The following is a 72,089-nucleotide window of genomic DNA, read 5'->3' as shown; positions in this document are numbered from 1 at the left end:
CCAAAAATGGGCATCTGTAAAAAAAAAATAGTAAGAACTATGGTTGTAATAAAACCCAAAATGTGTAAATTTTGTTGTAAAAAAGAGTGGAAAAAGAGTGCTCTAAAGGATACAACTGCAAGTGTGTTTAGGTGTGTTAAATAGATGACCACATTAATGTTTTTGATTGGATCATTGAACACAACTGTTTACACTCTCACTGTTTGAATGTCCATTTTGTATGCTTTGATCCTGTGACTTGAACAACTATCTCTAAGATGATAACATGTAAACTATTAACTGGTGATTTCTTACTTTTTTTTTAGTTCTGTATTACATGTCCCCTAACACTGATTTGTTTTGTTTTTTCCTCTTTATCCTTTTAAATAAAAAGGGTATTTGAGATGAGCACACAATTCTCAGATGAAGAAATACAAACAGCAAACAAATACATGAAAAATGTTCAGTGTTACTAGTCACTTAACACATGCAGTTTACAGTAACACTGAGTTTCCGTCTCACCCCCAAAAGAACGGCTATCATCAAAATATCAACTGATAACCAATGCTGGTAGGGATGTGCGGAAAAAGGAACCCTTCTTTATCGCTGGTGGGAATCTAGATTCGTGCAGTCACTGTGCAACTCAGTACAAATTCCTTTAAAATCTAGAATTAGAAATCCCACTTGATGCAGAGATTCTTCTTCTGGGTATCTTTCCAGAATGAAAAATGTCATAGCACAGTGATATATCTGCACCCATATTTATGGTAATATAATTTGTAATAGCTAAGTTGTGGAAACAATCCAAATGCCCATAAAAAGGAATGGATAAAAAAGATGTACTTTTTATATAATGCAGTACTATTCCACCATAAAGAACAATCTGGAGACCTTTATAGGTAAATGAATGTAACTCGAGATCACACTCACACGTGAAATAAAGTAGACCCATGTTGAATGAGTAAAGAAGATCCAAAATGTACAATACATACTGTGAATTGGGAAAAAAATTTTCAAAAGAAAATGAAAACTGTGATTTGGGAAAAGGGAAAGGAAGGGAAAAAGGAAAAAGGAAAAATATATTTATACATAAGATAAGAGAGTTTGTACAGTTAACTGTATCAGTTGACTGAAAATACTGGTTTGTACTAATATGGTTTGCACAAGTTGTTATGTCTATATGTTGTACTCTGAATGATTACTATGAAGATAACAATATATAATGTAGTAATCTTTCTACTACTCTGTTTTAAACTGTTTTATTTTTTTTTCTCTGAACAAAGATTTAGAGATTTGGAGTGACTGTCAAACTTGAGATTCCTAAAATGGTACACACAGCTACCAAAATAGTGATAAATACATAAGACAGACAAAATACAACTATACACTAGTGTCATAGTGGAAGTTTTCTGACATGTACATACCACTCTTGTGTCTTCTAGATCATGTGCATTCATAAAGTGCTACCCTATGCTATGTTCTTCTGAGGTTTTTCCTTACTTTCTTTGAGGTCCTCATCACAATCTTGCTCCCATCAGGCCCTGTGTTCTTGATCCCAGCAACTTTCGAGCCTTTTCCTGACCAGAACAACAGGGACTCAGACACTCTCTCTGGCTTCTGGCCCAGCCTGGCCTTCTAATTCTGAAGCATCTAGTGACATACAGGGACAACCTTGTCAAATTCCTGGGGCCCTGAGAGCACCTGTCTGTCTGTAACTACAGAGGCACAGGTACATGTCCTTACCCATAAAGATCACACACACACACACACACACACACACACACACACACACACACACACTCCTCACATCTAAATGCTATACCTGTATCCCCTCCTATGAATATTCTCAATCTCTGTAAGAAACTGAAAAGGTACTGGATGTAAACACCAAACACTACCCTTATCTTTCATCTAAAAATCTACAGAAAAAAATGAGAAAGTAACCAAGTAGTCCATTACATAATTAATAACCATGAAGGAAGCCAACAGTGTAAAAAATGAGGAACAACAAAAATTGCATATGATGTTTAAAAAACAGAAAATATCAGAAGCAAGTTTGCCCATTATTACTCATTGTAAATGGAATAAGTTAACCAATTAAAAGTCACAGACTGAAAGAACGGTACAAAAGCATCATTAATGATAGACCATGTCCCAGGCACCCAGTTTAGAGCCATTAAAAGTCAAAAAATGAAAGTGAATTTCAGCTCCCAGTAAGCTTTTACGGAGATATGTACTTTCTGATATATAAAAAGTAGGCACTCTACAAACAAGGGCGTACTACCTAAGGAAAATAAAAAGCAAACTCAGCTTGCCCAGGTAATTGGATTGGGAGATACTAACTAAAACATTTTATGGATTTGCACATACATAGGGGGTCAGTATTGAGATATCTTGTTGTGAGAGCACATAAAGGGAGAATAAGTGGAAGACATTAGCAGTAGGAAATGTCAACTGTGTGCCTCCAAATACCTCATCACTGATGAGACCTCCTACTTAGTTATTATTTGTTAAAACAATTAAGTAGGAATTGGATTATGAGCCCTCATCTTCATATGGAATGTAAAAGTATAGAAATATTCCTCAATGCCCCACAGGTCACAGAAATATGTCAACCCAGGCAGTAAGGGGAAATTTTGTTCCCTATTCCTACAAACCATGGACTGGTGATAGAGAACAGGAAAAGGGGCCCTCCAAAGATGTTGGTAACTTCCTCCTGGCATGGAACCCCATGATTTCCTGTCAATGCAGAGCAGGTTTTGTAACAGAGCCCAGGTTCACTTGCTCCATTTTCCTGCAGCAATGCCAAAATCTGGACAAAAAGTCATTACTTTCAAATCTGAGTAAACCATGACATATTGTTGAGTGAAATTTAAAATGTTTCAATTGTTCAAAAGATTATACAGTTTTCAAATGCACTTGGAGGTTGTGGTGAACTTCTTAGGTAAAAAGAGCAAGAGGAAAAACAATCTAAAGAATTTATCATTTCTAGTTTCTAGAAAACAATTTTAAATGTCATGAGACAAACTGGAAGGTACAATCTGCACATGCTAGAGTTTGGATGATTTTGTCTATGTATTCACCCCACAACACTCCTATTCTCCCTGTACACAAATCCAATGGGGCCTATCACTTGGTTCAAACACTCAGAGCTATTAATAATGTGATCATGGCAATTCACCTGGTAGTATCGATTGCTTACACCATACTGTCTTATATTCCTCCAATGACCTTATGCTTTTCTAGGCTAGATCGAAAAGATGCTTTTCTTCACTACCGCTCTACACCCTGATTGCCAAGACCTCTTCACTGTCCCAAGGACAGACCAGACACCTGCCAGTCTACATAGCTCATAAAAAGATTCTTACCCCAAGGCTTCAGAGGCAGTCCTCACCTTTTCATCCAAGCCCTTGCTGCTGATCTCATGACACTCACTCTCAAGCCCAGCAATCTCCTCCAATATGTGGATGACCTCTCTGTTCCCCAGCTTATGTGCTAGTCATGCAATATACAGTTTTGCTTTTAAACTTTCTCTCAGACTGTGGATATACAGAGTCCCTCATCAAAGTTCAAATGCCTTACCAAAGGTCAAATACTTAGGACTCAGCCTCACTCCCACTACTCTCTCCATAACTTCCTATTACAAAGTTTTATTGCTTCCTTGTTGAAATCCAAAATACTTTCAAACCTCAAAAGAAAATTACACAGGCATATGATAGTTAAAATGCTAAAATTCAAACACAAAGACTTAAAGGTATGCAGGGAGAAAAAACATGTTACATATAAGGAATTGTGAGACGAACTTCAGAGAGCAAGAAGAGATTAAATATAGAGAGAAACCAACATTGAGGCTGTATCTTCCATGTGGAGGGTGAGAATATCAATGACAAAACAAGATTTTCTTTTAACCAGAGTGCTCTTTCAACAATGAAGTCAAAATCACAATGAGGCACTAATTACATACAAGAATGGCAGAAGTGAACACTAAAACTTCAAATGACAGCTACTGCTGAGGCTCTGAAAAACTTGGAATTGAAATCACAAAATTTTCCCTGAAGTGACTTTTCAAGCAGATTAGCTATTATAAAGTTACATATGCATTTTTCATATAACTCAAACACTCTAGAGGTAGGTGTTTCCTGTAAAATGGTGAATATTAATTTTTATATAGGGATGGAGGGACACGGGATAAAAAAGGGAACTGAAATATGTGATGTTTATGTACAGATTTCCTATGGTTAACATAATCATATACTGCAACTTATACTAACAAAGGCAAAACATTATTCAATGCAACCTGATGAGGAAAATGTACAGTCACTTATTTCATAATTAACCATGTGAGAAACCAACCAGAAGGCCTACAAACAGGTAAGAGAATATACTACAGTGCATGAAACCTCCAAAATACAACTTGTTAATAAAACTAAACATGCTAGGGATTCACACAGCAGTGTAAATGAGCCTTCAATACATTTACCTACATAGAGGAAATCAGATCCCAAAACATGTGATATTATGTGATTCTACTTACAATGTGCAGCAAGTGAAAATTTGGGCATTTACAAATATCACAGGTTGGGGCTGGGGGTTTAGCTCAGCTGCATAAGTGCCTGCCTTGAAAGCAGGTAGTCGTGAGTTCCATCCCCAGTACTGATAAAAAGGAAAAAGACAAAAAAAAATATCACTAGTTGTCTCAGGATGGGGCAGAGAAGAACTACAAACCTGGAGCATGAGACAATATTTTGGAGATGAGATGGTTCTTTAAGGGAATGTGGAGGTGGATATGTGGCTATACAGTTGCCCATACACAGAAGATAATATTGACAGAAATAAACAAAAAGGTGACAACACAAATGATATCAAGAGGCTAATTACAGAAGTAACAGCTGAAAATTCCCCAAACATGAGAATGGAAACTGACATACAGATCAGTGAAGCATAGAGACTCCAAATAGCCATAACCAAAATAAAACACCCACACATATAACAGTCAGCATCCAGAAAACCAACGTAAGAACAGAATATTAAAACCTTATAGACAGAAGAGGCAGATTACCTATAAAGGAAAACCCATCAGAATCACAGCAGACTTCTCAGCACAAACAATGAAGTCAAGAAGAGCATGGAGTGAAGTATTTCAGATCCTAAAGGAAAATGACTTCCAACCCAGACTGATGTGCCCTGAAACACTTGCCCTCAAAATGGATGGAGAGATGGGATAATTCTATGACAAAGAACATCTGAAGAGCTTCATGACCACCAAAACAACCCTGCAAAAATACTGAAAGACACTGTAGATAGACATATGAAAAAAAAAAAACACTAAGCAAGGCAAACAATTAAACACAGGGGAAAGGTAAAGAATCAACAGCAGAAAGATAACATGTCAAAAGTAAACCAATATATAACAGCTATAACCATTAATGTAAATGGCATAAAGACACCAATTAAAAGAAACATGCTGGCACACTAGATCAAGAAACAACATCCAACCATATGCTGTATATAAGAACCCCATCTAAGCCACAAGGAAACTCATAGACTGAAACTGAAGGATGAAAAACAATTCTCCATGCAACAGGAAACCCCAGAAAAGCAGGGTTAGCTATTGTGTTTGCAGATAATGTGAACTTCAAAACAAAAATGATCCAAAGAGTTAAAGAAGGTCACTATCTACTTCTTGGGGGAAATTTCAAGAAGAGAGAACAGTCTTAAATATATGTTAAACAAATGTGGGTGAATGTCGGTGTCACTCCCGGCCAGCAGGAAGGACACACAACAAAGTCTGGCAGTGGACAACCTTTTCTTTTATTTTCCTTCTCCGTACAGCCTGCCCCGGGAATCCTCCCGGCCGAAGCCTCTGTTGGTCCGCTCCCCGCGGCTCCTTGCGTGCTTCTCCCTACAGTCTGTCCCGAAGCCTCTACCGGTCCGCTCTCCGCGGCTCCTTGCGTGCTTCTTCTGCTTCTTCTTTTGCTTCTTCTGCTTCTTCTTCTTTTCTTGGCGGGAGAGGCACTCACTTTTATAGGGTTACAGTGGCCAACCAGTTCAAAGCGCGCGATGCGGGCTGATTGGCTAACATCAGTTGTTGCTAGGCAGACTATCTTACAGGGCGGGTTGTGAAGCAGGAGATCTTACAGGGCGGGTTGTTTACCAAGCAGGAAGTAAGCGCCATCTTAGCACACTCGATGGGAGGGGTAATCTAGCTCAGGCTTTGCTCTTTCCTACAGGCCTCACGTCCGCCAAGTAAGGCGACCGGGCTCGGGGCTGCGGCTCCCAACATCTCCCCCTTTTTTATTTTTTATGAATGTGCGCATTGTAGCCCTTCCTGGACTGGGTGCAGAGGCTTATGCCCTATGCGTAGGCCCACCGTAGGTCCTTGGCTTAGACCTTGGTCGGCCGTCCCATGGTCTGCCAAGGCCCTGAGGCCCTCGTCCTTTTTCTAGGGCCAGGCACAAACTGGACGGAACCTGGATGCACACAAGCTTGCACTCATTTCCTCTCCGTAAAGAAATCCCCTCGGAGAGAAATTTAGACCTGGGCAGCATCTAACAGTCCAGCGGCTTACGTGCAGGATGGGGTAGGGCCTGGCTTAGGTTGAGTCGCACCGGGGGAGTACGCTCTTACCCGTCATTGACTCTCCTACCCAGCTATGTCATAATTTTTTAGAGGAGGAGTGTGGGAAGCTCACCGCCCCTAGACTCGGTCGTAGGCTAGGCGAGCGAGCCATGCATATGCCTGAGGGTCTTTTTGTCCATTTTGGGCTACCGCTATTTCTATTCATCTTGTTGGTTGGTCTGTGATGGATCTCCGGTAGGGCAGGTCTGATCTTCAGTCGAGGGCTTTGTTGCCCGTGTCAGTCTCTCCGGTACCCACAGTGGTTCTCGTCCCGGTTCCTGTGGGAAAACACAAACCGCGCCTCGGTTCCAGCTAATTACCGGATCCGGGCCCATCCATTGTCCTGTTAGGACATCTTTCCATTTAACCCACCCTTTATGGTTGGGGGAAGGGTTGCAGTGCTCCATAGCTGGGGAGCAATTATCATTATTTAAATTTAAAAAATTGTGTGTGAATAGTGCCATGGATAATCGTGCCTTTGGGGCCAGGCCTTGGCCTACTCCCCCTTTTTGTTTTTGTAAAATTTCTTTGAGGCTTCTATGAGCCCTCTCAATGATTCCTTGACCTTGGGGATTGTATGGGATACCATGCTTTAATTGTCTGCCATTGATCTTAAGCAAAAGCATGGGCCTCTTATCAAGAGTCATATGGAGTCCCTCAAAAATCTCCCCGGAGGAGCCAAAGCCTTGATCTCCTCTGGTCTTTTGCTTAGACTGGAACCTCTTATGGAGGCTGGGGAGCAGCAGGAGCTGCGCTATTCTGTCCCCTTCACTGATTACCATAGTACCTACAAGAGTTTGGACCATAATTTTAACATTGCCTGTATAATCTGAGTCTATGACCCCAGGGATCACCGTAAGACCCCAGAGGGCTGTAGAGGACCTTCCAATTACCAAGCCAACCGTGTCTTTAGGCAGCGGCCCCTTAAAGGTGGTCTCAACCACCTGAACACCCATATCGGGCGTCAGTATGAGTCTGGAGGCGACACAGAGGTCCACGCCTGCTGACCCAGGGGTAGCCCTTGTGGAAGGCTGCCACCCTGTGTTGTCCTGTCTCGGGGGTGGGGGCCCGCCGGCGAGGAGGGCCCCCTCTGGCCGTTTTTTGGCTCGTTAACATCTCGGCCACAAATACGATTTCCCTGAGCGTCATAAACTGACCTGCAATCCTCTGCCTTATGTGGACCCTTTCTGCATCGCCCACAGACGTTATACGATCCTTCATTTTTAAGGCGAGGCTTGGCGTCTGCACTATTTGGGCAGTTGCGTTTAATGTGTCCTGGGTCCCCGCAGCTGAAGCACCCCTTGGCTTTATGTTCCTCTCTAGGCCCGCGAGGTCCCCTTTGTTGCACTGCCGCAGCCAGAAGAGCTGCAACTCCCGAATTAGAAAGCAGCCCCCCTATTTCTCTGCATATTCTGATCCAGGCGTTAAGATCCTTATTCTTATGTGGGGCTATTGCTGCCTTACATTCCTTTGTGCATTGTTCGAAAATCAACTGCCTAACCAGCGGTTGAGCCACTTCCCTATCGGAAAAGATCTTATCGGCGGCATCTTGCATCCGAGCCACAAAATCAACGAATGGCTCTGTTGTGCCCTGGACTATTTTAGAAAGGCACAAGGATGCCGTTCCGGCACCACTCACCTGCTTCCAGGCGCGAAGCCCAATGGTATTGATCTGCTCATAAACTGCACCAGGGAACTGAGTCTGATTATCAGCGTGTTGGCCTTCCCCCATAAGCATGTCTCTATTCCACCCCCGGTTCCCTCGGTTAGCGTTTCTTTCCGCCTGTTCGGCAGCGAACTCGGCGTACCAGGCTCGCCAATCCAGGTAACTACCCGAGGGCAGACACGCCTTTGCCAGCTGAGTCCAGTCCGCGGGGGTGAGGGGCCCAGAAGACAGGTTCTCCAGCATGGCAATGGTGTAAGGCGCAGTCGGCCCAAAGGTTGTAACTGCATTTTTAAGTTCTCTAATCTGCTTTATTTCAAAGGGTTCCCACACATTACGTCCCTGACCCATGGCCATCTGTACAGGATATATCCCATAGGGGCCGCTATCTATCCCTGGGAACGGGTGGTCTTCATTAGACACACGACCCCCATGCCACAGCTGTCTGTGGAAATAACGTTCCGCCGGTGGCGGAGCATCGTAAGATGGCGGCCGTGGCTGAACAGAAAATGGCGGCCTGTGCGTTATTTCCTGTACTGACGGAAGAGGGGGCAGTTCCCATGCGGCGGCATCGCGGCGAGGGACCGCTTCCGGGAACGAGTTCCAGGGCGGAGCAGAAGGTTCTGTCTCCCTCCCCTGCCAGGGGGCGCTCAGAAGCTCTCTGCTTTTTCGTAAGCCTAGCTGAGCGGAGCGCAATTCGCGGCGCAACGCAGCGAAAGAGCCTTGCGTCTCCCCATCAAGCGACTTAGGCCCCTGACAGCTGGTCTCTTTGGCCTCCTCACCATTCAACCTTCCCTCGTCCTCGGAGTCAGACGACTCCGAGGCTTGAGCCCCGTCCTCCTCCTTAGCATCTTTGTTCCCCTTGACGGACCCCTCTCGGGAGCTCCCTGACTGGGCCTGCTCAAATACCCTGCGTACTTTTGTAAGCTCTTGAGAGCTTTCCCCGCAACCACCCTCACTCTTAGTGCCGTTACCTAGCATGTTTCCCATTTTTTAATATGTTACTCACCGCGTGAGGCCCAAGGAATCCGCCACTTACGCGTGAGCCTGAGAGGAGTCTACAAACCCTGTAGGTGCGCGCCACCCAGGGCCCAGGTTTATCCTCTACTCACCTGTCTTGCAGCTCTGCGTTGGAGCGTTGTCCACTGCCACGTCTCGGGGGTGATCAGCTGTTCCCCGTGCGGGCCACCAAATGTCGGTGTCACTCCCGGCCAGCAGGAAGGACACACAACAAAGTCTGGCAGTGGACAACCTTTTCTTTTATTTTCCTTCTCCGTACAGCCTGCCCCGGGAATCCTCCCGGCCGAAGCCTCTGTTGGTCCGCTCCCCGCGGCTCCTTGTGTGCTTCTCCCTACAGTCTGTCCCGAAGCCTCTACCGGTCCGCTCTCCGCGGCTCCTTGCGTGCTTCTTCTGCTTCTTCTTTTGCTTCTTCTGCTTCTTCTTCTTTTCTTGGCGGGAGAGGCACTCACTTTTATAGGGTTACAGTGGCCAACCAGTTCAAAGCGCGCGATGCGGGCTGATTGGCTAACATCAGTTGTTGCTAGGCAGACTATCTTACAGGGCGGGTTGTGAAGCAGGAGATCTTACAGGGCGGGTTGTTTACCAAGCAGGAAGTAAGCGCCATCTTAGCACACTCGATGGGAGGGGTAATCTAGCTCAGGCTTTGCTCTTTCCTACAGGCCTCACGTCCGCCAAGTAAGGCGACCGGGCTCGGGGCTGCGGCTCCCAACAGGTGAACTCACAAATAAAAACAAATATTAACAGAAATAAGAACCAATAACATAATTATAAAAGAAGACATTCACATGCCATTGATATGATCAACTAGACAGAAAAGCACTAAAAAATAACAGAACTAAATCACACCTGTGAATATATACACTTGGTGGACATATAAATTCTCCCACCCAGCAACACCAGAATATACACTCTCTTCAGCACACATGGAACATTCTCTAAAATAGACCATATGCTACCCACATAACATGGATGAGTAAAGCAAAAGACTTGAAATCCTTCCACGCATTTTATTGGATCATGGCACCATGAAATTAGAAATTAGAAAATCACAAAAGAAACTGCAAAAACCACACAAACACATGCAAATTGAATCACACATTCCTGAGCAATCAGTGGATCACAGAGGAAATTTTAAAAGACAGTAAATAATACCTACAAGCAAACAAAAATACAAATTCATCTCACTGGAACCTGTGGGATGTAATGAAATCAGTCCTCAGAGGAAAATTTATTATGATGAATCCCCACATAGGGAAAATAGAATGAACACAAATAAAAAACCTGATCCTACACCTCAAACATCTTGAAAAATGAAAACTAGTCAAGCCAAAAGTTAAAGAAGGGAGGAAATTATAAATATTACAGTAGAAACCAGTGCAATAGAGAGTAAGAAATTGATACAAAGAAGCAATGAAATAAAGAGTTGGTTCGTTGAAAGAAGAAACAAAATTGGTAAGCCCATGGCCAACCTTATTAAAACAAGGAAAGGAAAAACTCAAATTTATACAATAAGGAATGAAAAGGGTGAAAGCACCACAGACCCTGTGGAAATATACAACATCCCCGATACCTATTTTAAACTCTCTCTCTCTCTACTCTCATAGGCTTGATGACACAGGAGAAATGGACAGATTTTAGGAAACATATGAATTACTAAATTAGAACAAGGAGATGTAAAACTTCTGAAACAGCTGCCAAAATAACTTAATGAAATTGAAAATGTAATTAAAACCTTACCAACAAAGAAAAGCCCGTGTCCAGATTGATTCACTGCAGAATTTTACCACACATTTGAAGAAGAATTAATGCCAACACTCCACAAACTTCAGTGAAATTGAAGGGAAGCAATTCTTCCTAATTCATTCCTGGAAGGAAGTATTACACTAACACCAAAATCAGAGAAAGACCAAACAAAAAAGAAAACCACATGCCAATCTCCCTAATGAACACAGATGCAAAAATTCTCAGTCAATTATTGGCAAACAGAATGCAGCAAACCATCAAGAATAGTTTACACCACGAAAAAGTGGGATTCATCCCAGGAATGCAGGGATTGTTCAACATACACAAATCAATAAATGTAATCCACCATATCAATAGAATCAAAAATAAAAATGATATGATCATTTCTATAGCTGCAGAAACTTTTGATAAGATCCAACACTCAGTCATCATAACAATATTACACAAAATTGGAATACATGGTCTTTACCTGAATATGATAAAAGCCATCTATGACAAACCAATATCCAGCGTCATACTAAATGGCCAAAAATTGAAAGCCTTTACTCTAAAATCAGGAGCAAGACAAGGATGTACATTCTCACCTCTCCTATTCAAAATAATGCTAGAAATACTAGCCAGAGGAATTATACAAGAGAGAGAAATAAAATGACTAAGGATTGGAAAAGAGGAAGTTAAAAAATCATTATTTGTAGATGACATGGTACTCTATATAGAAGGCCCCCAAAATTCCATTGAAAGACTCCAAGGTATAATAAATAAATTTAGTAACATAGCTGGATACAATGCCAACACTCAAAAATCAATAGCATTCCCATACACAGACAACAAACTCACTGAGAGAGAAATAAGAGAAGCCACAAATGGGGGAAAATCTTAGTGAACTTTCCTTCAGACAAAGAACATTTGTCTAGAAAATATAAAAAGTTTTATAAAAATGAGACTCCCAAAATTGAAAGGCCCAATCCAAAAATGGGCATCTGAGATGGATGCACAGTTCTCAGATGAAGAAATGGCAATAAATGACAAAAAGGCAACACATGGCAAATAAATACATGAAAAATGTTCAGCATCATTGCTCATTAGAGAAATATGCAAATTAAAAGCACCCTGAGAATCCATCTCACTGTAGAAAGAATGGCCAGGATCAAGAAAACTACCAAGAACAAATGCTATAGAGGCTGGGGTGGGGGTGGGGGAGCAAATCCCTGCACTGTTGGTGGGAGTTCAGACTGGTGCAGCCACTGTGGAGGTCAGTGTGGGGGTTCCTCAAAGATCTGGGATTGGAAATCCCATTTGACCCATCTATTCCACTTCTGGGCATATTCCCAGAAGAACTGAAAACATCATACCACTGTGATATATGTGCACTCTTGTTTATAGCAGCACAATTTCTAACCACCAGGTCTTGGAAACAACCTAAGTGCCCATCAACTGAGGAATGGATAAAACAATGTGGTATTTTATATGATGGTGAACTACTCAGCCATAAAGAATGATCACATGGAGATATTTATTATGAGTAATTGAATGCAACTTGAGAACGTACTCATAAGTGAAATGGATCAATCTCACATGTGTAAATACTGTATAGTCTCCCTAGTATAAGAAATGGTAAGAGTACATAACACAAAATACAGTGAAAGGATAAGAATCTGCATACAGGGAAAAAATAATGTCTCAGGGAAAGTGAGGAAAAAGAAAAAGGAAGGAAAAGTAAAAAGTATCTAAAATTATATAAATACACAGGATACCTAAAATGATTGTACTACAAATTCTGTAAGTTCTTGGAAAAAAGTTAGCATTCGTAGATTGGAACAATTGTGCAACTTATTGTATGGTGATCTGAGAAACTCTTGAAGATCAGTGTGTAAAATAACAGCCTAGTTATGCTCCTACCACCTTGTTTGGAAGGCTATATCATCAGTTATTTGCACTCTGATACTGTTATTTGTCTTTTTTTGTTTTGGGTTTTTCAACAAATTTGTTTTGTTTTGTTTTCTTTTCTTTTCTTTTGTTTTTCTATCTGATATAGAAAACATAGTTATACATGTAGACACTCATACATGCATAGAACTTCTCCTAAATAGTTTATGATAATTGATTCTATAATGCATAATGGAATGAACAGCTACTTTGAAGCAAAAGAGACACCATGTATCCAGTGCTGATTCCATAGCATCATGATGTGAAATCCAGCAGTACTATTATCCTTTATTCAGACTGACTTGAGTCTGTTTTGTACTGTTTAATTTCAAAATATAAAAGGTATGCATAGCTCTTTTGGAGATAACAAGACAAATTATGGAAGCCATTGTTGATTTCCCTATTGTCTGGTTTTCAAGGCCAATGCCTTCATCATTATGTTCTAACCACTATTTTTTTGTGTATGAATTAATTATATGTGAAAATATGGGCAACTATGCAGAAGAAAACAAGAGGCCTTTTGGTACACAGTGATAATATTCTGTTGTCTTGCTTTGAAATTAGTGTGACATACATTGTTTTCCTCCGATCTGATTTGTTATTATTAGTTTACCCTGTTTAAAATAAAAAATTTTTGTAAAAATATGCTTTTTCTCCTGCCCAGACTCACTCACAGTTGGAAATATTTCATACAATAGTGCCTCATATAGAGAAGGAACTGTATGTTGATGAGGGGAACACGTCTAAAATCTATGTGAAAAAAGTACTCATCCTTAAAGCACAACCTAATACTCACTGACACTCCACATAACTTTGACTTCTACCCTACTTTCATACAGTATGGCTAATACACTTGTGCTGACCCATACTCCTGAGGGCCCAGACTACTCTATCTCCACCCAGACAGTCATGTGAACTTGACTACAAAGTAATACTGCATCTCAGTTTTCTTCTAAAATATTTAAAAAATGTTAGAGGTAACTGCACTTTAGGCTTACGTGAGAATCTTAATTAGAACAGCACCATGCACATAGCACTTGATAAATGTTAACTGCTACCCTTCTTATCAAACCAGGACCTTGGAGCCCCATTTTATGATTCTTCAATTTTGTAGGAGAAACTTATGCCTTATGAGTTATAAAAGAAAAGAAATACCAAGAACTGCTGATGTGAAAGGGACAAACAGAGGGAAGAAACAAAAAGTTGGACAGAGATGAGGGGACAGTTCATTCCCTATTTGAAGTGTAGATTTGAGGAATCCTGAGTGTCATTCAAGATACATAGCCAGAAATATTTATTCAGAGTTATATCAAAGCTTCAAGTTACAGGCAAAAATGAACATTTGCTTGAAAGAGGTTAGAAAAGCATTTCTGTGCAGAAACAGTCAAAAATTTGAATACAACTACGTTCCATGAGAAAATAAAAGCTGTACCACTCAGGGAGGCTGAGTTGCCTATGGAACTAGTCACTAACTGGTGCCTTCTATAAATTCTTTTACTCTGGAGCACCAGTAAAGTTAGAAAAGCCATCTCCTGAAAAATGGGAACAGGCATCCTAAACCCTGTGTGTGAAAGACTGAGCATCCCAGGTGGGGCAGTGTGTTTTGATTCAAGTTCTGGGTGACAGTTGGGCGGGTGTGTGGATGGAACCCGAGTTGTGATTGGCTGCTGGTAACCAGGTAACCACAGAATGCATTCCAGTTGGCTGGTGCCAGCCAGGTGCTTTCAGTTAGTAGGAGGTGGCTGAAGGAAGGAAAGCACTGACCTAAACTCTGGCAGTGGCTTTGCTTCTCAGCACGTTTGGGATCTCTACCCTTTCTGGATGACGGAGGACGAATCATCTTAGCGGTGTTGGGAAAAGGTGGTCAAGGGTGGGGCCTGCCTGCTGGACAGAGACGAAAGTGAAGGGACAGCAGGAGAGCCCTTCTCTGCATTGTTGAGCTGGTCAATTGGGGGCTGAGTAAAGGTGCAGTGACACCCTATGGGGAACATTCTGACCTGTTGCGTGGCCCCCAATTGTGGCCAGCATAAACGCAAAGGGTCAGTGGAGTCAGACTGCGACTCTGAGGTCTATGGAGATGCGGGGGCACAAGTAACTGCTCCCCGGAAGAACAAGAAGTTTACAAAGGGAGCCAGGGATGGCAACCACCGGGAGTATATCCATTACTGGAAGATGCCCAAAGGTAGGCAGCGGCAGACGTGGGGACACTGTCTGGCCTTAGGTGAAGCTTCACACCCTTGGTGGCTTTGAACACTTTCTTTCAAGAGTTCGCTTTATTGGGGCTGGGCACTGATGGCAAGGATTTCACTCCGACCGTGCCTTGCTTTCCTACACTTATTTCTGTCCTGTCCTGTGAGGCCACTGTCTTTCCATCCCCTATCAACCAAGTTCTTGGCCCTACTCACTCCTCAATCCTATTATGGACCCTTTCTGTTAGTAGCACTCTCTCTTGTCCTGTGGCACTTTATTAGGACTTTTTAGTATATTTATTCCCTTTTCTTAGAGTCAAGATATGTTTACATTTACCTATCCTTACCTAGATTGCTACCAATGTTAATGAGACAAGTAAGATCTGATTCTTACTTTGCTTACACCAGTGAAGGCAAGGATACTCTAGCAGTTCAGACCCAAACACTTGAGGATTTCCTGTGGAAATTCAAGCAGAAGTTGTCATAGGGGTTTACATGATACCCTGACATTAGGTCTATAGAAGCTGTTTCATCCTTCCAACTGTAATTTGAGTCCAGAAAAAAAATTGATGTAAGGGAACTTTAAATAACTAACACTCATCAGGTCATGAGATGTTGCTCCAAAATTTTGAGACAAAACATGAACTTGGGGTTTAGTTAGGAAATTAAAGCCTTAGGAATTAATGTATCACACCCTGCCAGCTCTGGAATGTCAGTTACTCCTTATCCCTTCTCCTTTCCTGCCACACCTGCCAGTACAATACTTCACAACTGCTAAGACTGTCGAAGTGAAAGGATTCTGCTAGAGGAAAGAGATGAAATCTTTGATTTTTACCCCCAAGAATTTTAAAATGATCAATGTTGGTAAAAATAATTGTGAGTTACAAGTTGGTTCCCTAATGAAGACTGTCCTTGTTTATTTTTCCTTTTTCAAGTGCTAGGAATTTAAACCAAAGCATTTGTGACTTGCTCTAACCCTAACCCTGTATTGTTTTAAAACAAGTGTATTTTGGGACAAGATCTCTCTATATCACTAAGTTCCCCAGGCTGGACTTCACCTTGGAATCATCCTACATGCTCATCAAAGACAGCTCTACTTAGAGGGTAACACTAAGTCTTTGAAGTGGAAAAAATTGTATCAGAAAGATATGAGTCCCAAATGGCAGAGTTTATTTCATTACTATATAGGAAATGTCTCATAGTTTGTTCTTCATTTTAACTTTAGTTGGACTCTTAGTTACTTTGTTAAGACTAAGTATGCCCAAAGTCGGGCATGGTGGCTCATGCCTGTAATCCCAATACTCAGCAGGCTGAGGCAGGAGGATCCATGCGAGTTCCAGATCAGCCTGGGCTACAAAGTGAACTCAAGGCCAGCTTTAACTGCATAGCATGAGACCCTGTCTCAAACAACACAAAAGAAAAACAGAAGACTAAGTAAGCCCAATATACATGCCTTTGTAACATTTTGGAACTATAACACTCATTAAAGGATGAATACGTGTACAAGTTACACCTTTAAATGCAAAGCACATAAGTATTTATGAAAACTTACACTGTACTTGATGGTATAAAGTAACACTATGACTGATTTTACCAAAAAAGTTAAAATGTAATGTATTGCAAATATGTACTAAAAAAAAAAAGGAAGAGCATAAATAGGACCTTTGTATAGTTCTTCATGATTTACATGTTCTTCTGCGTTATACATCGCACTTGACCCTTCCTAATACAAAGAAAACTCTGTACATTCTCTGTATTGCAGATTAAGAAACAAAGTTAGGAAATGACTGAGTGCTTCTAGCTACCTCCTACTTCAGATAGACATGGATATGGTACAGATGCCAAATTCAATCTTTGCAGGGAAAAGAAAACTTTTCAGAATGCATCTTATATTGTATTCATAATGTAGACCTGTCTCTTAGACCTTACTCTCATCGTACTTAGTTTCATTTAGATTTTGCAAAACTCAGAGGCAACAGTTACCTTTCTGTGTCATTTGTGTACATTCATTTTAATGGATAAGAACAAAAGTAAAGTTTAAAACAATAGCCTAAATTCTCTTCTGAAGTCAAAGCGCTTGTTCTAGGAACTCAGTTGAAGGTGAGAATGCTCTGAATATTAGGGGAAGCTGGCAAGAGGGCAGGGGAGGGTAGGAGAATGATAAGCAGCACTGAGTCTGAAATACTGAAAAATACTTTGAGCATAAAGCCTGTTGTATTGTATTTATTAAATTTTCCTTTCTATTTGTCTTTTATAACTGAATGCTTAGGGTCAGGGAAATGGCTCACTAAGGCACTTCTGTAGCATGCAGAGAGCACAGCTGGATCCTCAGAAGTGCAAGAAGGGTAGTGTTTTGGCACTGAGTACAGTGACCAAAATCCTGGTTATTTGACTTCAGTTTGCATAGATAGGAACAGCACCAGGTCCGATAACAAATGTAAAAGATAGGTACATTGAAAATCTGCTTTTTGTCATTATTTCAGGTAATTTCATATCAATTTCCCTGTTAAAGTTTAAAATGCCGACTTAAATTTTTTTTAATTAAAGTGAACAGTTTTATGGATGGGTTTTTTTTTGTTCTCTTGTCAATTATTTGAGAATAACATTTCTTCAAGTCATTTAAGAACCTAGTGTAGATCTCAGCTATACGCAAAATCATCTTTGTATTACTTTACATTTAGCAAGTTAGGTTGAACTATCACGTATTCACAGATACCTTATGATTTGGCAAACCTTTAAAATGTAATCACGTACAATTCCATTAAATGTTAGTTTCTGGGGACACAGATAAAAATATTTTGGTTAATCATGACTTATACTGTCTTATTATAAAATTCAAATGGTATATTTTGTCTTATAATTTGAGTCTATAGGATGAATTATTTTGTAGGGAAAGCATTTCAGTATTAAATATTCCCATGACAAAATAAAGTTAACTTTCATGTTTTCATCAGCATTAGAATCACTCTTCTGGACACTTGTCATTCTTTATGGCCTATTTCACACCTACATCTGAATAGCTATATTCTAAGACACCTACAACTTAATGATCTTAAGTGACAAAGCAAGAAACAGCATTAGAAGAAATCTTAGAAGAAATGGTAAAGCTTGGAAAAAATACCTAGTTTTGAGGACACTGAAATAAATGTCTATTGAAGAACCTATCAATGTTCAGTACAGAGCAGATAGTGCTGTACAGACAGCCCCATCTTAACCCTGATCCTTATAGTCTAGAGGGGACAAGGGTAGACAGTATTTGTATAATTTAAAAGTCAGGTGGCAAGGTGAGGAGACAAAGTGAAATTGGATAGTAGTTGTGGTGGGAGGCCACTTTTACCAGGGCAATGGAAGATGCCTATTTTATTTAAATGATGTCTAAGCAGCCCTAAGTGTGAGAATGACCTGAGTTGGGCAATGCTTCCATGCAGAGGGATAGCGCCCTCTTTTTTGATATCCTTAAATGGGAACAAATTCAGTAGACCAAGACGTAAAACATGAAGGCAGCTTCAGGACAGCAAACGACATCACAAGAAGAACTTGTGGGTCAAAGTCTTTGTATGCCTAATGGGGTTTGACAAAGACTATTATGGACTTTAGTTGTCACAGGAAACCACAGGAAGATTATTGGCATAGGAAGCTCTCTTTTTTGTTGTTGTTGTTGTTATACAAATAATTATTTTGTTTATTTAAAAGGAAAAGAGAAAACACAAACAAAAAAGTGGTATAAGTTTACAAGTAATACAGAACTACAAATCAAAATACGAAATCACCAGTTAGCAGATTACACATTATCATGTTAGAGATAGTTGCTCAAGTCACAGTCAAAGCATACAAAGTGGACATTCAAACAGAGAGACTGCAAACAGTTGTGTTCAATGATTCAACCAAAAACATTAATATGGTCAACTATTTAACATTCCTAAACACACTTGCAGTTGTATACTTTAGAGCACTTTTTTTCCCCTCTCTTTTTACAACAAAATTTAACATTTTGGGTTTTATTACTCCTTAGCTCTTATTACTTTTATTTTTTGGAAGAGAATAAAGTCAAATATGGCAAGACAAAGCTGTCAGTCAAAACCAAGGATAGACGTAGTACATGATGTAAAAACAGAGTACAAAGTTACCAGCAATAGTTACCATAATGCCTCTTGTTTCCTGAAAAAAATTGTCTATCTTCTTAGGCATTATAAAGTTGAACAAAGCAGTAGAGAACAAGAACAATAAAACTTAAACATTGTAAACATTACAGGACTTCCAAAGGAGATAGTAGTGAGAGCAGAATCGGCATCTTAGTGAATCTTATTCCCTTCAAAGTAGTTGCCTATACCCTCAAAGGATACTATCAGACAGAACGGAGCAGAGTCTAATCAGTCAAAACAAGATAGTGGCAGTATTGCAGGACTTCAAATCCAGTTAATAGAAAATCAATAAAGTTACTATTATACATCCTGCTAATTTTAACTTATCCTCATAATTTAAAAAAATCATACAAAATAACTAACTAATTTTTCAATGAATAAGGGAGAGATTGAGATAAAAGAGGACATAACAACATAACAATACAGGTCAAACCATGACTGTGTCAGCAACCAACTGCTTCACCATCAAATAACCCGACTTAATAGTAGTTACCATAGCGTGTCTTTTTCCTTGAAATATTTCATTATAACTTTATATACTATAGAGGAAGCTCTCTTTTAAAGAAAAATAGCAAACTACCTGTAAATTTCAGATATAAGATGTGTAGAAATGGACTTTAAAATATGACATACGTGTTGCCTTAAAGCTACCTTGTTTTCTCATCCAACTCCCAGAGTATTAAAATATTTAAGCTAGTGATGTAATAATAAAGAAGTGATAATTTACAACAATTCAAAGAAATTCAGCAAAGCATTCCTAAGTAATACATAAGTAGAAAGAGGATTAATACAATATACGAATGTCACATCTCAGTCCCAATCCGTAAAACACGGACTGAGGATTAAACAGTTAGGGAAGGACTGAAAATGGATGGAGAAGCTGATTCAGAGTGTAGATCAGCAGAAACTACAACAGAGAAGTCAGGTGGGAGTGAGCACTGAGCAGCAGTATGCAGGAGCGCTGCTTCCTGTGATGTACCCTCTGATCAGCACAACCAGCTCCAGGCAGTGCAATGTGGATGCCAACAAAACCAACATGCTGCATAGAAATTATGAATCTACAATGGTTGTGTTTTGGATCTTAAAACTAATATAATTCATAGCAAAAGAATATAGGACTGGCCAGCGATTTATCTCAGTGGTATAAGCACGTGCCTTGCAAGCACATGGTCATGAGTTCAAACCAGGGTACCAAAAGAAAAAACAAGATTAATAGATCCAACTGGGTAAATGCTGTAAGCTTCAAATCAGCAAGTACACAGCAGTTGGCACAGAAACTGTGAATATCTTCTATTTAAATGGTATTTATTGAAATCAGTGTCTTTTTCTAGCTCTGCTTTATTCCTGCACTGTTGATCATTGTTTTTTCTCTTTATTATTTTGATGAGAAACATTAATTCTTGACAGTTTCCAGTTTTATTACTCCTTAGCTCTTATTACTTTTAATTTCTGGAAGAGAATAAAGTCAAATATGGCAAGACAAAGGTGCATAATTTTAATATTTTAGTAGTGCATTTCATATATTCCAAGTCACGTGTGCGACTTTCTGTTTTTAATAGTTCTTCAATTGAGATGGATGTCTCCATTGATAGTATCTCAGACATTAACAAAAGCAATATTACATATCAGTAATGTCTTATGGATTTATTTCTCTCACAGATGTTCACATGTAGACTTGAGTTAAATTTTTAAAACTGTATTTCACCTATAACAAACCACTGTGCTGTGAAGTTTAAATTTTAAACTCGTAATATGAAATTGGTGGATATTCCAAAAGAGTTTTAATCATAATCTCTAGTTATAGTTTGAAATATTTGTATATATTTCTTAAAATCTTTAAAGCATTTGTATAAGTTTCACGTTACTCAAAGTTTGCATTTTCTTGACATCTGTTTTAAGTTGTATGTACGCAGGCGTGTGTGTCTGTGTGTGTCTGTGTGTGTGTGTTTATGGTCCCGAATGATTTGCTTTATCTCTGGTAGTTACACAATCATGATAGTGAAAGAAGAGCAATGTGATACGATTAGTGTCCCTTTTGGCCCTTGGAAATAGTTAATAGACAGTAGAGTATTCATACAGTTCTTATCAGCTTACTTTCTAGTAACATAAATGTCTATTGGATAAAATGGCAACACATGATGTTTACTATTAGCAGAAAGAGCAAGCAGTATACTATAGAAAACTGTGGTGGGCACACAATAAACTGCTACTTCCTGAAAACTGTGCAATGACAATGTTCAAAGTAATGGATACAGTGCCTTACATACATAAAACTGATGTGAAAATAAACAGTGTGAAAATTCCACTACTAAGTATGGGACAGTAGTCAAACTGTCATCAGATCTTTGTAAATTAAAGGCACAGTAATGTTTCTCATGCACATTCACAGAATTTTAACAAAACAAATCTTGGCTTGGAATTCAAACCATATCATTGGTACTACCGGACCCTAAAGTGCCCTTATGCCTTTTCAAAAGCAATTAGCCCTGTACATTCAACTAAGAAATCCACTCTTTTGTCTAATCCGTGCATCTTTTAAAATCTTTCCTAATCAGAAACAGATGACTTCTTTTAAAATACTATCTATAAAAAAAGAAAATACTATGTACATGAATATTTTTCTCATAATAAAATCAAATTTTATGAGTGACTAAATCTTCAACCAATAAGAGATTGGCTACATAAAGTACGCAATACCTTGCTGCATTGTTATGGTATCAAAAGAGCAAATATTCTCAAAGGGCTGATCATTTTGTGGTAATAAAATATGCAATGAATTGTATATTGATGTTATTTTTTCTCTTTTAATTGTTCTGGAGATCAAATCCAGACCTCTGTGCTTGCAAGGTATGTTTTTCACAACTGAGTTATGTTTCTGAGCCCAAGAGCTATTTTTGAAACATGCATAATCAAAGCAACTAAAACAAATGGTGGTGGGTATGTTGATAATTTTTAAACACAGTAGTTTGGCATTTACACATTGCTGTTCATAATATCTGTTAAATGTGTCAATGACTCTTGTAGGTCCCCACCTTGAGCGTGATCATCAATACAGCTGATTAACCAGCACCCTTAAAAATTACAAGTTAAAGAAAATCTATTCCAAAAATAGACTTGCATAACCAGGTAGTTCATACAGGTTGATCATGTGCAACTAGACCCAGGAAGTAACCCTTCTCAAAAGCCCATGTCAGTTCTCCTTCCCTCTGTCCATCTCTTCTGCCAAACATTTATATTCCTGATGGCAGAGGTCACCACCAGCAGCTGCCAGTTAGCTAGATAACAGTCCTAGTGTCTTTCTCCTCTGATTGTTGGGAGGACTCAAGAGAGTTGTGACGCACTGACCAACCCTGCGTCATATGCCTATTCTATTGCTCTAGAGATGGTGCAAGCCTTTCCCTTGGGCTCGTTTCTTTTATTTTTGCACATTCTCTTTATTTTAAATACCAAACATCTTGAATTTTGTCTTCAGATACATAGTCTTGGAGACAGAGACAGAGGCAGAGAAATAGAGACAGAGACAGAGAGAGAGAGAGAGAGAGAGAGAAAGAGAGAGAGAGAGAGTGGGGGGGTTAAACTGATTCATCTGATTTTGATACTTAGTTTTTCTGGACTACATTCAAAATCTGTCATTACAAAGGTGCCAATACCTAATATAGCTCTTTCTATTACTTATTTTTAATAGTAAAATTATTCTGCGAATTATACTTAGAAATTCAAATGTGCACCTATTGGTTTTTCGTAGGACGTGGTCCTAAAGTTCTCAGAAGCTTTAGAATACAGATGGCCATGTAAGTCTGTACCTGTCACCTTGTTCATAAAGTGATTTTATTTTTCCACATAACTAAGATTGTCACATCTTCTAAATGACATGCAAAAATTCATGTAGTCTTTAGGAGTTCTTATATAAGAATTATTTTACTAAACTTGATTGAGTAATTACCATGAAGAATAAAGAAAGGTTTTAGTAAGTTGCTAGTGATGTCATTGTACCTTTAAAATCAATTATTCAAATTATTGTTAAATCTGAAAGACCAATATTATATTTATATCCAAACTTCTAACCATAGTACTCAGAAGGGGCAAAAGTAGTATTCAAAAGAAGGTAGATTTGTGAAGTGCTGAGTTAGACAGTAGTTGGTAATAGACTGATTATTTTTTAATATAACAGTGCATATTTTAAATTTTGCAAGGCCAAGGATATACACAAGAGTGTGTATGGACCACTTAACACTCTAAAGTAGAATAATTAATAATATGTGCTTAAGGAAATATTGCTTAACCACTAGTTTATTTGAATATTGGTACAGTTTGTTACAAAACTGTTGAAGTAGCCCGAGATTTTTGAGGACAGTCACAGCATACCCCATAATGATGTTTATTATTTCTTATAATAGCAAATTTTATGTATTATTGAAGTTGAAGACTCTGTTTTCTAGTATCTTCTAAAGAGAAGACTTTCCCAATCTAGTTCTAAGGTGGACTTCTGGGCAGAAAGAAGAATCAAAAATCTATGTACATGGACAAGTTTCTTAAAAAAACAGTTTTTCTCAGGAAGGTGATTACAGATTAGCACATTGGATTTTAATCCTAGATCTTCCATCATTTATAGTCTCCTAAAAGCACAGCTATCAAAATGAGTTGTCTTGTTGAATGCAGCTAGAATTAGCCACGTGATTCATGGTCTAAAGAACGTTTGATGTTTTTAAATATTTGTCACATTGAACTGGTATCTAACAGTGCACCCACGATGCGAGAGCAAGTGTTTGTTACTCAAAACCGTTCCTGCAATGTGCCAGTAATACCAGCAGAGAAGGCCATCCGAGGCCATATATTCATCTTAAAGTGCACTTGGTTCATGGAAAAGCTACATTAGATTATTTAGGTAAAATTTTAGAATAATAAGTCTAAGATATAGCCTGTTTTATTCTGTGTGTGAAAAGGGATTCTACAACTTTACAGTTCTCTGGGAGAATCCTTATGTTGTTCCCTTCATTTTATTTCATTCACATTCATAACTAAAAACATTTTACAATGCTGTTAACATGATTTAAAGGTATTGGGAAGCTGTTTTCAAAACTATCTACATTTCTACTGAATGAAGTCATGACATATTTTTCTTTTTCTCTGTAGAAGGAGCTTCAAAATTAAACCCTTCTGATGATCCAAAAATCGGCACAATTTTCCTGAGCAAATCTCAAACATATGGTAAGACTACATTTCCCCATTAATGATCAGGCTGAAAACTATTGTCATTTTACGTGGTTCATACATTATACAAATATTTACAAGAACTTACATATTGGATTCAGTTTTTCAATTTTTTAAATGTGCATTTTACTTTTAATATCTGATTATACACTTTCTTTTAATGTCACTCTAAAATTGAGAGCTTGTCTACTCTCTGTTAAAACATTTTGCTGCCTCTGTATCACTACAGCAGACCACATGATTAAGGAAGGGGTCATGGATTTAAACTTATTTTTCTGTATTATTTTGTTCCTTTCCCCTTGTTCCACAGCAAATGTTTTAAGGAGAAATAATAAAACTTAGTTTACAATTAGATTATCTTGTCATCATATTTTAAAAATCATAGATCCAGATATGCAGATAGCTATATATGTGGATATAGCCAACGAGAGTCATACTGAGTCATCCCTTCGATCTCACTGTTACAGTGCTATAATCCAGTGAGCGTATCTAACACCAGATTTAGGATTTATGGTATTCTCAGAAATTTTGAGTTAGCAAAAATGTTTTGATCCTATGAAGAGAATCTGTGTAAACATACTCTGACATTTCCTAAGGGGTAAGGCAATGTGTGCAACTACTGTAAATCATTGTGTCCTGCTTACTCCAGAGTGAGAATCAGATTTGCGGGACTTTGTGAAACCTAACTTCTCTTCTTTATGTTTGGATAAATTGCCTTTGTTGTTGTTGTTGCTGTCGTTTTATTGTGTTGTTAAAGGTCTGATATATGACAAAATTTTCCAGTTGATTACAAGAGTAAGAATTTAAGGACTGAAACCCCTGTAATACTTAGAAAAATGCAGCACCATGAAAAATGGGGATTCTTATCTACATTTCCACTTCTGTACAATTTTCTTTTTTGAGCTGGTCATTTCTGGTTAGCATTGCTGTGTTTTTCCATTTCTTCAGGAGATATATGTGCCTCTCACATGTAGAGTGTGGGATAAAATACAAACAGATCTGCACTCCTCTCTTCAGGGAATATTCAGGGAAAGGAATATGCAGGTGTCCAGCTTTAGAGGAAACAGTATGGGAAATGCTGCGGTGGCCCATGTAACTCTGGAGTGTTTGCTTTATGTACTTCATTAGGCCAGAATGAATTGTGTGCTATTGAGAGGGTGTTCAGTTAGGTTAGCACATTCATTTCAAGGTCGATATTTCAGGTGGATTAATTTACAGTTGTCTAAAGAATCACTAATATTTTTAGTAACATCTGCATTAACTTAGTAGGTTATGAATTCTAGAGCAGAAAGAGAATAGTGAGTGCCTAACCAGAAACTTGTTCATAGAGCTGTCTGCTATTAGATATTTGTAATTAAGCTGTAAAGCAATATACAGTTACAAAGTACTGTGTAATTACTCAGGAAAGTCTGGTAAAAGGAGAGACACGAAATAAGTTAACTTTTTTCTATTAGCTAACGTTCATCTAGGATCCAGTTTTACAATTTTCTTTCATGTAAGGACAGTCTGTCATTTCTTAGGGTAAACAGAAGGTATAAATAAATATTTGGTTCTTTATCAAACTTGTCTTGGCAGATAATTGCCTCATTTTGGAACCCAGTTCTAACTCACTACCTTGTGCTTGCCAGGCAGGCACTGTGCCCCTGAGCTATATCCCCAGTACTAGATGATTTACTTTTAAAAGTAAAACATTCATTCTGTATATTCTGTATATTTATAATCCATCAGATATTTTGTAACCAGTTCAATGTACTTTTCTAAGGCATTTGTATTACAATAGTTTTACTAGGTTTATTTGTTTTCCTTATTCTTAGTGCATGACCAGAGGAACAACGCCCATCTCAAGCATGTAAGTAAATCGTTGATAGGAAATTGAGTAAATCTAATTGTTTCTGCCATGATTTCTAAACAAATACAATGAGGAGCCAGTCTGTTACCATAGACTTCCTTTTCTGCATTTTTAAGGTATCTTGTATTTTCCTGAGGTGTTTTAAATTTACTTCACAAAGTCTTTGAGTTAGTAATTTCCAGTTTTAAGGGTTTCTGATATTTAAGTTCCATTGTGGTAATAAGGGCACAGTGTTAAAGGATTGTATGAGATATTTGGCTTTAATTGTTAATCTTTTTAAAAATCAAAATAAACTATTTAACACATCAGTCTTTAGCACTGTCCGTTGTTTTTCCATCATAACAGGTGAATGCTTAGCTTCCTCTTTCTGCCATGACTTTATTCTCCCCAATTTCCTTCAGATGCATCATACAGTTTTAGTTTTGTTTTTTATATTTATTTAGATCATATATTTTAAGCTAAATAACTAATTATCATTTATGACTACTGTTTACTGCTAGGTTATGTAATAACAGTCACACTGTTCTGCCTCTTTGTACAATTTAATTCTTTGTCTAAAGTATTTCTGAAATGTACACAGCTCTGCACTGCTGCTGGATGATCCCTAAGGAGCATTAGTTCACAAAAGCAAGTCAGATAAGTAACCCAGGGCTCTTTCTGTTTTCACGTTCTTCCTCTTTGAGGGAGGTCAATTTTCTATTCTTAATGGGACAGTTCTCTTAACAACAATCCCGCAATGCTGTAACATTAGTCACATGCCTGCCAGGACATTGTTCACATTCTAACACAGCCTTGCTTCCGTTTTCTCCCAGAGGCCGCCCTCACAGGCTTTCCTACCTTAGAGGGACAGGCTTGTCCTTAGGCCTGCTGCTTCACTTTCCCTGGAATAGCTCCTTGAAGTCTGTCTTCCACAGGGCTCTGTGCGTGTGTCCTCACTGTCCGAGATGCTTTTGTTTCCTCTGTCTTGTGCTCCCCTGTTCTACTGGAAAACTTTCTCCTGTGAAAGGGCATGTGGGTAATTTTAGGAAGCCAGCCTGTAAAGGAAAATATAGTTGTTAATAAAACCTAGATTTGCAGGTTGATGCCAGTTTTCACAAAGCTCTTCTCATTTCTAGTGTTGCTCTTAACTCCGTTGTCCCCATATTATATACCTCATAAATAACCAGCTATAGCCACTCCCCCTTCTCTGGAAGCTTTTAAAGGCTTCTCTGTCTTAGGGATGCTGAAAGAACACAAGGCTTTGTTATTGACTTTTTCATCTCATTGGAGTGGTCTTTAAAGTCTGAAAACTCCCTCTTCTTTTAAAGTCCTTGATATTTTCTCTAGTTTTTCTTATAGTTTGTTTATTCAAATATTGTGTTTTTCAGACTCATACTTCTTCACTAATGTCAAATTTCCATCCTCTTTCCATTTTCTACTTTTTCCTTTGGCTCTGATTAAACATTAGTTATTCCTTGAATTGAACTTTTTCAACCTGGTATTGAAATACTTTTAAACTTCTAATTTGCTCCTGAATTTCTAGCACTCCCACAAATTCCTTTGTTCCTGTTACAATGATCTCTCTTGTCAGAGGATTCCCTGAAATACATGAGTGACCCTGGCATTCCCTGGACTGAAATATTGTATGTGAGCAAAACTTTCATTTAACTAGTGGGCACCACTGTGAGAATTTGGCAGTGAAATCAGGTTTTCCTTCACAGGGCTTTGGGCAACAACTAGGGGCCAAATCTCTTGGGACAGCCTGATATCAGAGAAACAGCTCCTCACACTCTACCTGAGGAATACAATCAAAGCTGCCTGCTTTCCAGAAACTGTTCATCATACAGTGTTTCCTCCACTAATGTCTAGGTCTCAGCCATGATGTACTTGATATCTCTAAGGTTTAATGTCTATAGAATATAATATCTGCATAGCACCTGCAGAGATGGAGGACAGGTGTACAATGGCTCTACATTCATTTCCTATGGTTTTTCATGGCCTCTGCTTCACATTTTATGCCAAAGTGCTCTGTGCCTCTGAGTGTCCTAATATTTTGCCATGTGAGTTAACAGTATTTACCTTACAGTTTTCACACATCAAAAACTATGTCCTTTCGGGCTTCAGGTCTCATGTGTAACATTTATTTTATTCTTTAATTCAAATAATATTTCAGGAGCAAGTTGAACTAGCTGCATGTTCAATCAATCCACCATTTTAAACTTAATTAAAACTTGCAGTTCAAGTGTAAGTGTGTCTCAGTTACCTATTTATTGCTGGGACAAAATACTCAACACCCACAAGTTAAACGAGGTAAGGTGTCTTTTAGCTCACATTTTGTAGAAGTTTTAGTCCACAGTCATCTGGCTCCAAAGCAAGAAGTCATGGCAGAGGAACCTGAGAGCGGACATACACTGCATGGAATGGCAGGTAAGAAGCAGCAAGACTTCTTCCTCCTTTCAGTTTTTATTTCATTCAGGCTATAAGCCTCTCGGTTGGTGCCACCCAAACCCAGGTGCATCTTCTCTCTCCACTAAGCCCAGCATTCACACCCAGAACTATGCTAATTATCCACACAGAACTATGCTAAACCATTCAGGGAACTAATTCAATATCACACACCCATGATTCAGTGACCTCCTCAGAAGTCTCTAGACTATAAGCACTAGAGGGTTTGAAGAAACGTCTAGTGTAACCAATAACCAAATGTATTTAAATTAAATACATATAATGCTATTAACTTGGACCCTTAAAAGTATGTATCTCCAATAGATTAAGGATTCCTTTAACTTGTAGATGTCAGGTGATTTCTCCCAGTGAAGAGAAAGTAACTAACACAGAGTTTGGTGCTGGTGGTGGGGTTATTGCTGTGCTGCTGCTACCTGACCATATGGTTCAGAAGCCTTTATAAGTGGCTTGTAAGATCATTTGGAAAGGGCTAGAGATACCAGCTGTGTATTTTTTATTTAAAGTGAAAAAAAAAACAGTTTCAAAACTCGCTAGTGGGAGTGTAATAGGAAATGTAAAATGTGTGTTTGTGTGTGTGTCTGTTACATTAGCAGAAAATTAGTTTTTATTTTGCTCATATCCAAAGGCTTTGTCAAAGGCTGAAATTAAATTAATCTGGTTGAAGAAATTTCAGGGCAGTTCAATGTTAAGGTAGTGGCATGGTTACTGTTGAGGGCTTTCATCCAGATCTATGTTGAGAGCAAATGGCCCAAAAGAATATTTAAAATGTTTTGAGTTTGTCCGGAAAGAAAGCGCCAGTAAAGCCGTGTCTTGCAAACATGGAAAGACAATTTGCTTGCTGAAAGATTACCACTAAAAAGCCAAACATTGTGGAGGAGTATAATAGAAAAGATGGTCTGAAGGTTTCACAAGAACCAGAAACACTCCACTGCCAATGCAAATGCCCTCTAGAAAGATTCTAAGGTCACAGGGATTCCAACCCACAGTTCCTTGATCAGTGACTATTTCCACTCTGTGTCTTCCATTATCACTGTAATGGTAGTGTCACAACATTCTGCTTTAGTGTTCATTTGCCAAAACTGTCACTGATTGTTAGTGTGGTGACAGATCCCCTCATTATCTCATTGCTCAGCGGTGAGATTATTTTGAGAGGATAATTCAGTGTCTGGATATCTAAGACTTTTAGGGTTACTTGGACCACTGGGTAAGTTTGTTTGCATGTCTTCTGTCTTTCTGGTTGCACACTGTTACGTGGTTCTGGCTGACTTGTGCACACAAAATACACACAGACACACACATGTTCCGTGACATCTCATCTGGATAGGCTTTTTATAAAACTAAAAATAGATGAAAGTTCTTGAAATACTTACGAGGAAGGTTGGTGGAGCATGTGGATGTAGCTCTAATGGTTGAGATTTGTCAGGGGAAATCTACATAATTCAACATATTAATATATTTTAGTGTGGCAACACAGGAAGAAAATTGGGACAGTCTGAGCTGGACAAAGTGAACTAAAGAGGAAGAAAAATGATGCATGAATATACTTTGTAAATGTCACATTAATTTATAAAATACAATTTATTTTTATTATTGCACACAGACTTCCACATTTTTAGTTTTTGACAAAAGAGGTATCACTTTGGTCTTTTTTTCTCAGATGTTCAGCAGGCTCTGTAATTACCAAAAAGATCAGCTTTGGTAGTATAAGTATTTTTGTCTTCCTAACTTTGTTGTTAAGTGTGAATTCATGAATCTGTTTGAAACTTTATGGTAATGGACTACTCCTACTCATTTACAGCAAAGAATAATTGCTTTCCATTTCATGAGTGAAGTTGTTTTCAAGGTTAAGTGATTGACATTACTGCATATTAGATAAGTGTATGTCAAAAAATAATGTCTGTTACAGGATATATTGTGTGTACTGTAGGTATACGTAAGCCAGAATGATAGACATTTAGTGTGGTAAAATTTTTTTCTTTTAAATTTTATGATTAAGCATCACTTAGAAATGTTTCTAAACTTTTTGCTATTCTAGTTATCTTTAAAAATGGGAAAATGGGGCATGAACAGTTTTATTCTTAAATTCTTGACCCGAATTTAACTGTTGACCAATTGTAATCACCCAGATGTGCTGTGTGTTGTTGATATCACCAGACAGGTTGTCTAACCATCTCAGAATGGTCATATAGTTATACAAAATGGGTCATGCTTTAAGGTCTTTCCCATGCTGAAGAAAAAATTAAATATGCTCAATCTCTTACACTGTCACTGGAACACTTTCAGAGAAATGTTTTATGATGCAGCTGTTGGCAGATGTATTCCAGAATGTAGATGGGATCAAATCTGTAGGACATGAACACCGAAAAATGCTTCTCAGGCAGCGAACAGCATGAATGAGGCAGAAATGTGTCCTGATAAGTGTCAGATAGCTTTAGAGAATTACATGCAATCTTGAGTGTCTGAGGCTTTCCACAAAGTGATGTAATGGAAATCCACCCAGAAAATAACTGAATGTTCAGTTCTCAAAGTTGTTCTTTTCCTGTATTTTAGATGTGAGGGAATCTACAAATAGTACTTGTATATCTTTGGTAAGGGTACAGGCTCAGGTGACCTATGGCCCTGGCTTATTATTGACTGAGCATCCCTGGCACAGTCCTTTGACTGTGAAATATTTGTCTCATCACATTAACACACTTAGTGTCAGTTAATCAATTAAGTGTTAAGCTTTTGCTTGTTGTACTATACTGTTAATACTGTGTCAATATTATGCAAGGCATTACATTTTATTCTAGTTACTAACAGTAGAAATAGAAAATCTTAGCTGTTTTTCTTGCTAAAAGTCCAAAATCTTATTGTAAACTTTTTATAATATTTATAAAATGATGTATACTAAATGCTTGTCAGATTTGAAAGTAGATAGCATAATAAGGGCTGTATTTTACAACCTACTCCTCCAACACCCCTGAAAATAAACAGCCTCCTGCAGTAACATTTGCAGACCCATATGCATGACACTGCTCTCAGACATTTCATGCAGTGTAAGAAATACCTTCATGGTTTGTCACTTGACATTTTAATCAAGGAAATAGCCCCAACATTTGGGAGTCTAACTTACTGTGACAATTTCTTCTACTGTCAGCTTACGAGGAAGTACAGCTCCTGCTCCTCAATATGGATGGACGAAAGCACACTCAGCAAGCCTAATCATAGAAACATAGTACAATGGTGAGTACAGGGATGCTGCAGAGGCCTGAGTGACAGGTCCCCTACTGCTAAAACATCCCAGCCATGTTGGGTAAATTCAGCCATATGATTATTCTCTTCCTTGCCCACTTTCAAATATTGGAGCAAAACATCTATATTGATTTTAAAGGCCTAACTGTGAATTTCCCATTTTTATTTTAATCTACTCGTGGTAGAAGGGAACACGAGTTAGCAACTAAAGAATCCCATGAAAAGTGTGCCTCTTTAGAGTATACATGTATGATGCAAGACACTGTTAAATGTAAAGAGAACAAGTGCTTTCTATTTGGATATTTCTAGAAAAGATAGTTCTCTATGAGTTACAGTTTTTAACAATTTAGAAATGACCCTTGGAAAAAAGAATTGCTTTTCCTCTGTTGACACCCCAGTTACCAGCATTTGAATGTTTGCCATAATACATGTGCAGTGTCACCTCATGTGCTATGTGAGCACCACTGCACTGAGGTGAGCGGCTCACCTGGATTATAAACTCAATACCATAACAAATTAAAGATACAAAGTTTTGAAAGCATGTTTCAATAGAAAGGGAGAATATAGCCACCATGACAAGAGTTAGGGCAGGGAGCCCCCAAAAGATGGAAGATCCATAGGCCTTTGTTCCTGGATACCTTTACTGTGTACCAAGGACCCTATACGCTGCCTAGAACTTACCATAGCCCTCTTGGTTCCAAGGGATTTATTTGTATTGGACCAGGTCCACTTGCCTATGTCATCGCTTTGGAGGGCTTTGTGTAACTTCTATTTGTCCTTGAGAGGGCCTTTTCTCCAAGGTGGACAGCTGGTTGACTAAGAGGTGCCTTATTCATCGTTACATTTGAGTTAGTAACAAGATGTGTGTGTGTCTACTGTAGTGATATAGTGCTCCTAGAGTGGACAACATGCTGACCCTAGAGTGAACACATATGTGTATGTGTGTGTGTGCTAGTGCATAGGTGTGAACACACACAAGTTTTCCCCCAGAGTTAGTCACTCCTCCTTCCCAGTCTGCTTCCCTGAATTCTATTGGAAGTACAAAAGGAAAGTTACCTTGGTTCTGTGCACAAGACTTTCTTTGCACTCTGCTTGGCATCTCTTTCTCTGGTTTTGGGTGCAAGCCCCTAAGCCATTTGGTACCTTTTTGTTTTGTTTTTTTCACTACCCTTTTCCTTCACATTATTGCCAAGGGAAATTTTTCCAGGAGAGTTTTAACTCCTTCTATTTAGGATTAGCCAGAAAACATAAGGAGTCCACTATTTTATTCTTTCCCTACCTACAGTACCCTTTCCCATACCTATGGGGTCATAATCATAGATGCAGGAGGAAAACACCCTGATAGGAATCTTTCAAGCTTATTAAAATACCAACATCAAAATTCAGGTTCAAAATTTCTATTCTGAATTGAGGTGGTTTATAGAACATTGCTAATGTCCCTTTGGTTTTCAGGTTTCGTTTTAGAGTGCATTGGCCCATTAGGCATCTCTAAAGGCTTTGAGATGTTTATCATAGGGTAATAGTGCATTCTTCTTTCTTTTTTTCTTTTTGTACTGGGAATCGAACTCAGGATGTTGTGCTTGCCAGGCAGTCATTGTGCCACTTAGCTCTACCCCAATTGTTCTTAATAAAATGTATAAACTTTGTTAGAATCACTTATGTAACTTTATCAAAATATATGTCTGGAAACACATGCATTTTCCCCACTTTCATCTTCCCTTTGATTCGTGGGTACTCACAGCACTTTAGGAAATCAAGGATGAAGTTTACATGTAATAAAGTATATAATGCATGCCCAATGATTGTGACATTTAACTGTTAAGTCATTCACAAACATTGTTGCATAGTGGAATCACCTGGGGGAACTTGTCAAACACTCTTTGTACCAAATTCTTCCCTGTGCCACTGAATCATAATGTCTCAAGTTGGAATTAAGGATCATTGTAAAGCTCCTTGGGGGATTCCAGTGTGCAGGAAAGTTTGGGAACTACTGATGCAGAGAATACTATATAGGAAAAGAATTGCTTCTGACTATTTGTTGGGATTTTGGACAAGCTTTGGTTCCCTTATCTGTAACAGTTGGTTGTTAGATGAAATTTCTAATAAGTTTTGGTGAACCATTTCAATGTATGATGGTCAGTCTGTGACTAAACTCAATTTGGAGATAACCTGTTTGAAATACTATAAAAATGTGCATCCCTGATGCATATGATGTGAGACTTTAAATGTTAAACACATTCTGGACTTCTTTTAAAATTCAGTTTGTCTTCCCTTGATGATGTTAAGCTTCCTTTTAAACAATGAGAGCAAATCAAAGCATATAACTCACTCAAGGGAATCCCTTTGTACCCTAATAAACAGCACCTATGCATAATTTACCGATACAGCAACATATTATCTGAAGGGTTGTGTCTGCATATTAAAACTTTATTTAAACTAATTTGGAAATATTTCCCATGAATATTGTACTGTACAGATGTAGGCTGCATTACTATCACTGATTTTTCAGCATAAAAGAAGTTTTATCACTTTGGTGGCCACTTGTATTTACTACAAAATTTTTTCTTGCACTGGAGGAATGATTTTCATTTTGCTATACAGCACTTTTATAATTTACTTTCAGAGAAATAATGAAAATTATGGGCAGGTGAATAATGAATAAGTCAACTGAAATAAATGCACGGGCTTCAAAGTTTTAAAAAAATATTATGTGGTTTAGTTTTAAGTATATGGGCAGATATGTAGAATTTGTCCAGGGAAAGAGGTTATATGGGTAGAAACACAAATGACAGAGAAAAACGTAATAATGGATAGTTAAAAGAAGATGTCCTGATGTCACATTGCATAACATTTGACATCTGTCTACTATAAGCAAGTTGAATGAAACAGGGGCAAGTGCCCATATGATAGTGTTCTGAAACTGGAAGACAAGTCTATAGGAAGTTTCCCGTTGCAAATTTGTCTTCAATTTCACCAATAAACTTGGTTATTACATATATTTTTTTCCTTCCCACAGTATGACGTTGGCAGTATATTACCACATAAAACACAGGTGAGCTCTTAAACACTTGCCTTATACTTCAACTTAATTTACAGAATACCTATATATTATCAGGCGCTGGCTGCAAACATCAGAAGTTGTACTGTGCTTTTAGCAATTGATGGAAGCAAGTAATTTCAGGTGTCTTGTTATTGTAATTAGGTCTGTTGAAAAATATTCTCTTAAAGGTCACAAAGGATATTTGCTTCCATAGATTATTTTGATGTGTTCTGTTTAGAAACTAAAACAGAGTTAAATGCATATGTGTTTGTGTGTGCCTGTGTGTGCGCAGGCAGGAGGTGCTAACAGCATTTCTTGATCATGGATCTACTGACATTTTAAACCAGGTACTGTTTGTTGTGGGGGCTGTCCTATGCAGTGCAGAATGTGTTACAGGACTGCTGTCCTCTGCCTAGTAGATGCCAGTCACCTTCTCCCTCATCTTGTCTACTGTTGGACAAGATCACTCCCATTAAAAACCACATTGTTAACACACATAACAAAAATAACTATCTTTTATAACTCTTTTACCTTTCTGGTCCCTTTCTACATTGGGTGAAAAATGTATCTCTATTTACACTGATGTACAAGTCCTCATTTGACTGATTAGAACACAATTAAATTCATGTTTTTCTTGATTCATTGGCAGTTCTTTCGTAAAAAACAATCAGAAGAATAACCAATCATGTAGTTGTATATCTTTGGACATAAATATGTTTTTAAAATACAGATCATTATGGATAGTCTTTTACTTTACATCAAACACTGCAACCATTACTTTCTTAAGTTAGGTATAATGGAATTTTACGTGGTGTCTCTGAAATTGCTACAAAATAACACTTATTGGTGTGTCTTTCACAGTGAGCAATTCTTTTATCAGTACATGATTCATAATAAACATCAGTGAGCTTCGAAATTACCAGTTCAGATTTTTTACAACATCCAGAACACTTTTGTTATTATCATCACCAGTCTAAGCAAAAAGTCTTGGAGATACTGAGAGTCTGTCATAGGCAGATTTGAAGGTATACATTTTCCACAAATCTCAAAGTTTTAGATTCACTGCTTGAATTTGACATTGGCAACAACTATTTCTTCACTTTCCTTGAAGGCCCACTATGTTCTCTATTGATATATCTAGTTTCATGTAAAAGTAAAGTTCTATGATAAAAAGACTGTCAAACTCACAACTAAATCAGAAGTGAAGTTCTGAGAACATACTTCAGTATGCAGAAATGCTTTATGTGAACTTTTCATTTATTCATAATACCAAAAAGATGATCCAAGATTGACCAACATTATTCTTTGCTGTTTCATCATGGGCAATTATAAAAAGTTTTTAAACAAAACTGCAAGGGACAATGAAAAATACAATGACCTCTGATGTAACTTGGTGCCATAGGCTTGGTTCACATTAAGAAATTGCAAGTTTTCCTTTTGCCTTTATACGAGCATAACAAGTGACCAACAGTCAAAAAATAAGTAATTTCTTCATGATTGTAAGAGCAGTTTGAGCTCTTGAGCCTCCTGAAAATGAGACTGAGGAATCTCCAGAGGTTCAGAGACCAGAGCAAACCACTGATTTATAGGAACACAGTATAATACTTTAATGAAAATACTGGTCTCTTATTCAAAAGCTGCTACATTTTTAGCACAACAGAAACACAAATGCATGATGAAAATATAGAGGACTGAAGAAAACTTTGGAGATCTAAATCTCATTCACATTTTCTACACTTCTAGGTTTGAATACCTAGCACTGCTGGTTTACTAGCATTGCCTGTAAGGAAGTGTCATTACTTATAGGCAACTTAGCCTGGTTATCTTAGAAAAGTCTTCACAGTACTTGATGCACTAAACAAAGAGATGTCTTAAGGTCAAAATCAAGGAGAAGAATTTGTAAAGCTGTTTGAGATGTTGAAGGTTAGGCCTCTTCCTCCAGGGTCCCCTACCCTTACCAGGTACTTAACTAAGACATAAATGACTTAGATGAACTTTTCTTTGCAGAGATGCAAATAAATCCCTGGATATTTTTGATGAGAGACTGCATCCACTCACAGTAAGTGTCAGTATTACAAGATCATCATTTTTTTACCTAATCTTTTTTTTGATGCTTTTTCTTTTGATATTAAGTGCAGAAATAAATCACACACTTCTATTTGAATTTAAATCATGTGCTTTTCAACCTCATGTTGTATGACATCTTCTATGAAAAGAACTGTTCTTTAGGGTTACAATACGGGCAAAAGTGGCTTAAAGCTCTATTACTGAACTAAAGTGAATAAATGTACTAATCCAACATCAGAAAATGTAGGTTTTCAAAAACAGTATTCAGTACAATCTGATATACACATAAATGAATAGGTGAAATCTCTGAGGAAAGAGTTAGTTAAAACTAAATTTAAAAATAGTGGGATATATTATAGTAACATTTTTGTTTTCCTATTAACCTCTCTTGAGCACCTGTCTTGCTCTCCCATTCTGGTCTGACTTATTTTACTCTATTCTGTTTTGCTCGATAGTATCAAGTTTGAGGGTATATGCAACCACTTTGAAGACAATAAGATTTACTATGATGGCCATTATGGATTCACTATTAACTACTTTTGAAGTTCTGTAAGGTCTCCAGTGTAGGTTTTATTGGTCTTGTTATGTACTGTTTTGCTCAATTTTATTATACCTGATGATATACACAACTCTTTATAAGATACCAAGAGGCATAATGGTAACCATTGTTGATTACCTGGTATTCTGTTTTTGCATCACGTACTAAGTCCATCCTTCTGTTCTAACTAACTCTGTTTTGTTTTGTCACATTTGTTCTTTTTTTTTTTGCTTCAAAAAATAGTTGTAAGATCTGTGGGAGTAATAAAACTCAAAAAGTGTAATTGTTGTTGTAAAAAAGAGAGGAAAAGAAAGTGATCTAAAGGATATAACTGCATGTATATTTAAGTGTGTAGGATAGAAAACCTTATTACTGAGTTTTTGTTGAACCATTGAAGAGAACTATCTGCAATCTCACTGTATGAATTTCAACTTTGTATCCTTTAATTTTGTAACTTGGACAACTGTTTCTAAGATGAAAATATGTAATCTATTCACTAGTGATTTCTTACTGCATATATTTGTGCAGAAATTCTGTATTACTTGTACCCTTTACTGCTTTGATTTGTTTTGTTTTGTTTTCTCTTTTAATAAAATAATAATAATAATTTTCAATAAAATCTGATATACACATTACTGGATAGGTGGTATCTCTGAGGAAAGTGTTAGGTTTGAATGATGTAAAATTTAAAGTCAGTTCCTCAGGCATATTATCACTTTTCACTGCTCAACCATCATCTGCCTGCTGACTTGCAGAAGAGGTTGTGGCTGCAGGACAATCATTATATATTTTAGACTTCAGGCCCTGTACAAAGTAATACACCATAGAATTTAGAAGACTTTAAGGCTATAAATGCATCTTAGAATGCTGTTAATCACAGTAGAAAGAAATATTGATTTTTCTGACCTTGCACACTTCTCTTCTTCTTACTAATGGAGTACATTTAGAGAGATGTATTGATAAGTGATTCCAATCTTGCGCAAATGTAGAGTGTGCTTACACAACAGAGATGACTCTGGTGCACCATGTGGTCATTATGGGGCTGCTGTTGAATATGTGATCCTCACTGACCAAAGCATCACTGGGCAAAGTAAAAGATCCCAGTGTCTCTAGGAGAAGATGAAATGACATACAAGCCAGGGGAAATTATTTTAAGGAACATGTGTACATAAGGTGAAGGTTGCTGTCTTAAGAATATTTAAAGCTTTCTTCAGTTCATACTTGCATTGCATCATTTCTCCCTACAGGAAGAGAAGCTTCCAGAGGACTACTTTCAGCATGACCCTGAACATGAATGTATTTACAGATTTGTTGCTATTATTTTTAATGCCATATGCATACCAACTGAATGTGCAATAATGACTTTGGTAAGATGTTTCTTCTTCATGAAACATGCTTATAAAATGGTCTTGTAAACATAAAAGGTCACTTTGTTCAAGTTAGATTCCTTAAATTATCATGAGAACTTTACTGACACCAGCCTTTGTTACATTTCTTTCATTGCTGAGACAAAATAAAGGGCACCCAAAGTACAAAGGGGAAAAGTTCATTTAGCTCACAATTTGTAGTGATTTAGTCCATAATGTACTGGCTCCAAAGTTCAGTGGAACATAGCATAAGAGCAATAGCCCATGTCAGTGGAAGAAAGCAAAAGTAATAAGAGAAATAGGGAGAGACAAGCTTCTTTCTGTTCCTTACATTTTATAGAGTCTGCTGGAATTAGGGCAGTGCCAATCCAACCAATAATCTGACTCAGGAATCACACACCCTTAATCCCAGCATTGCATAATCTAGATTTGCCCTTCTCTAAAAAGGTCCTCTGAGTGCACATGGCTTTGGGTGGACATCTAGACGCAAACCATAAAAAAGCCTATCAAAAGAAAGTAAATGTACTTGGGGTCCCTAGGCATTATCATTTAAAATGGTGTCTTTAATTTTCTCATCACAAAACAATTGCAATTAAAGGAAGCTGAAGAGTTTTCCCCACACACATCAGTACACACAGAGTTGACACGTGAACACTTACACATGCTGTGGGGTGGGAAGGAGAGCATTAACAGGACCATAGGAGACACAGACACTGATTTGAGGCTGATCAAAGCAGGACCCAGGCTGTGTTTCAGGCAATTCACTGCCTTCAGTTCTCTAGTCTTTGGGGTATGGGTATCAACCCATCCCAGTTGACAGCTTCTGTCTATTCATGAAGTTGCCCAGGATGACAGTACCAGTAGTTCTTTAAAAAGCATTGTTATCATGATACACTGTAGCTGTGTCCTCATATTTGTGTTATCCACACAGAAGTTGGAAGGTAGGATTTTATCATCTACAATAGTGGTGAAATGGTTGAGATTGTTCTAGTCCTTCCTCTACCAAATGCATAGTGGAAAGTCATATACATAGCCTGAAGACAAAAATCACTCAAGACAGCAGCTGCTCTGATGGCATTTAGTCATGCCCTGTGTTGAAACAGAAACCCGTCAGGAACATTTCCATTTGTAGAGATAGATAGCACAGCAAGCAGAGCTGGGTTGGAGGTGGAAGTGTCCATGTAAACAAGGTAAGGTTGATGCTCCTTGAAATAACTGGGGCATATCTTCATATCTTTTGGATGTATGGGTACAGGCACAGAAATGTGACTAAGAAGTAAAGAAATGTGGCTGTTCAAATATACAGAATGAATTCATTGAAACGTGGGCAGGAGTCCTTAGCACTTAAAGGAAAAGTTTCCAAAGGAGTAGCCAGAGCAATGGGAGAAAGGGGAAAAGAAAACTCAAGGCAAGAGATGGTGTGGTCAGAGTGATAAATGAGGCCAAGAAATTGCACTGACACTCACTGATACTCACTGATACTTATGCTGGGGAAGAACAAAGAGACAGAGCAAAATTCTTGCTCTTTGTGAGCTCATGATCTAGTGAAAAAGTCATGGGATATTTTTCAGGTATATTAATATCTCACATTGCAGTAAATGTCAAGAACACAGAGCACTGTAAGAGGCTGAAGCTTTCAGAGCTTTCAGTTTTAGGTAGAGTGGCCAGGAAGAGCTTGCTTCAGAGTGGTGACACTTAAAGTACAATCTGACTGGAGCAGGGAAGGCAAGGTGCTCCTGCATTACATTCAAGAGGACCCCAGTTCAGGAACATGTTTCATGTGCTCAAGCAAGAACAGGGTGACTAGCATGCTGTGGGTAAGGATCACCCTCTCAGGGTCACGCATCATTTGCAAAGCATGGGAGTTTGATTGGTATCATTTGGCGGATATTGCTCTACCTGTGAATTGCCCCTTACATGTCAGGGCTTTCCAGACTGTCTTGGGGAAAGTAAACTGCAGGTGGGGTTTGGTTTAGAGGCACAGAAGGAGGGTTAGGAAGCAACATGGTGATGCAGATGACCACAGACAAATGGAAGCTCAGGACAGAAAGCTTTCATGTTACCAATGGAAGTAGAAATAACAGAAAGTATGCATAGATTGGTGTGGAATATGTCAAAGTATAAATTTTATTCATAGTACTAGACAAGGAGCAATGCTGCTTACATATTAGGGAGGGTTGGAGAGTGGAGTGTTAGGATGCATAACTGGTGTGTAAGTTTGCATGCCACAATCGGATTGGCAAGACTGTTCCAGAAGAGTGCAGTGATACAGGGAAAAATGGTTAAAGGAAAAAAGGGAAAAGGAGGGATTATGCATAGGCATAATACAGTGAGCCAGGTGATAGGTAGCAGTTCTGGAGTTTCAGCAAGGGAGATGAGAGCAATGTAAACCACCCATTGGGGGGGGCATTTGACGTGTAAAGTCTTGGTAATTAATGTCCAGCAGAAGTGGGATGGGGCAATACTGATGGAAAAGTTTGCCTTGTTTGAAAGTAAAGAACAGTGGTCCACTCACATAACAGGCAAGTGGTATAAATGAATACTAACCCAAAACAAAGCCATGGAAAAGATGAACAGGGGTTGAGGATGACCAGCACTGTTTCATTATCTCACATCATTTATATACAGAAGAGTTGCATCCTGGAACACAGTATCATATTTAGAATAGCTAAGGGAGCAGGTATTGGAGAATGAATACATTCAAGTTTAAGAATATTGCCTAATATGGACTGCTAGCCTGACAGCTTACAGATTGTAACTATATTCTTAAAAGTGAGCCTTTTTCCTTTTAGTCATGATAGAAAGAGTTAAAATAGCATATCCAGTCCATGAGCTCTGCTTCTAAAATTTCACCATTTGGGGAAATTTTATGGCCTTCTTTTTTCTTGTCCTTAATGCTTAAATGTATAGTGTATCTATCTTTACTTGGAATTTACCTTGAATTTTTTTTTAGTGTAATACCCTAGAAATGATTTCAAGTGTACAAGGATGTGCATAGGTACATGTGCGAATCTTAAACTTTCTATCTAGGAGACTTGAGCATCAGGAAACTTTTGTATTGATCAGATTTAAGTAACAGTAAACAGCTTCCTCTGTAATCCTTACTCAGCAATTTGCTCACCTAGTTCTTTGTAGAACAGATGTTAGATATATGTAAACAGTGCCTGAGGTCATGTCATGAACTTCCTGGAACTTTAGGGGTCTCAGCGTTACAGGCTGGCAGCTGTTCTTCTCATCATAAAGCCAAAGCATTGAATAAGTTGCTAATTATGTAGGAAGGAAAATGGATATTCATGAATAGTGGAAATATGAAAAAGGGCTCTAAGAAGGACCACCTTGTTTTACTTGTGGCTTCATTATAAAGGTACTGCATTTCAGAAAAACTTCATAGCTGTAAATCTTGCACCTCTCATGCTGTTCTGTTCATCAGCCATGGGTAGGTGCTTTTGTCCATCATTTATTGCCACAAAAGTCTTAATACTATGAAAAGATGAAATGTGCTCACTGTGAGTTAGGTATCACAGCTGACTACAACATGTCTAAATCCATTTTATATCTACCACCTGTATGTTATATTGCATGTTGGTGGCACTTGGTATTTACTGAACAAATTTACACCTGTGCCCTTCACGAATGTGGAGGTGATAGCAATACTACCTGCTGGATGACTTTTGTTGCAATGTCCAGGCATTCCAATCAAAAACCTGTGTAGGAAATTTACATGGGCAGTAGACGTGTCTGATTTACAGCTGTGACCTGAAATCTTGCTTTAGCTGAGCACAATCTCTCAGTTGCACTTCCCTTTCTCATCACAGAATAAACATCATGTACAACAGTTCTTAGCAAAGCACTTAAACAGAGCTAAAATGAAAAAGCGGTGCTCTACTCTACTCTTTGCAGGTTTACTTAGAAAGGTTGATGTCATATGCTAAGATTGACCTCTGTCCTACCAACTGGAAAAGGATTGTCTTGGGAGCCATTCTCCTTGCCTTCAAGGTTTGGCATGATAAGGCTGTGTGGAACATAGACTTCTGCCAGATCCTCAAGAACGTTGCACTCCAAGACATGTGAGTTTAAAAGGTTTTGGTGACTTTTCTATCCATGTTCCAGTTCACTTGTTCCCTTAAGGCATGCATTTTAAGAAATATTTTAAATATTACATTATATAGAAAATAAAAATGAGCTTAAAACTATTATACCCTGTCAATCTACAGTATAGAAATTCATATTTTCCATCATTAATTTGTTTTCATGGATTATTATTGTAATGGTATGCTTCATAAGGTGTAATTTTTTCTGGAGGTTGCAGACAAGTATTTTATAACCTTACCAGCAGTATAACATATTACTGTGTTTATCTTCATGGCTTTTTAACAGCTTTCAGCGCCATTCCCTTCTTTAAGGGTTACCATGTCTGACTTTTGAAATGAATGTTTGATCACTGTTATATCCTTGAGGCTATAGGTTTAGTCTGAGTCACAAGTTGTACTTTTGCTTTAGCTGGTCTTTACAATAGAATTTATTCCAGACTCCTGTGCCTGCCTACCCCTTATTAGAACTATTGTATGTGTGTAGAAATCAGGCTGATGGGCTCTGATTTTATGTGTATAGAAGGTTCAAAGGCAGCTGCCTAGTCACATAGCACAGGGCTGTTCCCAGTCATTTCTCTTTCCACTGCACTGAACTCACCCATGTGCGTGCATGTGCATGTGCTTGTGCATGTGTGTGTATGCCCACATATGTACATTCTCTTCTGGTGAGGGGCAGCAGATACTGATCAACTTGGATCTCCCCAGCACAGAAACATGAGTGTGAGGGCTCTGACAATGTTCTTGTCCTACAAGGGATTTAGTCCACCTAAGACTCCTGTCTTTGACCTTTCCATCTTCCAAAGTTTAAAATGGGTATCTTGTCATGGTCACAATTTGTTACCCCGTAATAAGATGCCGTTCATCATAGTCTCATATGCTGAGACAGGGGAAAGGATTGCCTTTCTCATATAGTGTAGTTTTTTTTTTCCTTCCTTTTAAATTTAGGATGAACGCTTGCTTGAAGAGTATGCCTCCTCAGAGAGCAGAATGGTGCATCTTTCCCTGGTGCCCCTCTACTTCCCCCTCAATATGTCTGCAAGCTTTTGAGAGCTAACATTAGCATACATTTATTTTTTCTCTGCTCCATGTAGTGATGAATGTGTGTGAGGCATGAGTCACACAGATGCACTGCTGGACGTTGAAGAAAGAATCATGAGCCAGCAATAGGCAGTAATGAATAGGCTATAACTATTCTTGTCCAGCCAAAAGCAAATGTGCTGGGATACAGAAACAATTCAAAACAGCCTGTTGGCACATGAGTATTTTTTCTTCCAAGTTAAGTAGCCTCCCTACATCTCAGAATTTACAGCAGTCAGTATTAAGAACTGTGGGAGTAATAAAACCCAAAATGTGTAATTGTAATTGGAAAAAAGCGAGGGAAAGAAAGTGCTCTAAAGGATACAACTGAAAGTGTGTTTAGGAGTGTAAGATAAAGTTTTTGTTGGATCACTGAACACAACTGTTTGCAGTCTCACTGTTTGAATGTCCACTTTGTATGCTTTAATTTTAAAACTTGAACAGCTATTTCTAATATGACTTTATGTAATCTATTAACTAGTGATTTCTTACTGTTTATTTTTTTGAAATTCTGTATTACTTGTACTTTTACTGTTTTTACTGTTTTGTTTTTCTTTAAATAAAAATTTTGTAATAGAATTTACATTAGTCCTTAGAAGCACAAAATGACATTTTCGAAGATAGTCTACTTGATCAAAATTGTCCGATGTTCATTTTTCTGTGTTCTTTCTCCACAGAAATCAACTGGAAAGGCATTACTTGTGTCTGCTTGAGTTTGATGTTAATGTGTCTGCCAGCACTTATGCCAAATACTACTTTGATCTTCGCTCTTTAGCAGATCACAGCAACATGTACTTTGTGTCTGCACCTCTCACCAAAGAAAGAGCACAGAAACTAGAAGTAAGGCTGTGCCTTCACTAACTAGGATGTTCTGTGAGCCACTAATGCCAGCATCTGTGGCTATATCATATAAAGTAGTTAAGGAAAATGGCAAGTTTTGAAACTAACACTTTCAAGGGTTTACTAAACCTTTAGTGTGTCATATATTTTAGTTCTTAATGGTTCAGACAGAGATCCACATTATTATTTAAAAGCAGTCCTAATTTCTTTGATCATAATTCAGAATATTTTAATCAGCATTATTCTGATCAAAATGGTTTTCCTTTTGAACCACTACCTTTCTCCATAGCCACACATGATTAAGTACCTGGGCTTGTTTTCTTTATCATGTATACAAATACTGTTCACTTAATTACTTGTGCTTATTTTTTACTCAATTTTAAAATTCATATCAGAACTCAGCTGTCCTACTTCAAGACCAAGGATTCAGTAGACAGATTCTTAGTGGCTAACATGACAGCCTATATGTAAGATATGTGATGTGCATGTGGAAATTGGAAGTACATGAGTTTTAAAGGGAAGTGGCAGCTTACATAGGCAAAATAATGCACATGGTTTGTGACTTTTGGTGATCCTCCACCAAAACAATTGATGCCTGAAAAAGATGCTTACATTCAAATGGTAATTTCTGTAGTGCGTCGGTGGCACAGTAAGTCCCCAAGTTACAAATATTTAATTTGCAGGTTTTCGCAGATTATGAAGATTATTTCACTGGTGATTGCCTTTTCAGTGCTTTACATTGTATATTTGTGTCCAATGACTATGAGATTAATTTTGTTGGACTCACAAATAAATCTGACTCAGGAATGTTCTCCCAGAACAGAACTCATTCTTAAACTGAGGACTTATCCATTTTGGAATATGTATTTTGCTCCTACAACTCATGTTAATTTGAAGAAGCATCCTTTGGTGCTACAGAACTCTCCTGCTCTACATTAAATTCATACCACCTTCCAAGGAAATACCTTAGAGTTTGGAAACTAATAATGGTCAGATAGCATTGGGATAGCTTGGTCAGTATTTACTGATTGTTTTTGCACATATGTAGCTTTATCATTTTTAATATAGTTACACGATAAAAAATGCTGTTAATAGCTTATCGTATCACCAAATTTTGTCAGCTTTGGAAACTCCATTTGTAAAGACTGTAACTGAACAAACTTCCCCTTACTTGGTAATTGAATCATCATTAAAGAATGTTAGTGAATTGGCAGGAAGTAGCAGCCTCTTAACCTGGGAGTGCAGGTCTCAAACACCCAAAGCATCAGTGACCATGAAGTAGCTAAAGTAAGTTTGTATGACTAAACTTCTGTGATTAGATTATTTTTCTTTAAGGTTTCTGCCTTTTAAAAATTTTTACCTGTATTCCTTTTGATGAACTTTCCTAGGCAATGTCAAGATACTGTGAAGATGGAGGCTTGCACAGAGGTGAAATCAGAAAATATTCCAGTGATGACAGCTTCACTGGAATTCGACTGTCGAAAGCCATCCTGTCTTAAAAAAGAGAGATGACATCTTAGACCCTTGTTTACACAAGATGGACCACCTGTCTTGTAAAAAAAAAAATCCAAAGTGAACATTTTTGCCAAAAGGAAAGACCTTGAATTTCAGAAACTGTTGGACAGTTATAGTTGTATTACATGGGAAGAGACCTTGTGAAAGCAGCAACACACTGCCTTTCTTCATCGATGTGAGCAGAGTTACTAGTACTACAAAGCAGAAGCTCCTGGCTGACACAACCATTCGCTTACTTCACAGGCCAATGCCTGTGAACTCTGCATGGTTTTTGGATTAAGAGTATACATTTAAGCTAGTTTAAAGTTGTAATAAATTTTTAAGGTAGATTTTTTAAAATAGTATCTGTATACTTTTCATGTCCCCTGCCACTATATAGCTTTGTAGACTTTTAGGATTATCATAGTATTACAGTTAAAAAATGGGGAACCTTTTGTATTACATGGTGCTGAGAGAAAAATCCACATTCCTACCCATGTCTCAGGTAGTATGTCTATTACTGAGCCATTCAACCAGCCCAAAATAGGAGTATTCACACTCATGAAATCATTTAGGAGTACACTACCACTTCATCAGTATTGAAGGTTCTTCCTTCCTGTGGTATCACTGAGTTCCTAGGCAGTCATGTCAGCAATTTTACACAAAAAATCAGCCGGAGCACACTTGCCACTCAGGTTCTTTACAAGCACTACTTAGCAGCCTCATGCCATGCCGTGTCTGTGGTCATAAAGACAAATCATCTGCTATTGGCAATCTACTTTTATGGGGTTCATACAGAATCTTATGAGTTAAAAATGATGCTGATAATTTTTTGATGATTTCCCTTTGTTAAGTAAACATGTCAGAAGATATTTCTATAATGTGAATCAATATGATGGTTCAATAATCACTACAGATAGTAAAGTACAAGGCATCCCAAAAGTTTCAGAGTAGTTTTAAGCCTTTGGCTACTATGTTTGTGCCTTTAAGGGCACTGGAGCAGGTAGAAGAGCTGCAAACTTACAAATCATTATACCAACATTTCAGTTTGGTGAGTTTAGAATATTATTCATTTATTCTAAACTTTTTCTAGTCTCTTAAAAAAGGATAGAAAGCAGAACTGGTACAAAAGTTAAAAGCTTAATTTTCACATTTCCCAAATTAATACTTCCAGATAATATATGATAAAGTTTTAACTTCTGTACTTGTACACGGTACCAAAGCTTAAAATGACACTAAGATTTTTGGGATGTTTTATATTGCAAAGAGTTTCCCTCTTGTTTGTGAGTAGTTCTTTAAGAACCGTGCACTATCTCTATTTTGAGTACCTAAATTTCTTGGTTCTTGATTTGCTGAAGGAGAGTATTAAGAGCAATATTAATTGGCATGTTTCATAAAGGAATTGGACCCCAACAGCAGCACTTGATATGAAAGTTTATTTTGAAACCTATCTTACATCCTACCCTGGCATCAGGTGCCCCATTGGGAGCCCGATTATTTAAGACAGAAATTACACAAACCTCAGGAACATAATATAGGTTTTACAGGACAGAAATGAAGTAATTTTACACAACTTACAACAATGTTACCTCAGTATTAAAAATTAGTGTTTTGGGGATGGGGATTTAGCTCAGCGGCATAAGAACCTGCCTTGCAAGCAGGCGGTTGTGAGTTTGATACCCAGTACCAATTAAAAGAAAAAAGTTAGCGTTTTGCCTCATGAAATACATTTCTTTCCTTCTCAAATACAACAACCTACCAACTCGAAAGAAAATTATTTACACAATATCAATCTTAAAGATTTGAATGTTACTTGCAGTTGTTTTGTGAGGGAATCCTAAATTTTATATTTATTTTTCATTTCCTTGTCTATGTTTTTAAAAAGTAATAAATTACTTTGTTTACAACATAGCTGTTATGTTTCTTGTTACTTCTCTGTTCACATAACAGTATAGTTCTACAGAATTTAAAGGTTTTGTGTCATTCTTGTTGGGTTTGAAAGCATTCTCGAAGAAACTTTAAAACTGATGTAATCCAGGCCACTGGATACTTAATTAATGTATTTCACTCATTCATCTGAGCATAATGCAGATAGATAGTGTATCTCAGAGATGAAAGCACATAAGAATATACTTGAGAAACCACTGATTAAAATGCATTAGTTGAGGGCCAGGTGTTTAGCTCAGCAGTGTAAGTGCCTGCTACCTAAATGCAAAGTCTTGACTTTGATCCCTGGTACCAAAAAAAAATTTAATTTAATTTCAAAAATACAAAGCATATTACTTGGAATGAAATGGAACAATAGGTTTTGTCTATGAAAAGAAAGATTTTGAAAATGCTGCAGTGATGGTGCACTCTGTAATCCCAGAACTCAGGAGGCTGAATTAGATGGAGTGTTGCAAGTTTCAGACCACCTGGGCTACAAAATGAACTAAAGACCAGCCTGAACTACACAGCAAGACCTTGTCTCAAAAACACACACACAAAACAGATCAAGTAGAAGATTTAATTAATTAATTCTTCCTAACTTGGAACTCAGTTTTTAAAAGCACAAAGACAGAGAACCACACCACACCACCATGGAGCACAGCTTCTGCACCATGCTTAATACCCAACATTCCCCAAGGGATATCTGGGATGCTAGGAACAATTGGGAAGCCCCAGGATGACCTAGGCCCTTGCTGGGCCCACCCTTCTACAAGAACACTGGGCTGCCCAGGCAGACCTGGGTAACCTAGGACTGCCACCATTTGGCCCACCCCTCATTGAGAACACCTTGGACACCCTAGAAACTGATCTACCTCATACCACCACCAAGAAACACCAGGGACACCCCAGCACTCCTGGGTTGCTTAGGCCTGCTGCCGCTGGGCCCCCCCCTTCACAGAACACCTGGGACAACAGTGGCATACTGACCACCTAGAACTGTTGTAGTGGGCTGTTCCTTAGGGGAATCCACCCACCACCTGGACCTAGTACTTCAGTTGATCTTTGGATTCAACCCCTTCTTCCAGAACCTTGGACTACAGTGAATTACCGTGCTGGCTGGATCAGAGACTAGGGAACTCCCCACCCAAACAGAAGAACTCAGCAGCTCTAGTCAGTGTGGTAAGTTTGCCCCTAAAATACAGGTCTGCTGTGAGTAAATAGGAGCAGAAGTGAAACTCCTTCCAACCGGTAAAACCTTGATGAACCTGGCAAAATTTCAAGGGTAATCCCCTCCTCCACACAGAGAACATCAGACAGGTTGAGGAGTGTGCCACTAAGGCCTCCCCATCTTGGGGAAAATTAAAAGAGCTTATGAGACCCCGCTGACACACTATGGCCTCAGCTGACACAAACACTATGGACAGGGAGAGCTGGTGACCTGCAACAACCTGAAGACATAGCAACAGCAGGAACTAAGAGTTAACCTACATCTATACTTTTAGGTTGGTTAGTCTAGAAAGAATACAGGACTCACCCAACAGACACTGAAGGAGGAATTCAGGTGACTGGCTCTCCTCTTCACTGTGATACCCAGAAACTGGTCAAACATCAACCACACAGTAGGACCCTAAAATTACCACTACCGATGGTTCAGACTGCTGGGATTGAAAGACCAAATATTTACCCAAAATGTGAAAATGACAAAATGAAGAGGAAAAATTCTATCTCAAACATCTAGTCCATCAGGAGCAAGTACATGTGACAATGAAATAGAGGACTTTAAAAGTCACACACCAGGAATCTCTGAAAAGAGAGCAAATGAAGTAAAGAAAAAAAAAATCCATGAGGCTATAGAAAAAATAAAATTAGAAATAATGTCTTATGTAAACACAAAAATAACAACCTTGGTAAATAAGTTGCTCTTCATAGCTAAAGAAAAAATAGATTAAAAAATACAGGAGCATGGGAAATTGATCGAAACTTTGAATGAACAATGCCAAAAGCAAAATCCATAAAACAAATTCGAGGAGTCATCCAAGCAATAAAAAATTCTATTGAAAGTTAACAAAACCGCTTAAATGAAGATGAGGATACAATTTCAGACCTTGAAGACAGGTTCAAAGGTTAGAACTTATAAAAACAAAAAGCAGCATGAAATGACAATCCAGCAGCTTCAACATGATGCCAACAGAAACAACATAAGCTAATAGGCAACAGTGAAGATGCAGGAGTCAATGCAAATGACATACCTAAAATATTCACAGAAGTAATGACAGGAAATTTCCCACACAAAGGGAAAAAATTTGATATACAGAAAAGTGAGGTATACAGAATGCCAAGAGTCACAAGCAACACAATTTGCCCCAGACATGTAATAATTAAGATCCAAGACACACAGCATAAAAAATGAATACTGAAAGCTGTTAGAGAAAAGACACAACTCATCTATCAAGGGAAGCCTAGTAGAATCACAGCAGACTTTTCAGCACAAACCTCCAATTTAAGAACACCTTGGAGTGAAGTATTTCAAGCACTAAAAAAAAAACAACTTTCAACCCAGACTGATGTACCCAGAAAAACTGTCCTTCACACTTAGTGCTGAAACAAGATACTTCTGTGACAAAGAACAACTGATGAAATTGATGTCCACAAAACCAACCCTAGAAAGAGTACTGAAAGACATACTAGATAGAGATAAAAATGACCAAAATCTCAAGAACAACAACAGAAAGAAACCACTAGACTGGACAAGATATGCAAATGGAAAATAAATATATGAAGAAATGTTCACCATCACTGATCATTTGAGAAATGAAAATTAAAACAGCATTGAGATTTCATCTCACCCTGGAAAGGATGGCTGCCATCAAGAAAACAAATGATACCAAATGTTGGCGAGGATGTGGGGAAAAAAGGAACAATTCTCCACTATTGATGGGGGTGAAGTCTGGTGCAACCACTGTGGAAATCAGTATGGAGGTTCCTCAAAAAACTAGGATTGGAAGTTCCATTCAATCCAGCTATTCCCCTGCTGGGATTTTCCCAGAAAAATTGAAAAGGTCATGTCACAGTGATATATGTGCACCCATGCTCACAGCAGCACAATCTGTGATAGCTAAATCTTGGAAACAAACAAAATGCCCATCAACCGCAGATTGGATGAAAAAGATGAGGTGTTTTCATACAATGGAATATTATTCAGCTATAAAAAAGGATGATCTTGAGGCCTTTATAGGTAAATGGAGGCAACTTGAGGCTACACTCATTAGTGAAATAAACATGACTCACATTAGTAAATACCACATTGTCTCTCTAGTATAAAAAATAAGAACTGACAGAATAATAGGATCCAACAAGTATAATAAATATTGTAAAAGTGAAAGGGAAGGAAAGTGCTCTGAAAAATATAATGGCATGTATAGTGTGTAAGATAGATGAACATATTACAAAATATCTATTAGATAAATATCTATTAGATCACTGAACAGAAGAGACTGCACTATCACTGTCTGAGTGCCTAGCCACTTTTTGTGCTTTGATTTTATAACTTTAACAACTATTGTTAAGATGACAATATACAATGTATCAACTACTGATTTATGATGCTAATTTTTTAATTCTGTATTCTACTTTTTTCTCATTTTTTCTATTCTATTTTTCTAAATTTCCTCTTGTTTCTTTAAATAAAAATTTTTAAAAAGACACTTCGTCTAAATCAAAAACAGCCTCTGGATCAATTACCATGCAAAACATTGGAGCTATGTCAAGCTTTCTCTTCATAGTGTAATATGAGTTATCCTTGATGATTCACACATTCCTAAACATTGAAGACACAACTGGTTTGTGGTATCTGAATAGACCAGTATCTATATTTGGTTCTGCTGGTGCCACTGCCATTCACTCTTCCTTTGTCACTGCTGGAAATTTTAGCAAACTTGGGATATACTAGTGGCCTTTCCTTGTTGAGTACGTTCTTTCTGATGATTTGCAAAAACATTTCAGATTCCTTATCCCATGAAAATTGCTTTGATATTAAATGAAACAATGAATGGCTCCTCCACACAAACAGCTTTCATATCTTACAATTGTATCAAAGCAATCACAGTTGATTCTATTACAGTATGTATTAGTTACTTTTCTTGTTGCTGAGACAAAATAACCAACACCCCAAATTAAAGGGGGAAAAGGCTTACTTAGTTCAATTTATAGAGATTTCAATCAGTAATTTCCTGACTCCACAGAAGGATGGCACATGACACAGGGGCAACTGTTCATGTGTAGAAAACAAAAAATGAGAGAGAGACAGACAGACAGAGAGACCGACAGACAGACACAGGGACACAGAGACACAGAGACAGACAGAGTCAGAGAGAGAGACAGGGCAAAATTCTTTCTGTGACTTACAATGTGTGCAGGCCACCCATCTAGGGTAGGTGTAGCACTCATATCCTTAACCCCAGCTTTGGAACATGAATTAATAAACTCTGGACTCAGCCACCTCTGAAAAGCCTGCCCCACCATAACTGCAACTGTTGGATGAACATCTAATCACAAACCATAAGATCATGCTATTTTATCTTAAACCCACAAACTGCTGTACCAATTATGAAGTTTTCATGTGTTTCTCATCAGCCTTTCACCCATCTATGAAAAGCTGAAAGGCTGCAGCTGTAGGGGAATGACGACTGTGTCCAACATTTCTTTTTTTTTTTTTTATTTTTCTCATGTATCTGCTTGCTGCCCTCTTTGAATGCTTGCCTTTTTATGAACATGCTGGGTCAGAATTGCTTCACACACACTCTTCTCATAGGAAATTATATTATTTTTCCAATTATTCATTTGGTTGTGTTAGTGGCCATCACCCTGAAAGTATTACCAATTATTTTCTCAATCCCAAGTTCTGTAATGCACTTGTTATGTGCAACAAAATTCTTCAGTCAGTAACAGTAGACTCTTTACAGTTCTATCCTGGCATTTTCCAACTTGCTTACCATCAGTGTCCCAACTATGAAAGATATCTTTGGTTACTGGTGTGTCTGTGGCTATATAGACTTTTACTCTTCCATCATCCTTCTGTATCAAGTTGGTGAAGGACCTATAACATCTGAGCAGAAGACTGGGGCTCTGTTTTTCCTGTTAAATGGCATAGTTGTGATGATCAGAAGTGTGGCCTTGATTGTTATGGATTGCTCTGGAGGCAGTTATTAATTGACAATGCCCAAACTCAAATAGTCCATGTGGTACCAGTGTTGTGTTTACTCTCAACTATTGTGAAACTTCACCTGTTTTCAGTTTCACCTCTACCAAGTACTGGCACACGGCAATCAGTAAAATATTTTGACATTTTCAAAACTTTGTTCTACATTTTGGTTTTTAGCTTTATCTTGGAAGTTAACCTCATGAGCACAAAAGGTACAAATATACAACTCAACATTATTGTACTGCCTAAGAGTTGGCAGTAAATCTACATCTTCTCTACACTGTGTTTACCAAACAGGAATATAACACTCAGAACAACTCCATTTTGCCTGTCCTTTATAATGCTATGAAGTTTAGAAACAACTGTAGTATAATTACTATTTTATAACATCAAAGAAGAAACTAAAAACACTTCTTAATTACTACATAAATATTGGTGAATAAGTAAAAATAAAAAGTCTGTGTCCCACCAGCCCAGCCACCCTACCTCCTGGACCTAGTATTGCTGTTGAACTTTGGCTCCTGCTCCTCCTCCCAGAACCTTGGACTGCAGTGGATTAACCATGCGGGGTTGATGGGAGACTCAGTAACCCCTCATCAGACCTCAGCAGGCTCCCACCAGTCCCTAAAATACAGGTCTTCTGTGGACAAATAGGAGACATAGTGAAGCTCCCTCCAGCTGTATGACCTTGATGAACTTGGTAAGAGTGTGAGTTATTCCTTCCTCCACACAGAGAACATCAGGCAGGTTGAGGAGTGTGCCAATAAGGCCTCTACCAACTTGGAAAAAATTAAAAGGGATTATGATACACCAAGTAACACAGCGGGGTCTCAGCCAAGACAAACTACAGACAGGGAGATCTGGTGACCTGGAACAACTTGAACACACAGTAACCCCAGGAACTAAGTAAGGGTTGACTTACATCAATACTCCTATGCTAGTCAGCCAAAGAAGAATGTAGGACTCACCAAAGAGAACCTGTAGGAGGAATTCAGATGACTGGCTCTCTTCTTCACTGTGATACCCAACAAATGGACAAGCAAAAACCACACAGCAGTACCCTATAATTCACACTATCGACAGTTGACTGTTGGTATTGAAAGACCAACTATTAGACCAAAAGTTGAAAATGACAAAACAAAACAGAAAAATGCAATCTCAAACATCTAGTCCATCAGGAGCAAGTACAGTGACACTGAAATAGAGGACTTTAAAAGTAATACACCAGAAATCTCTGAAAACATAGCAAGTGAAATAAAGAAACAAATCCACACGGCTATAGAAGAAATCAAATTAGAAACAGCTTCTCATGTAAAGAAAGAAATAATAAAGGAATTGCTCAGCATAGCTGCAGAAGAACTAGACAAAAAAAAGTATAGGAGCATGGGAAATTGATTGAAACATACAAAACAATATACAAAACAAGCAGAATCCATGAAACAAATTCAAAGAGATATCCAAGAAACAAAAAATCTATTGAAAGCTGGAAAAACTGTTGAAATGAAGCTGAGGATAGACTTTCAGATCTTGAGGACAGGATTGCAATTAGCAATCATGAAAGGATACAACTTTAAAATGCAGCATGAAATGACAATCCAGTAGCTTCAAGACAATGCCACGAGAAAGAGTGTAAGACTAATAGGCATCAATGAAGATGCAGAAGCCAACACAAATGACATCAGTAAAATAATCATAGAATACCAGAAAATTTCCCAACTATGAGGGAAAAAATCTGATATGCAGATACATGAGGCATACAGAATGCCAAACAGTCACAACCAACATAAATCTACATCCAGACATACAATAATTAAGATCCAAGATACACAGCATAAAAACAGAATACGAAAAGCTGTTAGAGAAAAGACACAACTCACCTCTTAAGGAAAGTCCATTAGAATCATGGTAGGCTTTTTAGCACAATCCTTCAAGTCAACACTAACTGAGAGGGAGGTGTTTCAAGCCCTGAAAACAAAACAATTTTTTTTTTAATTTTATTTAAGAGGAAAAAGAGAAAAACACAAAACAAAACAAAGCAGTGTAAGGGTACAAGTAATACAGAACCACAAAAAAAAAAAGTAAGAAATCACCAGTTAATAGATTACACATTATCGTCTTAGAGATAGTTGCTCAAGTCACAGTATCAAAGCACACAAAGTGAAAATTCAAACAGAGAGACTGGAAACAGTTGTGTTCAATGATCCAACCAAAAACGTTAATATGGTCAGCTATTTAACACCCCTAAACACACTTGCAGTTGTATCCTTTAGCGCAAAAACAATTTTTAACCCAGATTGATGTACTCAGGGAAACTTTCTTTCAAATTTAATGGAGAAACAAGATACTTCCATGACAAAGAACAACAGACAAAATTCATGTCCAAAAACCAACCATAGAAAGAGTACTAAAAGACATACTAGATAAAGATAAAAATGACCACAATCTCCAGAACAACAACAGAAAAAAATCACCAGGCAGGACAAGCAATTAAACAAGACATAAAAGCAGAAAACCAACCACAGGAACATAACATGACAAAGTTGAGCCACTATGTATGTTATATCCATCAGTGTGAATGGCCTCAATTCACTTATCAAAAGAAAAAGGTTGACAGAATGGATCAAGAAACAGGATCCCATAAGATGATGTATACAAGACATACATCTGACTCAAAAAGAAACTCAATAGATTAAAAGTCAAAAGGTGAAAAACAGTATTCCATGCAACAGGAACACAGGAAAAAGCAGGGGTGGCTATTCTTTTTGCAGACAATGTGAACTTCAAACCTAAAATGATAAAAGAGATAAAGAAGGTCACTAAATACTTGTTAGTGAAAAATTCAAGAGGGAGAACTAACAATTATAAATATATATGCACCAAATAAAGGAGCACCCAACTATATAAGACAAATACTAATGGACATGAAAATCCAAATACACAAGAACACAATTGTAATAGGAGACCTTAATATCACACTGTCATAAAGAGATAGATCAAATAGAAAAAAAGTCAGCAAAGAAATAATAGAACTGAATCATACCTGTGAGCAAATGGACTTAGAAGATGTTTACAGAGTGTTCCACCCAACTACATCAGAAAATACATTCTTCTCAGCTGCGCATGGGACATTCTCAAAATAGAACAAATATTAACCCATAAAACATCCTTAAGTAAATGCAAAGGGATTTAAATTATCTTATATGTATTATGTGACCATAGCATACTAAAATTGGAAATTAATGACAAAATAAATTGCAAAACCTGCATAAATACATAGAAATTAAATAACTTTCTGAAAAATCAGTGGATTACAGGTTTAATTAAAAGAAAAATAAAGCAATACCTACAATTCAATGAAAATGCAGATACAACATACTGCAACCTGTAGGACACAATTAAAGTAGTTGTAAAAGGAAAATACATAGCAATAAACTGCCATATCAAGAAAATGGAACAAGCACAAATAAACAACCTGATGCTACATCTCAAGCTGCTAGAAAAGGAAGAGCAAGTCAAACCCAAAGCTCATAGAAGAAAGGAAATTGTAAATATCAGAATAGAAATTAATGCAATTAAAACTAAACAAATACAAAGCATTAATGAATCAAAGAGCTGGCTTTTTGACAGAATAAACAAAATTGATAAACCTCTAGCCAACCTTAGTAAGAAAAAAATAAAACTTAAATCCACGAAAAAAAGACTTAAAATAGAGAAATCAGTACAGATCTCATGCAAATTCAAAAGATCATGAATACCTACTTTGAAAATCTTTACTTACATAAGGTGGAAAGCACAGAGGAAATGGACAGATTACTAGAAACATGTAAATTACCAAGGCTGAATCAAGAAGATATAAAAATTTTGAATGATCTAGTATCAGTTACTAAAATTGAAAACATAATTAAAAACTTACCAACAAAGAGAAGCCCAGGCCCTGATGGATGCACAACTGAATTCTACAAGAAATTTAGAGAAGGTTTGATGCCAATACTGCTTAAGCTCTTCAATGAAATTGAAAGGGAAGCACTCCTCCCTAACTCATTCCTGGAAGCAAGTATTACTCTCATAGCAAAAGCAGAGACAGACCCAACCAAAAAGAACTATAGGCCAATTTCCCTAATGAACATCGATGCAAAAATTCTCAATAAAATACTGGCAAATAGAATACAGCAAATCATCAAGAAGATTATACATCACTACCAAGTGGGATTTATTCCAGGAATGGCTTTAAAAAAACATATACAAATCAATAAGTGTAATACACCACATCAACACAGCCAAAAACAAAAAACACATGATCAAGAAGAGCAAGGCAAGGCCAAAGCTCAGAAGGGAGGAAATTATGAAGATTAGAGCAGAAATTTATACAATTGAGACTAAGAAAACAATACAAAGAATTAATGAGGAGTAGGTTCTTTGAAAGAGCAACTAAATTGATAAACACCTAGTCAACCTTATCAAGGAAAAGAAAGAAAAAACCCAGATTTGTGCAATAAGGAATGAAAAGGGTGAAATTACTATAGATCTTGTGGCATTTCAGAAGATCATGAATACCTATTTTGAAAAAATTTTTTTTCTGGTACCAGGGATCGAACTCACCACCTCATGCTTGCCAGGCAGGCACTTACACCACGGAGCAAAATCCCTGCCCCTACTTTGAAAATCTTTCCTTACATAAGGTGGAAAGAACAGAGGAAATGGACAGATTACTAGAAACATGTAAATTACCAAGGCTAAATCAAGAAGATATAAAAATTTTGAATAATCTAGTATCAGTTACTAAAATTGAAAACATAATTAAAAACTTACCAACAAAGAGAAGCCCAGGCCCTGATGGATGCACAACTGAACTCTACAAGAAATTTAGAGAAGGTTTGGTGGGCCCACACTATCCCTGGAGCCCAGCCTTTTCCGGACTGCCGGGCCTAGCCATCGGTGTGCAGAGGAGGGGCTGGACAGATCTGAGGTGCCTGCATCGGCCTCCCTGTGTGTCTGGAAGACTGTGGATATCTCGGCCCAGACTGTTTGGGTCCCTCCAGGCTTCCAGGTGCAGTGAAGTAGAGAGGTGGGTTTGAGGCCTCTATATCCTCCTCCCCATCCCGGTTGCACTTGGAGAACTGCTGAGCTTCACACAGGTGGGTGGGCCCACACTATCCTGGAGCCCAGCCTGTTCCGGACTGCCGGGCCTAGCCATCAGTGTGCAGCGGAGGGGCTGGGCGGAGCTGAGGTGCCTGCATCAGCCTCCCTGTGTGTCTGGAGGACTGTGGATATCTCGGCCCGGACTGTTTGGGTCCCTTCAGCCTTCCAGGTGCAGTGAAGTGGAGAGGTGGGTTTGAGGCGTCTACATCTGCCTCCACATCGCGGCTGCAATTGGAGAGCTGTGGAGCTTCAAAGGGGCAGGTGGGCGCACAGTGTCCCTGAGGCCCAGCTTGACCGGAACTGCAGAGTTCTGAGTAGGCAGAGGAGGGCCATTGGTTCTGCAGGCCCAGTGGCTTGGGGTAGCGTGGTGCCAGAGTCTCAGTAGCTGCAAACATAGAAGGGGATTTTCAACAGATCCTGAGGAAGCTTTCAAATAACACTTGAAACACAGAAATATAGGAAAATGGCAAAACGAAAGACCAAATTATAACCTCAAACCTCCAGCCCATCTCAAGAAACCCTAGGAGCAATGTATATAGAAGAAAATATATGCCATTCACCTCAAATATTGGACACAATAGCTACTGAAATTGACAAGCAACTCCAGGAAGCTTTAAAGAAATTCAAACTTGAAATAATCTCCCAGATAAAAGAAGAAATGATAAAAGAAATGAAAGAGATTCTGAATATATCTAAAGAAAACACAGATAAAAAATTGGTGGAACTAAACAAAAAGAATCCCTAGACGAGCAACATAAGAAACAAACAGAACACATAATGCAGATGCACAGAGATATACAGGAAATAAACTCCACTGAAAGTTGTAAAAACCGCCTTAATGAAAGTGAAGATAGAATTTCAGACCTTGAAGACAGGATTGCAGCTAGTGAACAGGAAAGGAAAGATCTTGTAAAAATAACAAAGAATCAGGAAACAACAATTCAACAAATGCAAGACGATGCAAAGAAGAATAACATAAGAATGATAGGGATTAATGAAAAAGAAGGAGACAACATAAAGGATGTCAAGAGGATATTTAGAGAAGTAATAGCTGAAAATTTCCCAAGCATGAGATCAGAAACCGACATCAGGATCAGTGAAGCATATAGAACTCCAAATAGTCATAACCAAAATAAAACTACACCCAGACATATAATAATCACCATCCCAGAAATCCAACACAAGAATAGATTATTAAAAGCTGTCAGAGAGAAAAGACAGATCACTTATAAAGGAAAACCTATCAGAATCACAGTGGACTTCTCAGCACAAACAATAAAGTCAAGAAGACATGAAGTATTCCATATCCTAAAGCAAAATGATCAACAACCTAGACTGATGTATCCTGAAAAACTATCATTCAAAATTGATGGTGAAATACAATACTTCCATGACAAAGAACAGCTGAACAACTTCATGAACACCAAACCAACCCTGAAAAAAATATTGAAACACAGTTTAGATACACAAAGGAAAAAACCACTAAGCAAAGCAAATAATTAAACAGAACCGAAAGATAAAGATGCAACAGCAGAGAGATAACATTCCAACAATAAACCAGCATTTAACAGTAATAACCATTAATGTAAATGGTCTCAATGCACCAATCAAAAGAAACAGACTAGCAGAATGGATCAAGAAACAAAATCCAACCATATTCTGTTTACAGGAAACCCATTTAACCCAGAAGGATACTCACAGACTGAAAGTCAAAGGATGGAAAACAATTCTTCATGCAGCAGGAATCCAAAAAAAGGCATGAGTAGCCATTCTGTTTGCAGACAACGTGAACTTTAAACCAACAATGACCATAAAGGACAAAGAAGGTCACTACATACTCATAAGGGGAAAACTCCAAGAGGAAGAGATAACTATCTTAAATATATACGCACCAAACTCCAGAGCACCCAGTTATATAAAACAACTATTAACAGAAATGAAAAGTCAAATTATCAGTAACAGAATTTTAACAGGAGACCTTAATACGCCATTGACCCCAAGGGAGAGATCAACCAGACAGAAAATGAGCAAAGAAATAACAGAACTGAATCATACCTGTGAACAAATGGGTTTGATAGACATACACAGAATGTTCCACCCAACAACATCAGAATACACATTCTTCTCAGAAGTACATGCATCATTTTCTAAAATAGACCATATATTAGCTCACAGAACATATTTAAACAAGTGCAAAAGAGCTGAAATCATCCCTTGCATGTTATCGGATCATAGCGCTCTGAAATTAGAAATTAATGATAAAAGATACTGCAAAAATCCCGCAAACACATGGAAACTGAATAACACACTCTTGAGTAATCAGTGGGTCACAGAAGAAATTAAAGAAGAAATCAAACAATACCTAAAAGAAAATGAAAATGCAGATACAACTTACCGGAATCTGTGGGATGCAATGAAAGCCGTCCTGAGAGGAAAATTTATTGCACTGAGTTCCCACATCAGGAAAACAGAACGAATACAAATAAATAACTTGATGCTACACCTCAAACAGCTAGAAAAAGAAGAGCAAGTCAAGCCCTAAGCCAAAAGAAGAGAGGAAATTATAAAAATCAGAGCAGAAATCAATGCAATAGAGACTAAGAAAACAATCCAAAGAATCAATAAATCAAAGAGTTGGTTCTTTGAAAGAATAAATAAAATCGATAAGCCCCTAGCCAACCTTATTTAAAAAACGGAAGAAAAAGCTCAAATTCATGCAATAAGAAATGAAAAAGGAGAAATCACTACAGACCCAATAGAAATACAGAAGATCATCAACACCTATTTCAAAAACCTCTACTCTCAAAAGTTTGATAACACAGAAGAAATAGACAGATTCTTAGAAGCACATGAAGTGCCAAAGCTAGATCAAGAGGATGTAAAACTGTTGAATAACCCAATCTCTGTTACTGAAATTGAAAATGTAATTAAGTCCTTACCCACCAAGAAGAGCCCAGGCCCAGATGGATTCACTGCAGAATTCTACAAGAAATACAAAGAAGGCCTAATGCTGACACTCCTCAAACTATTCAATGAAATTGAAAGGGAAGCAATCCTTCCTAAGTCATTCCTGGAAGCAAATATTACTCTAGTACCAAAACCTGAGAAAGACCCAACTATAAAAGAGAACTATAGACCGATCTCCCTAATGAACACAGATGCAAAAATCCTCAATAAAATATTGGCAAATAGGATCCAGCAAATCATCAAGAAGATTATACACCATGACCAGGTGGGATTCATCCCAGGAATGCAAGGATGGTTCAACATACGCAAATCAATAAATGTAATCCACCATATCAATAAAGCCAAAAATAAGAATCACATGATCATTTCTACAGATGCAGAAAAAGCCTTCGATAAGGTCCAACATTTATTCATGATACAAACTCTACAGAAAATTGGAATAGATGGTCTTTACCTCAATATAATAAAGGCCATTTATGACAAACCAACAGCCAGCATCATACTAAATGGCCAAAAATTGAAAGCCTTTACTTTAAAATCAGGCACAAGACAAGGATGTCCTTTATCACCACTCCTATTTAATATAGTACTGGAAGTACTAGCCAGAGCAATTAGGCAAGAAAGAGAAATAAAAGAGGTAAAGATAGGAAAAGAAGAAGTTAAGTTGTCATTGTTTGCAGATGACACGATACTCTACATAGAAGACCCCCTAAGCTCCATTGAAAGACTCTTAGATACAATAAATAAATTCAGTAATGTGGCTGGATACAAAATCAATACTCAGAAATCAATAGCATTCCTATACACAAACAACAAAATCACAGAGAGGGAAATAAGATAAACTGCACCCTTCACATTAGCAAGCAAAAAAATGAAATATTTAGGAATTACTCTTACAAAAGAAGTGAAAGACTTATACAGTGAAAATTATAATACACTGAAAAAAGAAATTGAGGATGATCTCAGAAAATGGAAAGACATCCCTTGCTCATGGATAGGAAGAACAAACGTTGTGAAGATGGCCATTCTTCCAAAACTGTTGTACAGATTCAATGCAATCCGAATAGAAATACCGTCAACATACCTTATAGATCTAGAGAAATCACTCCTAAATTTCATCTGGAACCAGAAGAGACCTAGAATAGCAAAGGCAATTCTAAGCAGCAAAGACAAAGCAGGAGGCATCACAATACCTGACTTGAAGTTATACTATAAAGCAACAGTAGTAAAATCAACATGGTATTGGAATCAACACAGAGCTGGAGATCAATGGAATAGATTAGAAGATACAACCACAACTACAAACACACTCAACCACCTTATCTTTGATAAAGGAGCCAAGCAGGTTCACTGGAAGAACGACAGTCTCTTTAATAAATGGTGCTGGAAAAACTGGCTCTCCATTTGCCGAAAACTAAAGCTAGACCCATGTCTATCACCATGTACTAAATTAAAATCTAAATGGGTCAAATATCTGAATATTAAAATAGAAACACTAAATCTATTGGAAGACAAATTGGGTAGAAACCTTGAAGACATAGGAGTAGGTAGAGAATTCATGAACAGGACTCAAACCGCACAGGAAACACTTCCCAGATTCAATAACTGGGACCACTTCTTATTAAAAAGTTTATGCATGTCAAATGAAATCTCCAGCATAGTGAAAAGAAAACCCACAAACTGGGAAAAGATTTCAGTGAACTCTCTCTCAGACAAGGGACTCTTGTCTAAAACATATAAAGAATTAAAAAAAACTCAGACCCCCAAAATTCAAAGATCCAATCCAAAATGGGCATTTGAGATGAATATGCACTTCTCAGATGAAGAAATGCAAATGGCAAATAAATACATGAAAACATGTTCATCATCATTGGTCATTAGAGAAATGCAAATTAAAACCACACTGAGATACCATCTCACTCCTGAAAGAATGGCCAGGATCAAGAAAACCAACAACAACAAATGCTGGAGAGGCTGTGGGGAAAAAGGAACTCTCCTGCACTGTTGGTGGGAGTGAAGACTGGTGCAGCCTTTGTGGAGGTCTGTCTGGAGATTTCTCAAAAATTTGGGATTGGAAATCCCATTTATTCCAGCTATTCCTCTTCTAGGCATATTCCCAGAAGAACTGAAAGCATCATACCACAGTGATATATGTGCACCTATGTTTATAGCAGCACAATTTGTAATCGCCAGATCTTGGAAACAACCCAAGTGTCCATCAACTGAGGAATGAATAAAAAAGTTTTGGTATTTCTATACAATGGAGTATTATTCAGCTATAAAGAAGGATCACGTTGAGATATTTATCAATAAGTGGGCACAGCTTGAGACCTTACTCATAAGTGAAATAAATCAATCTAGCATGTGTGAATACCGAATATTTTCCCTAATGTAAGTAATGATTCAAATATATAAAAATATGTGGTAATCATGATTCCCCCTTATGTGGCCTTGAAGCCTTATAAAGTTTTCACTTATTAATTGGAAAGTCTTTATTCTGGGCTTCTTGATATGGAAATATTTGAAGCTATAGTATATGAAGTTTTATTCAAATATTTCAACGAAAAAGACAGACACTATGGTAAGTACTATTAAGTCGGGTTATTTGGTGGTGAAGCACTAGGTTGCTGAAACAGTCATGCTTTGACCTGTATTGTTATATTGTTATGTCCTGTTTTATCTCAATCTCTCCCTTATTCTTTAAAAAAATTAGTTATTTCTTGTTTGTTTTAATTAAGGGGAAATTTTAAAAATTAGTGGGAGGTATAATAGTAACTTTTGTTTTATTTCCTATTAACTTGTTTTGAAGTCCTGTAATACTCCCATGATCTTGTTTTGACTAGACTCTGTTCCATTCTGTATGATAGTATCAAGTTTGAGGGTATAGGCAACTACTTTGAAGACAATAAGATTCACTAAGATGCCCATGCTGGTTTGACTATTGTCTCCTTTGGAAGTCCTGTAATGTTTACAATGCCTAAGTTTTATTGGTCTTGTTCTCTACTGTTTTGTTCAACTTTATAATATCTAATGAGATAGACAATTCTTTTTAAGGAAACAAGAGACATCGTTGATAACCATTGTTGATAACCTTGTACTCTGTTTTACATCATGTGCCATGTTTATTCTTGGTTTTGACTGACAGCTTTGTTTTGCCATATTTGACTTTATTCTCTCCCCCCCAAAAAAGTAATAAGAACTAAGGAGTAAGAAAACCCAAAATGTGTAAATTTTGTTGTAAAAAAGAGAGGGAAAAAAGAACTCTAAAGGATACAACAGCAAGTGTTTTTAGGGATGTTAAATAGCTGACCATATTAATGTTTTTGGTTGGATCATTGAACACAACTGTTTGCAGTCTCACTGTTTGAATGTCCACTTTGTATGCTTTGATACTGTGATTTGAGCAACTATCTCTAAGATGATAATATGTAATCTATTAACTGGTGATTTCTTACTGTCTTTTTTTTTTGTAGTTCTGTATTACATGTACCCTTACACCACTTTGTTCTGTTCTGTGTTTTTCTCTTTTTCCTTTTAAATAAAATTTTAAAAAAAGAAATTTAGAGAAAGTTTGATGCCAATACTGCTTAAGCTCTTCAATGAAATTGAAAGGGAAGCACTCCTCCCTAACTCATTCCTGGAAGCAAGTATTACTCTCATACCAAAAGCAGAGACAGACCCAACCAAAAAGGAGAACTATAGGCCAATTTCCCTAATGAATATCGATGCAAAAATTCTCAATAAAATACTGGCAAATAGAATACAGCAAATCATCAAGAAGATTATACATCACTACCAAGTGGGATTTATTCCAGGAATGGCTTTAAAAAAACATATACAAATCAATAAGTGTAATACACCACATCAACACAGCCAAAAACAAAAAACACATGATCAAGAAGAGCAAGGCAAGGCCAAAGCTCAGAAGGGAGGAAATTATGAAGATTAGAGCAGAAATTTATACAATTGAGACTAAGAAAACAATACAAAGAATTAATGAGGAGTAGGTTCTTTGAAAGAGCAACTAAATTGATAAACACCTAGTCAACCTTATCAAGGAAAAGAAAGAAAAAACCCAGACTTGTGCAATAAGGAATGAAAAGGGTGAAATTACTATAGATCTTGTGGCATTTCAGAAGATCATGAATACCTATTTTGAAAAATTTTTTTCTGGTACCAGGGATCGAACTCACCACCTCACGCTTACCAGGCAGGCACTTACACCACTGGGCAAAATCCCTGCCCCTACTTTGAAAATCTTTCCTTACATAAGGTGGAAAGCACAGAGGAAATGGACAGATTACTAGAAACATGTAAATTACCAAGGCTGAATCAAGAAGATATAAAAATTTTGAATAATCTAGTATCAGTTACTAAAATTGAAAACATAATTAAAAACTTACTAAAAAAGAAAATCCCAGGTCCTGTTGGATTCAGAGCTAAATTCTGGAAGAAATTTAGAGAATATTTTATTCCAAAACTCCTCAAAGTCTTTAATGAAATTGAAAAGGAAGCAATTCTCCCTAACTCATTCGTGGAGGCAAGTGTTACTCTGATACCAAAATCAGAGAAAGACCAAACCAAAAAGGAGAGTTATAGGCCAATTTCACTAAAGAACATCAAGGCAAAAAATTCTCAATAAAATATGAGCAAATAGAATGCAGCAAAACCATCAAGAAAATTATAGACCATGACCAGTGGAATTTATCCTAGGAATGCAACAATGGTTTAACATATGCAAATCAATAAATGTAATACACCAGATAAACAGAGCCAAAAACAAAAAAAAAACACATGATCACCTTAATAGATGAAGAAAAAGCTTTTGATATAGTCCAACACTTTACCATGGTAAAACCTCTAGAGAAGATCAAAATAGATGGTCTCTAGTTCAATCTGAAAAAAAGCCATCTATGAAAAGCCAACAGCCAACGTCATATTAAATGTACAAAAACTGAAATCTTTCACTCTACAATCAGGAACTAGACAAGGATGTCCACTATCACCACTCTTATGTAATATAGTTCTGGAAACATTCGCCAGAGAAATTAGACAGAAAAGAGAAATGAAAGGGGTAAGAATAGAAAAGCAATAGGTTAAATTATCACTGTTTACAGGTGACATGATGCTCTAATAGAACACCCAAAAAACTCCACCAAAAGACTATTAGAGTTAATAAGCAAATTCAGCAGTGTAGCAGGATACAAAGTCAACACTCAAAACTCAATAGCATTCCTGTACACAAACAGAAAATTCACTGAGAGAGAAATTATGGAAATAATTTCACAATAGCATCTAAAAAATAAAACACGTAAGAATCAACCTAACAAAGGATGTAAAAGACCTATACATTAAAAACTATAGTACTCTTTAAAAGGAGATTTAAAAGGATGTCAGAAAATAGAAAGATATTCTTTGCTCTTAGTTGAGAAGAATCAAAACTCTGAAAATGGCCATACTTCCAAAACTGTTATACACATTCAATGCAATACCAATCAAAGTACCATTAACATACCACACATAGCTAAAGAAAACATTTCTAAAGTTCATTTGGAAACAGAAGAGCCCTTGAATAGCAAAGGCAATCCTGAGCATGAACGAAGGCAGGAATCATACCTATCCCTGACTTAAAATTATACTATAAAGCTGCAGTGATAAAATCAGCATGATGCTGACAAAGAAATAAAACCTGATAATCAATGGAATAGATTAGAAGATGCAAATACAACTCCAAAGACTCAGCTACCTTATATTTGATAAAGGGGCTAAACATGTTCACTGGAAAAGGATAGCCTCTTTAATAAATGATGTTGGAATTTGGCTTTCATATGCCAAAGACAAAAACTAGACCCACGCCTATTACCATGCACAAAACTAAAATCAAAATGGACCAAAAATCTAAATATTAAAATATAAACACTAAATCTACTTAAAGACAAGGTAGGTAGAAATCTTAGAGACATATGGGTAGGCAAAAATTCATGAACAAAACACAAACCACACAGGAAGTACTTCAAAGAATCAACGACTGGGATCTCACGCTATTCAAAAGGTTTTGTACTTTAAAAAAAGTCACCAACAAGTGAAACGAAAACTCACAGAATGGGAAAGAATTTTAGGCAGCAGCCACTCAGACAAAGGACTTGTATCCAGAACATATAAAGAATTGAAAAACATCAAACCCCCCAAATTCAAAGACGTTCTCCAAATGGGCATCAGAGACGAACACACATTTCTGAGATGAAGATATACAAGGGGCAAATAAATACATGAAGAAATGTTCAACATTACTGGTCATTTGAGAAATGCAAATCAAAACAGCATTGAGATTTCATCTCTTCCCCTATTCTGTTTTGCTGGATAGTATCAGGTTTGAAAGTTTAGGCATCAGCTGTGAAGTTAATGAGATTCATTATAACGCCCATTCTCGTTGACTTTTGTTTACTTTCAAAGACCTACAATGTCTCCAATGTTTTGGTTTTGTCGGTTTTATTCTTTACTGTTTTGTTCAATCGTATTATAACTAATGATATAGGCAATTCTATTAGAGATAGCGGGAGGCATTATGGTAACCACTGTTGATCACCTTGTATTATGTTTTTACATTATCTATTATGTCCACCCTTTTGACTTGACCGATTCTGTTCTGTTATGTCACATTTGGTTTTACTCTCTTCCAAAAAAGTAATAAGAACCGTGGGAGCAATGAAACCCAAAATGTGTAATAATCATCGCACAAAAGAGAGGAAAAGAAAGTGCTCTAAACTATATAACTGGATGTATATTTAAGTGTATAAGATAGGAAATGATATCACAGAGGTTTGTTGGATCATTGAACAGAACTGTTTGCAGTATCATTGTTGGAATGTCCACTTTACAAGCTTTAATTTTGTGACTTGAACAAATATTTCTAATATGACAATATGTAATCCATTAACTAGTGATTTCCTACTGTTTATTTTTTTTCTGTAAATCTGTATAACTTGTACCCTTTCTCTGCTTTTTTTTCCTTTTCTCCTTAAATAAAATTTAAAAAAAAAGAGATTTCATCCCACTTCAGAAAGAATGGCTGCCATCAAGAAATCAATTGATAACAAATGTTAGTGAGGTTGCGGAGAAAAAGAAACATTCCTACACTGTTGGTGGGAGTGTAGCCTGGTGCAGCACCATGGAGACAGTATGGAGATTCCTCAAAAGACTAGGATTGGAAGTTCCATTCAATCCAGCTACTCCCCTCCTGGGTATTTTCCCAGAAAAATTGAAAAGGTCGTGTCTCAGCAATATATATGCCCCCATGCTTATAGCAGTGCAATTTGTAATAGTTAAATATTGGAAACAACCAAAATGCCCATCAACCACAGAATGGATGAAAAAGATGTGGTATTTTTATACAATGGAATATTACTTGGCTATATAGAAGGATAATCTTGAGGCTTTTATAGGTAAATGGAGGCAACTTGAGACTATTCTCATAAGTAAAATAAATCAGACTTATATTTATACTGTATTATCTCTCTAGCATAAAAATATAATAACCTGAAAGAGTAATAAGATCCAAAATGTACAACAGATTTTGTGATAATGAAAGGGAAAGTGCCCTAAAGGATATAACTATATGTATGTTTAAGTGTACAAGATAGATAACCATAGTACTAAGTTTTTGTAGTTTATCAAACAGAATGTTTTATACTGTGATTGACTGTCCATTTTTCATACTTTGATTTTGTGACTTGAGCAAGTACTTCTAAGATGACAATATATAACTTATCAACTAGTGATTTCTTACATTTTTATTGAAATTCTGTATTATTTCTACTCTTTCTTCTGTTTTTCTTTTTTTCTCTAACTAAAAAAAGAAGACGGTTAAAGGTAGCAAAGCTCTTTCTCAGCAGCACACCTGAAATCTCCACCTACACCTCCCTGAAGAACTGTCAGCTCTCCTGAGCTCCCAGACCCAGGCACGAGAGATGGCCCAGCACACACTTCAGGCTATAGACAGTGAGGCTATAGAGAACCATGAGACAGATCCCTGGAACACTGACCTTGGTGTGGGGCCTTCTGAAGAGTTCCAAGCTCAATCCACCCCTTCCATCACTGGAAAGCTGCTTGTTTCCAAAGACAGCACAGGCTAGGAAGTGAAAATGGGGATAGAAAAAGATAAAACATCACAAACCCCACAGGTCTTAGTAGGATCCTGCATCTTTTTTGAACTTACATTGCTGTAAGCTTTGAGTTAACTTCCAGAGTCTTGAAAACACTGACTCTGGTGGCTTTCCAAGTATCCTCTCCTCACTGTCATGGAGAAATGAGTTTATTTCACTATTTAAGAAGTCCTACTTCTCTCCAAGATTTTGTAACTGTATTTCTTATGGTAGTCCCAAGTCATTTTACAAACCACCAACTTTAATTTAAAAAATTAAAAATTACTCAGTTTGGCTAATAAAATAAATCCAAATTCCTTACTTTACTGAAACAAAGTAAGAACAAGCTCTCAACTTCTTTTAGATCCAGTTTTACATTTCTCCAATTATTTCTTTATATAGTAATCCTTGCTTTTGTTGTCACAAATTTATGCCTTCATTACTCCATTCCAAATACTCGGTGATTTTGCTCGTTCCAATCTTCCCTTTCTTGGATCCTCCAGCTCACTATTACTTCCTTCCCTGAACCCTTCCCCCTCTTTAATCTTTCCTTTCCTAGAACCTAAAGCTCTTCCTGTGAGGTAACAAATCTTATGTGTCTCTCTCTTTCAGTGACAAAACTCTTGGTCTACTTCTTTTTAACAAAGTTCTGTAACTATTTTAAATCACCAACATTATGTTATCAAAATTAATGGCCTTCCTCAAGTTTTTAAGGTTTTGAATCTTTCTTCAGTTTTTTGTTTTTTTGCTTTTGGGGGTTTTTTTGGTGCTGGTGACTGAACTTGACCTCACACTTGCCAGATAGGCACTTATGCCACTGAGCTAAATCTCCAGCCCCTTCCTTCAGTATTTGATCAGATTCTTATATTTTCTCCAATCTTCTGTCATACAAACTCTTCTAGTTCAATTTTGCTAAACACTCACATATTATACATTACATTTTTCCCTTCCTTTCATCCCTGAAAGTTTGTTTTCCTAAAGTACATTTACTTTATGGCCTTTATCTCTCAACATTGGTATCCTTTGTTAACCTTATTCAATCTTCAAGTTTTACCTATGATTTTTACAAAGATGGTTTCCAAGGCTACAGTCTTCATTCCTGGATGACATCGCTTCTCCTTCCTCTTCCTTCCATTTCTACCTTACCATCTGTCTTAGTTACTTTTTACTCCTTGCTGAGACAAAATACCTGAAGCCCAAGTTGGGAAAGGAGAGGTTTATTTCTTACAGTTTTTGGAGGTTTCAGTCCACACTCAGTTGGCTCCAAGACAGGTGGGCATGGTTGGGCCGCAATTCATGGTGGCTGCAAACAACAAGCAGGAATCAGCCAAAAGCAAGACACACTTTCTTCCTGCCATTACATCACATCCTGGCTCCACCCATATGTGGGTGGAGCCCTGACACCATCAACCTAAGCACTAGACAATTAACCATCACAAATGCACAATGCAAACTCATGAGGCCTGAGGGCCACAGAGGTAAACCATGACATTCCACCCCTGGCCCCCAGGACTCATGTATATCCTTTATACAAAAGACATTTAGTCCACCTCCAAGAGTTGCCAAAGTCCTAACAGTTTCAGCATTGCTGAATAGTCCAAGTCCCAAGTCTCCTCCAAGATCTATGGTAAACTCTTAACTGTAACCCCTTGTACAAATGAAACAAGGTTAACATTTCTAAAATGCAAAAGCACAGGATAAACATTACCATGCAAAAAGTTACAAACAGGGCAATAGAAAGTATTGGAAACAAAGCAAGCCCAACATCCAGCATCCATGCTCAGCATCTGAAGCAAACTGGTTGCAAGCTCCAAAAGGCTTGAGTGATTCCACCAGCTTTTCTACTAAATCTTCTCTGCTCACTTTTTGCAGCTTCCCTTGGATCATCCACATTCCTGGTTTTTCCAAACTTCTGGGGTCTCCACTATACCTTTGGCTTCACCTTTACTTCTTCACAAATTGCCCTCTCAGGGGCATACTGTTTGGCCTGCCAGGCCATTTGCAATTGGGGTGGAAGCCATCTTACCCTCAGAATTTGTGCATTTTCCTTGCACCGAAAATCAGCACCTTGTGGATGCTGCCAAGGTTTGTTGCTAGCTGGAGCAGTAGCCAGGCTTTTCTCTCTCTTGGCTGTAGGGGTCAGTTGCCTGGACCTCAGGCCTCTGTTTACATGATTGTGA

General features: G+C 37.7%; 1 protein-coding gene, 1 long non-coding RNA gene and 1 pseudogene across 2 annotated transcripts in view; 2 read left to right on the top strand and 1 right to left on the bottom strand.

The window, feature by feature from the left end:
* The first annotated feature begins 14,929 nt into the window (after positions 1-14,929).
* On the top strand, positions 14,930-46,763 carry LOC134472298 (cyclin-Y-like protein 1). Its single transcript, XM_063233626.1, has 11 exons — positions 14,930-15,131; positions 24,414-24,488; positions 26,306-26,344; positions 28,265-28,275; positions 31,925-32,010; positions 35,036-35,071; positions 37,067-37,118; positions 38,912-39,031; positions 42,932-43,098; positions 44,877-45,039; positions 46,428-46,763. Exons 1-11 carry the CDS (start codon positions 14,930-14,932, stop codon positions 46,536-46,538), a joined length of 1,062 nt encoding a protein of 353 aa, XP_063089696.1. The 3' UTR covers positions 46,539-46,763.
* Positions 46,764-49,170: 2,407 nt separating this feature from the next.
* Positions 49,171-53,670, top strand: LOC100712724 (sodium-coupled neutral amino acid symporter 2-like; annotated as a pseudogene).
* A 15,987-nt stretch (positions 53,671-69,657) lies between these two features.
* The window catches only part of LOC134472401 (uncharacterized), an 8,302-nt gene continuing 5,870 nt past the window's right edge, over positions 69,658-72,089 (bottom strand). Inside the window, exons 2-3 of the long non-coding RNA XR_010042207.1 lie at positions 71,138-71,212; positions 69,658-69,896 (exon numbers count right to left, since the gene is read on the bottom strand). This is a non-coding gene — a long non-coding RNA (uncharacterized LOC134472401). The remainder of the gene's footprint in view (positions 69,897-71,137; positions 71,213-72,089) is intronic.

This window comes from Cavia porcellus, unplaced genomic scaffold (genome assembly GCF_034190915.1).
Source record: "Cavia porcellus strain 051 isolate PalLab524CR breed Dunkin Hartley unplaced genomic scaffold, mCavPor4.1 scaffold_23, whole genome shotgun sequence".
NCBI classification, from domain to species: Eukaryota; Metazoa; Chordata; class Mammalia; order Rodentia; family Caviidae; genus Cavia; species Cavia porcellus.
The sequence above is the reverse complement of the archived record's forward strand: the minus strand, read 5'-3'. Positions and strand labels throughout refer to the sequence as shown.

What these genes read in the sequence shown, in the direction of transcription:
- LOC134472298 (XM_063233626.1), top strand. Translation starts at nt 14,930, where the DNA reads ATGGGGAACATTCTGACCTGTTGCGTGGCCCCCAATTGTGGCCAGCAT. An exon ending in AGAGACTGCATCCACTCACA is followed by an intron (nt 37,119 to 38,911) that starts GTAAGTGTCAGT and finishes TTCTCCCTACAG; the next exon opens with GAAGAGAAGCTTCCAGAGGA. An exon ending in AACGTTGCACTCCAAGACAT is followed by an intron (nt 43,099 to 44,876) that starts GTGAGTTTAAAA and finishes CTTTCTCCACAG; the next exon opens with AAATCAACTGGAAAGGCATT.